The sequence below is a fragment of the Polyodon spathula genome, chromosome 2 (assembly GCF_017654505.1).
Source record: "Polyodon spathula isolate WHYD16114869_AA chromosome 2, ASM1765450v1, whole genome shotgun sequence".
NCBI lineage: Eukaryota > Metazoa > Chordata > Actinopteri > Acipenseriformes > Polyodontidae > Polyodon > Polyodon spathula.
In genome coordinates this window covers 93,397,512-93,468,021 of record NC_054535.1, presented here as the reverse complement: position 1 = coordinate 93,468,021, position 70,510 = coordinate 93,397,512, and the positions used below count along the sequence as shown (strand labels likewise).

Below are 70,510 nucleotides of genomic sequence, written 5' to 3'. Positions count from 1 at the left end.
TATGCTCTGTATAAAAAGATTTTAATGAATGGTGTTTTTTTTTCTTCTTCTTTCTGTCAGGTAGCCACTGAAACCTTATTATAAGTCACAATATATATCCATAATAAAATAACACAGGGAAGAAAAATAAATCATACTGTAGGTTCTACAAGGGGCGTGATTTATAATAAATGTTAATTGAAGATGTACAAAGAGGTTGGTGGGGTATACAGTTGAGATGTTTAAAAAAGTAAACAGCTGCTTACCAGTTAGAAGGGCATGATAATGAAGCCCCCGCTCTTTATCCTGATGACAGCAAACATCAAACAGATAAGCCTTTATAGGTCCATCAATAAAATCTGCTGCAAAGTCAAAAAGCACTACTCCCAGCATCACAATCGCTATGGCCCAGGTCTGCTTTACAGTTTTATCACTTACAATGGCTAAAAAAAATAAATAAAAAAAAAAAAAGACACCTTAGCATTATTGGATACAATTGTACAGAAACGTGGTTTATCTGGTGTCCCTATGTACACAGGTACTTCATCAGTGTGTTTCTCCTGTGTTAATATTGTATTTCTTAAACTATTACATTGTGTAGAAAATCCATGTTGATCTTAAATGGGCTTGCTTTTGCCAAAATTAATGCAGCTATGTCTAGAGGACTGCCATAAGGGAGTTTGCCATTGTAAAAACTATAACAATTTAAAGTTGGCACACATTTGCTACTTCTTTGCCAACCTATTACAGTATGTATGACTACCAGTAATGCTAATGTAACAGAGATTTGTGGAACACAAAGACTAAATAAATTAAGTACATTTCCAAGATTAATGGCAAAAATGACTGTGGCTGGTTTGTTAAACATGATAAAATGCTAAATTGGTTTAATTATAAGAAAATAAACACTAAATTTGCACCTGTGCTATAAAGGTTAATGATTTCACTCATTTTGCATGAACCCAGTTAGTAACTAGTCCACAATACAGTACTACATAACTATTCACATTTTATATGGAAGCACATGCATTATTGATATTATTAATCAGACATTGATTTATTTTGCACTGTAGAAAACCCCAATGATGTTTGCGCCCCCCTTTACTATAAGGTACATCTTGAACTTTACTAACAGTACAGACCTACGTTTCATACCAAACTAATGTAGTCGTAAAAGTCTCGTCTTAACCCACAGTCGAATTTAATTGCATTGCCTGGTCACAGCACACCGGCATAATTCAGAGGTAGCATCACATTGCTTGTAGTATTTGTAAATCTAAGACGTTATATACGTGTTCACATGTCACCGGATATAAAACGTTTTATTTCACTTGCTTTTTTACTGTCTTTACAAAATAAAGTACTTGCCTGAAACCACGGCGTCTCCATTAAGATACATAGTCATTCCTATCAACATCATGATACCCAAGGTAATAATATAGGGTCTTCTTCTGCCCCAACTAGATTTGCAGTAGTCACTTGCAGATCCAATTACTGGCTGCAGAATGAAACCCAGAATTGGGCTTAGAAGCCACACTAAGCTGTAAAGTCTTTTGGGGAGTCCGACACTAAGCAGTACCGGGGTCACAAACGCGGCTTCCACTGCATAGCAAAATTCCCTTCCAAACATCGCCATGCTGTGCATTAACAATCTACCCGTCGACCTTCTTGGGGGTTCCACAGCACAAATAATTTCCCCGGTGGATTCAGCTAATTGTGTTTGGCAATCCACCGTGTAGAGATCCATGGTTGTGATTTGGACCTCAGTCTGGGATAGTTTTGCAAGTTCCTTTTCAGTTTGGAGAGTCATGATGTAAGCCCACTGCTTGGTTCCCCTTGTCTGGCAAAAAGAACTACAGTGAAACAAAACTGAGTTTTCTTCATTAGTGCGTGCATAATCAAATTTTTTATCCTTGAAGCTAATTTGTCAAGGCGGGGGAGTTCATCAGATGAGTGAAAAGTTCCTCTTTTTTTCTGGATGGGTGGAAGGTCACGTGTTATGTAAGGGCTTATCCTTCACGCGTGATAAAGATTTACTTTGCTGGGAGAAGGAACCGTAGCTAAAGTGACAGGCAACCAGTATTTTTTTATTTTTTGTTTTAAATAGCCTTTGTTAGTTTATATATATATATATATATAACATAGAGAGAGACAAAAAACTAAACACAAAAAGATTTCAGGTGTATAGCCATAACGGTTCCTAAGATACCAAAATCGGCACTCAAATGCTCAGTAACCCTTTCCACATTACATGTGTGGTTCATGTATTGAAGTAATGATGAGTCTTAATCAATTATTTTAAATTGTTTTTAATGTAATGTATCATATTTTTTCACCATTTAGAAAATAGTATACACATATTTATCACCAGTACATTGGGTGCAACTTTGCTGTGACTTCTAATTTTTCCTTGTGAACTGTGAATTGTTTTTTCTTTTAAGAGAAATTGGTTGCCTGTTTCCAGTTTAAGTTTGCAAAAATTATGTGTAACAGTAAATGTAACTCTTTTTGACAGGAAAAGACCCATCAGATTGCAATTGATTGCACACATACCAAAATCTGACAATGTACCACTTTCCGAAAATTACACAGGACATGTTTCTGTACATGTACCACATTCTGACAAAGTACTACCTAGCACTACATCAGTCTTTCACAGTGATCTTGGTCACAGGTTAATTTATAGTAAAGTGTAATTGATTTTAAACCTACTGGTACACAGTAAGGTTAATAGCTTGCAGTTTGTGCCATTTTTATGCCACTACCAATTCAATCAAACAAGGACAGAGGAACATAAGAAAATGCACTAATGAGAGGAGACCATTCAGCACATCAATGCTCGTCCACAGCACAAACAATTGTGGAACTCATTGACCTTTTCTATTAGAGAAGCTGCTTCGGTAAATATTTTTAAGTCAAGATTAAATACTTACTTTTGCAGTTTAGCCTTTTAACCCGACTTAAAATATACTTATTTGTATCTATTTTATTTGTTATGATATTGTATTTTATGATTCTTATTAATTTCCTGTTTTCTTCAGTGGTTTGTTGATATTATTATTATTATTATTACATTTTCCTACTTCTTGATATTGCATACTTCTTTATGTTTTAACCAACATGCAAAGCGCTTTGAGATACTGTGGTATGAAAGGCTCTATATAAATAAAATTAATTGAATTTAATTGAATGAATAGCTGGTTGATCTCAAAACATTATCAAGTCAGGTCTTAAAAGATAATCCACATCATTGCTATGTAACCCGTTGCAAATTCTATTTCTCACCACCAGTTAAAATCTGTAAAGGCTGATTGCTGATGTAAATGAGATAAAACATGGTTTCTAAAACCAGCGTGCTTTGACAGATTGAACAGCGTGAGTTTTTTTTTGTTCCCACTGGTGTTCATGCTGACACAGCTGACAAAAAAAAGCTATGCACTCAAAAGATGAATTAATCTAGGGCTAAAAAACACATTTAGTCAGTCATGCAGAGCTATTTGTTATGGTTTTATGCAATTCGCAATTATTAAAGAACCACATGAGAAATACAATTTTATAGTAATATGAAATTCAACAGATAGGATGAGAAGCAGTATAACATAACATTTGAAAATCCCATAGTTTCCAATGTATTCCAATATACAGTGCTCCCCTATATAAGGCAACCCTTTATACTGCAGAACAGGTTATAAGGGGCTATGGTCATGCCTCCTATTTGCCCTATAATGCCATTACACTAACACTAGTATTGTCTTTATAAGGTGGAACACAAACAGCAGGTTCTCTTAGCTATGACTCCTGACTACAGCGCTATAAAGGGGAGCACTTTATGTGGTCACATGACATGTCATCCTCTAGCTCTATGTAAAATATAGGTGAGTTTTGCAACTATTCAGCAACAATCATGAGAAAGCTGCCTCAGTGACTTCACAAGGGGATAATAGATAGTGTGTGCTTGTGGAACCTGCTCTTTCTCAACACAGTAGCTGCATTTACCAAGTGTACATCAAGACATTCTTCCACGTACTCCTGGAATGGCAAATTAATTCATCAATACATAAATCTTCAGCATTGAACATACCTGGTTTCATTTAAACAGTGTTAATAGTGGGTAGGACTACTCAATGTATATCCAGAATTAAATTCTGCCTAGACTTTTGGTTGTACACTGAGGACCTTCAAATTCTAATTTGACCAGTTGCCATTATGAGACATGAGTGACTCAAGCATTTCTGTTTATGCATGGCCTTCAGCTGTTTAAACATAACACATTCTGTTTAATGAGTGTTTAGTTAATGTAATGTCTCATTCATCTTTAGCAAAGTCATCCCAATGTTTCTGTAAACTGTTTTTGCTGGTACAAATCACATGATCAGCATGCAGCACAAACTAACATTATTATTTAACACCCAAGCAAACAGTTTTCCAGAAAAAAAAGTTTGTTAAACAAAGTTTAATAGATAATAAAATAACAGCAGTCATGCAAATATGGATATATTGAAAGACATTAATAACTTCCAAGATTTCCATTACATGAGTGTAGATGTTAAAACTTCATGCTGATTTGAACTTGGCTCTTGCCAAGATAAGCACCAACTAAGATGTAGCTTTACAGTAAACTAATGTGATCCATTTGCATCTCCATCCATTTGCGTTTCTTTCCTTCTGATGATGTTGATATCCTTCTGCCTGGTGTTGATGGCTGAAGTGTAATGCTGGATCCAGGGATCAGCTTATTTTGCCTCCCCAGCGCATCAGCACACACAACGGCTGCAATGCTGGCTCCGGGGACAACCCAGTGAGGTCTCCCCAGCGCATCAGCATGACAACCGTTTGGATTGACCTAAGTAGGGTATATCTCTGGGGTCTTCAAGTGGGCTCCTTCCATCCTCTGTGTTTCATTGACTAGCCCACGACACCTCAAGAGGGCTTGACAGTGATTCTGGTGTCCCATCATCACATGGGATGGGATACTTTTGGTGAAGATTAAAGAACATCTACAGTAAGGAAATGTATTTATTTTAAGTTATTCAGGATAGTATTTGTTGATAAAGTTGAAAATGTGGGTCTGATACATAACGCCATTTATAATTTAACTGGGAGCATTTTACCAAATATGATTTCCATTATTAGAAAATATAAGTGATTTACTTGATATTAATAGAGGAATTCTTCTTTGTATATACTATGAATATTTAAATGACATTTAAAATGATATAATTGTATTCATTTTATTGTATCATTTTGTGTTATTTGTGTTGTGTGAAAAATAAAATATGCAGACGGGTATCTTATACTTAGCCTTTTACTTCTATAGTGTATTTTTTATTCTGTAAAAAAAAAAAAAAAAAAAAAACCCATTTGTTTGGGGTGATCTAATACAAAGCTATGGTACAATCCAAGCAAACTTTATTCAAAGTCTTACAAAAGCTGTGAAAATGGAAACAGTTGTATTTTTTGCAATATTTTTACAGAAATAAAATAATACCATTTTGTATTCCAAAATAAGAAATGTAAGGTTTTACTTCAGGTGGAAATTTGCAAAATGTTTTGTTAAAGTGAGGTAGACCAATAATTGTACAAAACTATGGGAAAACAACTTACCCTAAACTACCTTCCGAGTTGATTCTCATTGATTTTGTCACATTTACATTACATATATATAAAAAAAAACATAACCTCTTGGCACTAACAACCTTATCATAGGTATCTTTCTTGTTGAATATGGCTTTTGGGAAATGTTCAAAGCATGTATGTTGTGCTCGCAGGAAAACAAGTCAGTCTAAAAAAGACTGAGCTGTGTGTATTCTGACCCAATGTAATAAAAGGTACTTACAAGACATAACTACAAAATATGTAAGGAACTCATGTGCTTGTACCTACATGAGGCCGCTGGGAAAAATCTTATTCTAGTTTTATTTTCACTAAAATAGTACAAATTGCACATTGGAACGCTGAAACTACAGAATGCTACCTAACAATACTGCATGGTTGCATTTTCTTACTCTCACACATTATTACTACTGATGCTGCAATCATTTTTAGGAAGCAATTTCACACTGTTAAACCGATGTTATACAGCAGTTGGCCTCTAGAAGCTTTCGCTTCAGAATCATTAACCACTGACCAGTATATTCATAATGTAAGTGTTAAGGTTATTTACATATAGTGGTATCTAGTCATTGAGATCTGAAAACAAGGACAGCTTTTCATGTTTTGGGGGCACTTTACTGGTACACAAATGTTCAAAGTGCAAATCTGACATGAATGGCTTCTTAACACTATCAAAACTGCAGACTCTGACTGACAGCCCTTTATAGAAAAACATGCCTGCTTTTTACTTGAAGCATTCCTTTGAAATGTCAGCTGTCATACTGAACTGGAAGCATTCTTTTGACATAACATTATCCCTCTTCACATTTCTATTTACATCATGCCAGTTGGCACGGCTGGTTAGATATACATATTGTTCAAATGATATCTGCTTCATTACATTATCAAAAAAATAAAAGCAAGTAATACTCAGCACTTAAATATTACATTTATATCAAATATTGCCAGTGTTCTTTTAAGCATACAATAGTACATATTTCCATATTAATTTCCATCTTAAAACACTGTTCCAAGATATTATGCAGCTATTGATGAAATATGTTCCTTCTTATTGTTTGACTTCTGCTTAAAAATGCAGTTTCCAATCAGAACCCATCAATTCTTAATTGGATTAAGAAAATTCAGTGAATTTGGTAGAAAACCCATTTCTCAGTTTTCAAAACAAACCAATTACAGATAACCCTTGCCCTCTTGTGGTGTACTATCTGTCATCCATAGACAGATGCATTTGTAAGTGTGCCAAAAATGAATCTTACCTTAAGGGCCTGAATGCTTATGCAACCAGTAAATTCAATTTTGTACATTTTCTTTGCAAGTTTTGCTAACATTTAACCTCCTTTTCATATAACAGTGTTCAGTTTAACCACTACAGCTTTGAATATAAAAAAGTTAATTTGAAAAACTGTGCACACATTATTTATAATACAACAAAATATGAAATTATTAGTAGGGGGTGAATACTTATGCAAACAACTATATATACAATGCCTATAGAAAGTCTACATCCACTTTTTTTCACATTTTGTTGTGTCATGCATTTAAATATGGATTTTTTTTTCTACTTATCTACACACCATACTCCACACTGTTAAGGGGAAACAAGTTTTTATTCAGAAAAAAATTATATATATTAAAAATACAGAACTGAAAGATCATAATTTGTTAAGTCTCCACTTCCTGAGTTAATACTTGGTGGAAGCACCTTTGGCAGCAATTACAGCTGTGAGTCTGTTGGGATAGGTCTCTACCAACTTTGCACACCTAGATTTGACAATATTTGACCATTCTTCTTTACAAAACTGTTCAAGCTCTGTCAAGTTCCTTGGGGAGCGTTGATGGACAGCAATCTTCAAGTCATGTCACAAATTTTCAATTCAATTTAGGTCGGGGCTCTGACTTGTCCACTCAAAGACATTTACCTTTTTGTTCCTTAGCCACTCCAGTGTAGCTTTGGCTGTGTGTTTTGGGTCGTTGTCATGCTGAAAGGTGAACTTCCGTCCCAGTTTCAGTTTTCTTGCAGAGGGCAGCAGGTTTTCCTCAAGGACTTCTCTGTACTTTGCTCCATTCATTTTTCTTCTATCCTGACAAGTGCCCCAGTCCCTGCCAATGAGAAACATCCCTATAACATGATGCTGCCACCACCATGCTTCACAGTAGGGATGGTGTCCTTTGGGTGATGCACTGTGTTGGGTTTGAGCCAAACGTAACGCTTTGCATTTAGGCCAAAAAGTTCCATTTTAGTTTCGTTAGACCACAAAACTTTTTGCCACATGGCTACAGAATCTTCTGAGTGTTTTTCTATATACATCAAATCTTCCTTCTTGCCATCCTACCATACAAGCCATATTTGTGGAGTGCTTGGGATATTGTTGTCACATGCATATTTTGACCAGTCTTGGCCATAAAAGCCTGTAGCTCTTGTAAAGTTGCCATTGGCTTCTTAGTAGCCTCTCTGATCAGTCTCCTTCTTCCACTTCTTAATAATCGTCTTGACCATGCTCCAAGGGATATACAGGGCGTTTGATTTTTTCTTTTTATACCCATCCCCTGATCTGTGCCTTTCAACAACTTTGTCCCGGATGTTCTTTTGAAAGCGCCTTGGTGCTCATGGTTGTGTCTTTGCTTTGAAATGAACCACCCAGCAGAGGGAACCTACAGGAACTGCTGATTTTTTCCCTGAAATCATGTGAATCACTACAATTTAACATAGGTGGAGACCACTTAACTTGGTTTGTGATTTTGAAGGCGACTCTGGGGGGGAGTGGGGGTGGAGGACACTTATCCAACCAAGCTATTTCAGTTTTTATGTTTAATTAATTTTCTACAAATTTCTAGAATAGTTTTTTTTTTACTTGGAAGTTGTGGGGTAGGATGTGGAGATAAATGAGAAAAAAATAAAATATTTTAATGCATTTTAATTCCAGGCTGTAAGGCAACAAAAGGTGAAAACTTTGAAAGGGGATACAAACATATACAAACACACACACACATACATACAAATATATGCAACAGGCTTTATATAGGCACTTTCTATAGGCACTGTGTGTGTGTGTGTGTGTGTGTGTGTGTGTGTGTGTATATATATTGTTTTAGAGGAGTTCCCGCCCTGCCTGTGGTTTACTGTGAAAAAAGAATTGCCGCGATGACAGGGGACATTAATATGAATGGCTATGTACATGCATGCTGAGCTTTTGTCACTGCGGTGTGCTATAGTGCAGCATTCAAATACAGAGCCAACTTGTGATTTTTTAGAAAAAAAGAGCTAAAAACAATTTGCAGTAATGTACCGCTGAACTCAAACCAAAAGCCCAGAACAAACTGAAAAAGTTACCTGTCTGGAGTCTGAACAAATAAAAAGAGGAGCAGCACTTTAACGCAAACAAGACAACCTTTGCAGATAAGTGACGCTGTTAGTTGTTTTGTTTCATCTGGTCGATGCTGCAACTTTGTTTAGTTTAGTTAGGAACTGTGGAGTTAGCCTGTTTGCGTTTGGTGATTTTAAGAATGATATTGGTTTTGATATTATTGTTATTATCTTACGTAAATTCAATTTAAAAGAAACAAAATGCTATGATGACCTGTTTAACTACCTATTAACAAAATGAGTTATCATTTGGGGTTCTGATCACCACCCACTTTCAATAACCTGGGTTAGATCTATTTTGTTTGTTTGTTTTTCCCCCCCACCGAGTATGTGTGCACAGGGCTGGCGTGGCTGTGTTCCAGTGTCTAGGACTGGGATACTGTTCTGTACGAACTGCCCAGCCATCATAACACGTGTTTGTTTTGTTTACTGTACTGGTGACTGGGGGACATATTGAATGTAAGGTTATTGTGTGGGAGTTTATACCGTCCATTGCTTAATGTGGGTGAATCTAAGCGATGGCGACTGATTAAAAAAAAAAAAAGAAAAAAAACATTACATTTTTCCATTTATTTTTTTCAAACCATAGCTTACAAATCAAAAACATTATTTATTGCAAGGTTACATTATAACAAAAATTACAAATAAATCAGATTGTTTATTAAATTATGAGACGCTTCTTAGAAATTGTGTTGCAGACTGAACAATTAATCCACAGACTGAGGTAAATATACAGCATCTATGCAAAACATTTCTAACATCTAAGTTTAAATTGGCAAATTCCATATCTTATGCTTGAGCCCAACTTTACAATTTTTATATTACCTGGTTGCATGAGCAAGTGATATTGAAATATATTCAAATCAATAATGGTGCATTAATGTTCTGTTGGCAGAACGAACAATTTAAGGGTTACAGGACATCATTTATATACTTAAAAGCATTAGTGAGATTCCATAGTTGCAGTGCATTGGGCAGGTCTGAATGCAATTAATTTGTAGAACTTGCAAATGAATAATATTATTTAAAGTTTCCTCAACTTAAACTGGCTTTGTTCTCATGGTTGAGACTTTGCTTTGAGATGCACTACCCAGCAGAGGGAACCTATAGGAACTGCTAAATTTATCCTGAAATCATGTGAATCACTATAATTTAACACAGGTGGAGGCCACTTATCTTGGTGTGTGATTTTGAAGGTGACTGGTTATACCTGAGCTAATTTAGGATTGCTATTACAAGGGGGGTGGACACTTATCCAACCAAGCTATTTCAGTTTTTATTTTTAATTAATATTCTACAAATTTCTAGAATATTTTTTGCACTAGGATGTAGGATGTGTAGATAAATGAAAAATAACAAAACAATTTTAATGCATTTTAATTCCAGGCTATAAGGCAACAAAAGGTGAACATTCCTCCTACATCTTACAAGCGTGACTTTGTTTTGTTACATTCTATGATTCCAGAGGACTGCAGTTTGGCGATCTCATCTTTGCTGTATCCGTATTCTGCCAGTACCAAATCAGTATGCTCTCCAATTAAAGGGCCCCCACTGAGACAGGGAGTAGCTGGTGTCCGAGAAAGCAGGGGGGCTGGTCTAGGGCTAATCTCCCCCTGGGCATCGACAATGAAAGATCCTCGCTCCCTGTTGTGTGGGTGAGAGCTGACTTTATCCAGCGACAAGACAGGCGTCACACAGGCATCCGTTCCATCAAAGATCTTTGACCACTCTGCCTGAGTCTTGCTGGCAAAGGTTTCTGTAAAAATTCTCTTCAGCTCGGGCCAGTCAGAAAAGCTCATCTGCAGTGGCAATTGAGAAGCATCCAAATCAAGACCTAAAATAATAACACAATTCATTAGCAAGCATGTTGATAACACACATAGGATGGCCTCCATAGAGCCTGACATCAAGTACATGCTACCCATAATAACAATTAAGGATCTATAGTACACCCTACATTCAATCCTAAAATGGTTTTCTATACGGAACAGTACTTTACCTACGGTTAGTTTCACAATGGGTTTATAAGGAAACATGCTGGGCGCTACATCATTAACCAGTTAAGGACTAAATGAGTGAACAAGTGTGTTTTTTAAATGTATTGCATGTTTAAATGTTATCAAGGGTGGCTTGTCCTGTATTATTTCCTTAAGTGTGTGGTATATCCTTAATATATGCCAATGTTTAAATATGATCTGTTTAATATAATTTGATAAATAATTAAATTCAGTTAAACATATCGTAGTGGCATTAATTGGGTTGCGAGTTTTCTTTTTAAGGAGTGCAGTTCCAGTTTCAGCTTTGTTGCAGAGGGCAGCAGGTTATCCTCAAGGACTTCTCTGTACTTTGCTCCATTCATTTTTCCTTCTATCTTGACAAGAGCCCCAGTCCCTGGCGATGAGAAACATCCCTATAACATGATGCTGCCACCACCATGTTTCACAGTAGGGATGGTGTTCTTTGGGTGATGTGTTGGGTTTCCACCAAACATAATGCTTTGCATTCAGGCCAAAAAGTTCCATTTTAGTTTCGTCAGACCACAAAACTTTTTGCCACATGGCTACAGAATCCACATGTTTTTTTTTTGCATACTTCAAACAGGATTCAAGGTGGGCTTTCTTGAGTAATGGCTTCCTTCTTGCCACCCTACCATACAGGCCAGATGTGTGCAGTGCTTGGAATATTATTGTCACATGCACACTTTGACCAGTCATGGCCACAAAAGCCTGTAGCTCTTGCAAAGTTGCCATTGGCCTCATGGTAGCCTCTCTGATCAGTCTCCTTCTTGCTCGGTCATCCAGTTTGGAGGGACGGCTTGATCTAGACAGGGTCTTGACCACGCTCCAAGGGATATTCAAGGCATTTGATATTTTTTATACCCATTCCCTGATCTGTGCCTTTCATCAACTCTGTCCCAGAGTTCTTTTGAAAGCGCCTTGGTGCTCATGGTTGAGTCTTTGCTTTGAAATGCACTACCTAACAGAGGGAACCCAAAGGAACTGCTGAATTTATCCTTAAATCATGTGAATCACTACAATTTAACTCAAGCGGAGGCCACTTAACTTGGTGTGTGATTTTGAAGGCGACATCTGAGGTTTCTGGTTTCATCTTGCTCTTTCAAGGGGGGTGGACACTTATCCAATCATGCTATAATTTTTTTTTTCACTTGAAAATTGTGGGGTAGGATGTGTAGATAAATGAAAAGAAAAAAAAAAACTTTTAATGCATTTTAATTCCAGGCTACAAGGCAACAAAAGGTATGTACTATCCCTGTATAATTTGCTACACATTTGACTGCATATATTTATAATAAACCTATTATACACTATTATTATTATTATTATTATAACTATTATTATTATTATTATAATATTATTACTACTACTACTAATTAGTCATTTAGCAGATGCTTTTATCCAAAGCGATAAAGGGTAGGGTATTTACATTAATGCATTTTAGAGTGCTCAATTATGTTACCCATGTTTTTCACCCCAATTAAGAATGTCCAGTTGTGCTCACCACAGAAGAAATGTGGGTCAGTGAGTGTTCGCTACACACGGATGTCTGCAAGTTTCAATTGTTAATACACGACTACAGTGCTCCCACATTCCAAGTATGGCCACAGCTTCCATTTGCCCCATAATGCCTATCTGCTACGCTTGGTCCTTTAAAGGGTTAAGGGAAAGCACTGTTCTCTAGCAGATTTCAAAGGTAAACATGAGTAAATGCTGAAAGAAATTAATATAAATAAATAAATAAATAAAACTTGACTGACTGAAACCATGACAATTTAAAATAGGGTATGACTGGAACAATGGATTAAAATCTCTGAGAAGAAATAATTTGGCTCAATTCTCAGAAAGTCTCGTCTCATGGTGAAACACCTGGCCATAAAAACGGATATTTCGTTGAATCACAAATTTGATGTTCTTTTACCTTACATAAAAAGATCAATACAATCCAATCAGAATTATGGTGCTGTATAAAAGTGTATACTATTACAACTAATAATAATGAAAATAAGATCAAACCAATCATAGGTGAAGATGGTTACCAGGACACAGAAAGAAGACACATACTTTCAGAGATTTGCATGACTGAAACTAACCTCTAAACTACACTGACTGAAATCATGTGCTCATTTATCTTTCTTTTTCTAATAAAGCAGATAAAAGAAAGGTCAAAGGTGCCACACAGAATGCAGCTATCTGGAGTACATGAGTTTAGTACTAGAGAGGGGGTGGGGGTAGGTATCTAGTCAGGAGCCCTGACTCAAAGAGCCACATTAATTACATTTTTTGAAAGAGTTGAAAAACCTGGCATTTTAACAAAACTACAACCAAACATCTAAGTTATATATTTCAAGTTATCTTAAGCACTCTCCCTACTCATGCCTTCCTCACCTGCTAGTTGGGTGTTTTTTATTTTGTAACATTATTTTCGGTAGTGTTTTGTTTTTTATTTTGTAACATTATTTTCTGTACTTGTGTGTGTGTGTGTGTGTGTGTATATATATATATATATATATATATATATATATATATATATATACAAAAACAAATTGTTTATTTTTTCATTAAAGCTGGGTAATTTCGACCCTCAAAGGTGGTCGACCATGCTGGTACCCATGCTGAGTCTTTACGTTTTCTTTTCTTTCTTTTGCTGTTAAGAAAACTAGAAAATTGTCAATGATCTTTTAAAATATAGTATATATATATATATATAGATATATATATATATATATATATATATATATATATATACACACATACACACACACACACACACACACACACACACACACACACACCACTGTGAATAAATATTTATTTTTTTGTTTAGCAGCTCAAAGATTAATTTAGTATAGCTTCAAAATGCTCATCCACTTGTACACATGTGTGATTATGATTGAGCATATTTCCACTCTCATATTGGAGGAAGTAGGCATCTTGCGATTCTGCCCATGAGCCCTTCTGTGCAGCTCATTAACTTTGCTGTTTTCAACTCATCGTATAATTGAATAGTAATCTGTGAAGCACAATCATTTTGCATTATTTGTAAGTATAAACATAAATAATAATCATCAAGTTTTCTCAAGTAATAAAGAAATGAAAGAAGAAAACAGCAAGTGCAAAGCGATAGAAGGGGAAGAGATGGGAAATAAATGGTAACCTGATAAACATTTACAGTGCAGACTGTTTTGGATTATTTATAATAACTTTACCAAAGTATAAAGTGAAATTATCTTTTACAAATGGTAATTTTATTATTCATCTGTTTTCTGTAGCCATCATCCAAAATTATTATTTATAACACTAAATAGTGCTACATTTAGAATTGCTAAAAGAAACATAATTAATTTTATGACAAACGTTTTGACTGCTGTAACAGTGTTTTCTAATGTTTTCTGTAACCAGCTCTTTCACCCACATACCAAATCTCTAGGAGACATGGTGTTATTTAATGAAAAACATTTTCCTTAAAACGGTTTTTAAAATGTCCAAATCTCATTGTAAAAATGTCTGAATGCCAGGCAACAGTAACACACACACGATCATGTTCATTATATTTAAAAAAAAAAAAAAAAAAAAAAAAAAAGGTATGCTACTACATCCCAACACTTATTTATCCACTTGTATGATATTGTGAAAGGGTAATTAATCCACTACATAACATGTATTACAAGATCACAGGCTAACCCAGGTATTGAAATTCCTTTGGAACCATAATTGGACACTGGGGATTTTTTGTAAACACCAGATTTCAAAACAGAAATAAACAAGTATCAAACACCTGTTTTATTTAAAAATGACTAGTGGTCTCCCTGTTACTTTAATATATACAGCATTCAGGGCTGGCGCCAGGTTTTTGTGAGCTCCGGGCAATGAACCTCTTTATTTGGAGGTTCCAGAGGTTGACAAGTTTAATTTTTAATGATTTTAAATTGTATACTTCTACAGGTGTTATGACAATTTCGCTTGACAAAAGATATGCTTCATTGCACATATACCGAGCATCAAAAGAAACTTACCACTATTATAACACATTTATTTTCGAAAAAAAAATAAAAGGTATATAAATGATGGACATTGACAAAATGTTTTTGGTTTCTTTTTAATTACCTGATCACTCATCCTTGACCATGACACGCTTGAGTGACTTTGACTGAAGAACATGCACTTAATCACCTAATTAGTGAGACAGTTGATTGCACACTGGCTATGGAGTGATTTCAGCTGTTGAATTGCAAGTTTAAATAAAAGCAATAAAGAAAATTACTTAAATAAAAAATGCCACATCTGTCAAGAGATCAGTGTCTTCATGCAATCGGCATGTTGGAGGCTAGACTATGGCAGCGTACTGTGGCTCACCGTCTTGGGTGCTCACAGCCAGCAATTTCAAACCTGCCAAGACGGTATAACCAAACATACTCTGTCAATGACAGGCCATGAACCAGGAGATCAAGAGTCACAACAACTGCCCAAAATCAACAGATCATTTTGGCGCATCTTCGTGATGTCAATTGTTATCACTGCACCTGCTCTAAAACAGTTTGTCATTTTCCGTTCACATCTAGTGAATTTTATCCAAATATAAGTGATACATTTCTTTTGATGCTCAAATGTAAGTGATACATTACTTTTGATGCTCAGTATATTTTTGAGGCAGTGGGTAAGAAATTAAAATGATGGTAACGGACAATCACATTGTTAGATGAGCAAACTTGCCTTTAATGAGTTCCTCGTAAAACTGGGGCTCAATAGCGCCCACTGCCATGTACTTCCCATCCGCAGTCTTGTATGTTTCATAAAAGGGCGCACCACTATCTAACATATTTTCTCCCCGCGATCTGTTCCAAAGGCCAAGGTTTTGGGATTTCCATAGAAAGGATCCAACATAAGCCGCTCCTTCGACCTACAATACACAAGTTGAAACAGCAGAAGATCAAAGAAACTGCATCACATAACATCAAAAAACTGTCGACTGCTGACAAATTCGAACTCTGCAAATAACAGGATCCACCAACTGATAACTTGCAAGCAATTTATTTTTTGTTGCTTACTCTCAGTGTGCTAGCAATTCCATTCTTCTGATTATATGGATGAACCTCTTTTAAGAAAAGCAGGTGGTCAGTAGTGTAATGGTACCTGATACTGTGAATCACCTACTTGGTCCTTGTTATGTTTTTTTTTTTTTTTTTTAAATGGTATCATACTGTTTTTATCTGGGTGTAAAACCATTACTCAAAGCATGGAACATGTAAAATTAGTCAGTGACTGAAAATAGATATTTCGTCAATTCCACAGAGCTTCAGATTTTCTCCCTATTATAAATACAATTATGTAAGATATATACTGTAAAGTGATACACTATACAGATATTGGTACTTATGTAGTTCACTATTTAAATGTAAAGGAGTATATGAGTAAATAAAAATATTCCTTTGGTGTCATTTCAGTTTAAATGAATCAAGAGGGGTTGCTTGAAACCTTACATCAAGGACTTCATCAATTCATTATTTTTTGTTGGAAATTGATTGAAATGTTAACATGATACCAACATTAGTGGCCTATTCAGTGACTTGGAAACTGTCTAACTACACATTGTAAATGTATATTATACTGAATAATGGCAAGGATTGTCCTGTTCATTTCAGTGAGCAACGGTATGTGACCTCATAACCATAGCGATATCTCAGGACATCACCACTGTTCTCTTTAACCTTTTGCAGAGTCTGACTAACATGGCTTGGAGCGGTCCGACTCATACGACTTGACATGGCTTGTATCACTGCAAATAGCCACCAAAGGTTTCACTAAAAGTTTCAATATATCCTACAATTACCTAGTTTGAATGTAACAAAAAATAAAGTTTTACAATGCACTCAAATTCATTTTTCTTTAGACATGCCCTCGTAAAGTGTAATTTAGTGATCTCCTACCTAAAAACTGTAAAATGACCAGTGGTAGCCAGAACCCTGAAGCACTAGAACTAATAAGGTTATAAATGCCATGTGTGGTTTTGGTTTTACACAATTGTTTGACGGGTGTGCAGGCTCATCTACTTCAGATTCTTTACTAGAGAGATCTGTCATGCCATCAACATCAACAACAAAAAAAACATATTTATTTTGGGTCGGTAAGTACTCTTGGTTATACAAAGCAATTTAATGTGCTCTCTGGTAATGCATGCACTTTGAAGGAATGGTACACGGTAATTAAAAACATTGACACCAAAATGCTGCACTGCATAAAAAAAAATAAAAAAAAACTCGGGCTTCATAGAAATGTGTTTCGATTGGTTTCTCATAGGAATATTTCACTGCCATTTCATATTTTGTTCATTTCTTTTTGGCTTTTTGAACATTTTAGGTTATTTAATATGATTTCAGGTAAGGTTTGTGCTTGTGATCTCCTGACAGAAAAAAAAAAAAAAAAAACTTTGTTTAAATAAATAAAATAAAATTGATTACCTGGGGAAAAAAAAGGCAGCCTGCAAAGGGTTAAACCTGTTTGTTTAAATAAACAGTGCCGCAGCGCCTTTTGCATTGAGGTCTGTTTTCTTCCCGCATTCTGGCCTGACGTCACCACTCAGCCAACCCTGTCACACGTGGGATCACCAGCGCCTCCTGACTCAGGCCAGAACTGGTACTGCAGGTATTTAATTTAAAAATTAATTTTTGGAGTGAAGAAAAGGATGGGGAGAAAAAGCTGCAAAAAGCAGCAAAAGTGGCAGCAGCTGCACCCTAAGAGGTGGTGGTCCGATGTTCCAACGCCATTTGGACCCCCAGACTGGGCAGCCGAACAGGAGCAGTGGAGGATGGAAGGGGCTACTATGTGTGGCGCCTGTGTCCAGGAGGACTCCCATTACAGGGTCTGGTGGGGGATGCTGCAGAGTGCTTCTGGGCGATGCACCAGACCCGACCATCTCCAGCGCCCAAAAGGGAGGATTTGGTGTGTCCACAGTCTAAGAGGCTAAGAGGGAGGAGGCCAAGCGTCCACAGCCCAAGAGGGAAGAGCCGGTGCGTCCACAGCCCAAGAGGGGGGGAGGCCGAACGTCCACATCCCAAGAGGCAGGAGCCGGTCCACAGGATCATATTTGTAGTATTGTGCTTGTGACACTTGTTTTTGTTTGAACCTTTTATTTCGCTCGGTGAGCGTGTTTTGTTTTTTTGTTAAACCTTTTATTTTATCATTACTGTTTAAATAAACAGCGCTACAGCGCCGCAGCACCTTTTCCACCTGTCACAGTGCCTCATAATGCACCCGAGGCACAGCAACATCCCATGACATAAACTTTTCATATATTAAAAAGTGATGAAAAAAATACTACATTTCAGGATGTACTACAAGCTAAAACTATTATTTAACTGACTCTCAGGATTTAAACACAACATATTACTTTCCCAAGTTTCCTGCTTTGTTGTGTAGTAATGGCTTTCTGCATATGGTATTAATCATGTAACAGATTATTGATGACTAAGTTTTTCATTGTGTTTAGATTGTGTTTCAATGTACTTTTACAGTTACGTTGTTTTAGTGTGTTTAATAATTCAGTTGCTTTAATATGCTTTTATATTAAGTTTATATACAGCTATGTGCAGCCTAACACGACTCAGTCACAGATGGGTGTCTGAGCTAAACGCCAAAAGGCAGAGACTAACAGAGATAGTATGAGATGGGGGAGGGGAACTGAAAGACAAGATGGATGCACCCTGCTAGGTACAACGTGGTATGCAATTACGCAGTACCTGTCTCGAGTGGAGGTGGGGGGGGGGGGGGGGGGGGTTATAATAAGTTACTATATAACCGGAGGTGGGGATGGGGATAGTAACCTGTCTTCAGTCTGTTTGGAGGAAAGGGAGGTCAACGAAACATTGTTGCGGAATTGGAATTTGGGGAGGCAGATATAGAGGCAGAAGGCTAATTTGATAATATGGCTGAGACTGTGTGGCGGGAGGTTTAAGGTCGAGACTTGAGGGGGTAAGACGATGGGTCGCAAATGAAGCTGATTGTTGGAAAACTTTACGACAAAATCAAACGTTCGCAAAGTACCTCGACTAGGGCACCATAATAAAGATGGGTGAACTCTGCAATAAAAGTATTCGAGTGTATGCAATTTGGGCGGATAATAACCGGGTTTTTTTACGTTATGTGGAGACCGTTGTTTCCTTATTGTCCGCTCAACCTCCACCCCCCGCCCCCCCCCCAATGCAATGATATAGTGGAAACCCCTATCATTGGACAGAAGTCAGACAAATGGGAATGGAATCACCAGTTGCTTACAAAGGTAATAAAATAAAATCTTGTAAAAGTTTGTTAGCCTTTTCATCCCTTTTGAACTGACTCCGCGGATATCTGCGTTTTCCGATACAAACATGCACCGAGCTGACCTGGTCCGAAGTCAGTTTGTAACTCGTGCTTATATGATTGTATTGGAGGTATACCTTTCTTTTTATATAAAGTGTTTTTTAATCAGAAACCATTTGTCAGCTTATTGTTCCACTACAGTTGCACATAATCCTGCAATATCTTTTAAAAAATAATTGCAATTGTTTCAACATTTTTTGTATCATATCCCTGGTCATTAATCCACTTTGAGTAGTTATTTTCATTTGATATCGGTTACGCATTGGGTCTTCCCATAAAAATAGCAGTCAGATTAACCAATCAAATGCTGAGGCGAGGAGTTGGGAACTAATGAAAAAAAAAAGTTATCTTTATAAACTCCCTGATAATATAATTATTTGACAGTCCTCTGTTCTGCCTATACAGTGGAAGCCAGTTATCAGCAATCCTGATAAAGACAACTTTCAGTTATTAGCAATGTTTTCCCAGGAAGCAATCTCATCCCATATAATTTATTGTTAACGGAATTCAGATATTAACACGCCACTTATTGACAATTTCATCAGTTTCCAAGGCGCTACATGCTTCATGCAGATTTTATAACACTGAATTTACAGCTACGCATTTCCGACAGTTAACTCTGTCATGTGTCATGGCTTCCAAATGCGTGGACCTGTTTCTCACGATGAAGCCCCGGTTCTGGATGCTCTACGTGAACCCTGTGCTAAGCAAATGTGGGTAGAAGAAAAGTTTGGGGTTTCAAAATCTTTTGTTTTATGCATTCTAAAGAATAGTGATTACATTTTGAAGGACTACGAGATCAGCACAAACTGAGACCGTAAGCGCCAATGAGATGACAAGGAGGCAGATGGCAGAGAGGCATCTCCAGGCCAATGCTGAAACAGAAAGCAACTCAGCTGGCAGGAAAGCAGGTGAAGTTCAATCCTTCAGACAGCTGGCTCAGTTGTTGGAAATAAATAGGCTACATTAAGATGCCCAGTGCGTCGTTTATTACATTATTTCATATACATTTACTTCTGGGTAAACTTATAGGCACCAGAACAAAAATAGTTTAACCTTTCTATATCAGGAAGGGTTGTATGTAGTTGGACTCGTGACAGAATGCATGTATTTGACAAACCTTATGGAGGCTCAGCAAAACGGGAGGAGACTCATTTAAGTTCTTTATTGTTGTCAATTTTATCAGTCTCACTCCAAGGATAAATGAAATGCTAATGCATTTTAATGACATATTTCCAAATCCCAACTATGAGAATGACTCATTGTCTTGCAATCTTTGTTACAAGACAATGGGGTCTATCCAAATGATCTAAACTGTGGTGGTTCTAAATACTTCTGCCAATCAAATCATCCTCTACCTGTCATCTGAGTGTCAACTTTGCTCTTTTTGCTCAGGCATTTATCAGAGAATCTACTGCATTTTATCACATTGTACATCTGTTCTGCTGCACATCACAGTTTATCCCAAGAATGTAGATATAGGCAGAATTATAAAGCCTAAAAGCCTGGCTTTAAACTGCACCAAAAATAATTTTCTATCAATATTCCTTACTATTCACCTATGACTATATAGGGTTTATAGGTACATTTAAAACTGTTTAATATTGCTAGAAACATCATAGCCTTGCAGCCCTAGGTCACAAAACTGCTGGTTTGAGAGTTAACATGAGGCTTAGATGGGCTCAGCACATATAGTGCCACAAATACACATTTTCTAATAAGAAAACTGTAACAATTGTAAAACTTGCAAGAAACAACTTTGTTGCAGGAATGAGCAGCTAATTATTGTTCTGAGCAAAGCTGCATACCATTTAAACAATTGCATTGCCTTTACACAGGCTTCAGAATGGAGAATTTGTGTTAAATTGTTCATGGTGAATATACGATTTGTAAAACTACAGAAAAAAGACATTTAATAGTAGCTCTGCTGTGTTGCTACATTCTATTTAAATTTAAGATTTAAACTGGAAGAAAATAACACTCACCATGCTTGTGTCAATCACCTGTCCTTGGCCAGATTTCACCCTCTCCAACAGGGCCAAGACAATCCCCATTGCACATATTAGGCCTCCTCCAGCAAAGTCAGCCAACAGATTGAGGGGTGCATATGGGTTCTCATTGTGTCTCCCAAGCATAGACAGCAAACCTGGATTGAACAAATGTAGATAAAGAATGTCAACACAGCCAACATGACTTGAACATTCTGGGCCAATAAGGCATTTTACATGATATAAAAAGAAAAGATTCACTCATAAAAGCAGGCTAAATGTAATATTTAAAATGCATAATTTGTTTTTCATAAGGTGGCCCTCAGGACACTAATGAAGGCATTAGCTGAAATGTTTGTATACTTGACCTGACCAAAGCAAAGGATTTTAATTAACTCTTCTACTTATGGAACATGTAATGGTGGCGAAAACAATGATCACAATTGCAATATTCAGGTCAGTCCCTTTTGATAAAGCTTGAAAGACGACGTCTGTATAACTCATGAGATCAGTGTGCAGAAGAGCAGCATTCACTGAAATGCAGTGTTCATGGAAACTGTAAACTCACCTCGACAACATCAGCCCTTACAGAGTGGACTGTCTACAGGAATCAACAAAATAGGGTTTTTATAAAAGAGTACAAAGGGGCCCTGGTAACTGGTCTACACATTTCTCTTTGGGCAATAAAGTGAGTAGCTGCTCTTCCGACAAGACCTTGCAGAGACATAGTCAAAGAGAAAACATGGTATCTGCAGCAGCACAATGGCTTACTCCTAGCAAGTTAGATTAATAAGTAGCTAGCATGTCCCATCTATGGTGACAAAAATATACCTCAGTACACATACTACTAAAACAAAATACTCCATTATGCTGCAGGATCCTTACTACTAAAACTGCATACCCCATTGTATTACAGTACCCATATATGGCAAAGTGCCCGCCCCTGTGTGTACTTTGTGTTATATGTTGTGTGTTAATGTTGGTGTATAATCATTGGTACACAGGATCTAGACTGGTCTATGTAACACGAGTGTTTAAAATGTATATTTGTATTTAGGTACGAGGATTGCACAGCACTTCATGTGCAAGTAAAAAGTAATAATATATGAGAATGGGGAATTGCACTTTATTAAATTCACATGCAGTTGTACCGTGACTCCAATTGAATGATTGATTAGCAGTCGAGTCTTGGTACAGCTGCATAAAGGCTGCATGTTTTCACTCACTCTGGGTTGTGTGTTCGGTGAGTGGAGAACGGGATTGGATACGGAGATACTAATAATAATAACAACAACAATAGTAGGTAAAATAGAAGCTCACCGTGTTTTGTCTGTATAGTCCGTTTTGTTCGTCTGTTTGTTTTGGCGAATGTGCCGTGTCCTGTGTTTTTCTTTGTTACAGCCTTTTTATTTACTGTTCTGTTCTTTCATTAAACGCTGAGCGCAACCAAGCGCTCAGCTTCCCCAAAACTCCATCTCTTTGTTTATTTCCTGGTTCCTGTTTCTGGTCTGACGTCCCCCACTCCAGCTGTCTTTGTGACAGCATACTACTAAAACAGCATACCCCAAATATACTGCAGTGCCCATACTCTAAAACAAAATACTCCATTATACAGCAGTACCCATATGTGATGGGGTGCCCACCCCTTATGTGTTTTATTATTTATGTATGTGTTCATTTGTTATTATTATTGTGTTTATGTGCAGGCGGCCGAGCACCGTCCGTCTTTTATTATTTACTGTTTGAGACCCGCGAAAAGCCAGGCTTATAATGCGTAGTCTGTGGGGGCTGGGTTAAAACCCCTTCCCTAGTGCCCTCGTGGGAATGTGGCTAGAGCCTTAAAGTAATTATTGTATCAAATTAGTTAATTAAGGCTCCAGCCACAAACTATAAAAAGACACACCAGGCTTATTAGGCGGAGGGTGTCAGAGGAGAGACGCAAGTCTGTGAAAGAGGATTAAACTCGAGTAAACAATTGCTATACTTGCTGGCTAAAACCCAGCATGATACTTGTTTGTTTTCGGTCATGGCTGTTTTGTTATTGTTTGTTTGTCTGGCCTAATGTACTTAAAGCTCTTGCTGTACATATCTGGAGGCATGTTCCTATCACACAATTCAGAACATGATTAAAATGCACTGTTGAAAATACTGATGTAGTTATAATCCACAAAGAAGCATTATAATCCACAAAGTACCTGTCTGCAGATACTGCTTTTAGTCATCTGCATTATGAGCACTAGCAGGTTAATTCCAAGCCAAATCATCAACTTTCTCCATAATACTAATACAAAACACAGAATGTTTACTGAAGGTAAAATGAATACTCCTTCACATACTATCAAAGAATCAAACTATACATATAGTTCCTACCAGTACGGTTTACAAAATATAACTGTTGAGCAAAATAAATATTACAAAATCTCCTTCCTACCTACCAAGGGGTACACCAACCCAACAAGTTTCAATCTTTTCTACTTTATTGTAACTAGATCAGAGTCACTGTACTGACTCTTGATTACAAGTATAAAACCACCACTATTAGCCCATAACTCTTCTGCTGGCACAGATTAACCTCAACTTTCAAAACAGACTATATGACACCAGCACTTACCCTTGTCAAAGGCCTACACAGAAGACTCTCAAGTGACAACTCATCAATTCTTTTCCAATTTGAGACTCAGAGGGAAGATTGCCAGGAGACAAAACTAAACCCTTTAACCCACAAACCTTCACAACATCAAATCCCTTTAGCTGGCTTAATGTTTCGGTCCATTAAAATATTTCAGGAGTGCAGGAACTGATAGATGATACGGTAGCCATAAGAGGAGGAGATGTGGTACCTTTTACTGGACTAACTAAATAATTAATCACAAGCTTTCAAGACCTCAGGGTCTCTTCTTCAGTTGAAAGTAGGAAAGAGAGATTGATGTTAACATTCAAAGGTGGCATCAAAACTTTAACAAAAAAAAACAATTTTGAATCACTATAATTCTAATGTAAGAAAAAAGCTGTATAATAAACAATGACAATGTATATAAATACATACACACTATATATACAGTGGCTTGCAAAAGTATTCAGACCCCTGATCAATTCTCTCATATTACTGAATTACAAATGGTACATTGAAATTTCGTTCTGTTCGATATTTTATTTTAAATCACTTTACCTCAAAATCAATTATTGTAAGGTGACATTGGTTTTACGTTGGGAAATATTTTTAAGAAAAATAAAAAAGTGAAATATCTTGCTTGCATAAGTATTCAACCCCCACACATTAATATTTGGTAAAGCCACCTTTCGCTGCAATAACAGCTTTAAGTCTTTTTGGGTAAGTATGTACCAGCTTTGCACAGAGTGTCAGAGTGATTTTGGCCCATTCTTCTTGGCAGATTTGCTCCAGGTTGTTCAGGTTGGTTGGACGACGCTTGTGGACCGCAATTTTCAAATAGTGCCACAGATTCTCAATGGGATTGAGATCAGGACTTTGACTGGGCCACTGTAGGACATTCACCTTTTTGTTCTTCAGCCATTCCAATGTTGCATTGGACTTGTGCTTGGGATCATTTCCCTGCTGAAAGGTGAATTTCCTCCCATGCTTCAGTTTTTTAGCGGACTGAAGCAGATTCTCTTGCAGTATTTTCCTGTATTTTCCTCCATCCATTCTTCCTTCAATTGTAACAAGATGCCCAGTCCCTGCTGATGAGAAGCATTCCCACAGAATGATGCTGCCACCACCATACTTCACTGTAGGGATGGTGTGTCTTGAGGCATGGGCAGTGTTAGGTTTGTGCCACACATAGCGCTTTGAGTTTTGGCCAGAAAGCTCTATCTTGGTCTCATCTGACCACAAAACCTTTTCCCACATTGCAGCTGGGTCACTCTCATGCTTTCTGGCAAACTCCAGACGTTCTTTCAGATGGTACTTTTTGAGTAACGGCTTCTTTCTTGCCACCCTCCCATACAAGCCGGTGTTATGCAGAAGCTCTTGATATGGTTGACTGGTGCACCATTAGTCCACTCCCAGCCACTGAACTCTGTAGCTCCTTCAAAGTGATTGTTGGCCTCTCTGTGGCTTCTCTCGCAAGTCTCCTTCCTGTTTGAGCGTGGAGTTTTGAGGGAGTCTTTTCATAGCAGTGCCTGGGGTGGTGTGATGCAGCTTCCACTTCCTAATTATTTATCCAACTGTGCTCACTGGGATAGCCAAACACTTGGATATTAATTAGTACCCTTTCCCTAATCTATGCATTTGTATTACTTTATCTCTAACTTCTGTAGAATGCTCTTTGGTCTTCATTTTCCTTCAGATTCACAGCCTTACCAATAATCCTTCAACAGTGGGGTTTTTATCCAGAAAATGTGACAGCAACTTTAATGGTTCACAGGTGGAGGCCAATGGTAAGGTAATTGTGTCCTCTTTTGGGCAATTTCTTTCATCGGTGCAAACTGGGAGCTTCCACAGCACAGGGGTTGAATACTTATGCAAGTAAGATATTTCAGTTTTTTTTTTTCTTAAAAATATTTCCCAACATAAAACCAATGTCACCTTACAATAATTGATTCTGAGTTTCAGTGTTTAAAAATAAAATATCAAACAGAACAAAATTTCAATGTACCATTTGTAATTCAGTAATATGAGAGAATTGGTCAGGGGTCTGAATACTTTTGCAAGCCACTAAAATAAATAAATAAATATATATATATATATATATGACACAAACATACATTTTATATATATATATATATATATATATATATATATATATATATATATATATATATATATATATATATATATATAATGACACACACACACACCACCTTGAACTTTTTTCACATTGTGTTGTGTCAGTGCCTCAGAGTTTCATGCATTTAAATGAGGATTTTTTCCCACTTATCTACACACCATACTCCATACTGTTAAGTTGAAAAAAGTTTTTTATTGAGAAAAAAATTCTTTATTAAAAATACAGAACAGAAAGATCATAACTGGATAAGTCTCCACCCCCTGAGTTAATACTTAGTGGATGCACCTTTGGCAGCAACTACAGCTGTGAGTCTGTTAGGATAGGTCTCTACCAACTTTTCACACCTAGATTTGGCAATATTTGACCATAATTCTTTACAAAACTGTTCAAGCTCTGTCAAGTTCCTTGGGGAGCCTGTAGCTCTTGCAAAGTTGCCATTGGACTCTTGGTAGCCTCTCTGATCAGTCTCCTTCTTGCTCAGTCATCCAGTTTGGAGGGATGGCCTGATCTAGGCAGGGTCTTGGTGTTGCCATACACCTTCCCCTTCTTAAGAATTGTTTTGACAGTGCTCCAAGGGTTATTCAGGGCCTTTGATTTTTTATACCCATCTCCTGATCTGTGCCTTTCAACAACTTTGTCCTGGAGTTTGAAAGCGCCTTGATGCTCATAGTTGAGTCTTTGCTTTGAAATGCACAACCCAGGAACTGTTGAATTTATCCTGAAATCATGTTAATCACTACAATTTAACACAGGTGGAGGCCACTTATCTTGGTGTGTGATTTTGAAGGTTACACCGGAGCTAATTTAGGATTGCTATTACAAGGGGGGTAGACACTTATCCAACCAAGCTATTTCAGTTTTTATTTTTAATTAATTTTCTACAAATTTCTATAATTTTGTTTTCACTTGGAAGTTGTGGGGTAGGATGTGTAGATAAATGAGAGAAAAAAAAAAAAAAAAAAATATTTTAATGCATTTTAATTCCAGGCTGTAAGGCAACAAAAGGTGAAAACTTTGAAAGTTTAGTATACAAACATATACAAACACACACACACACACGCACACACATATATGCAACGTATATATACACAGGTACTACAAATTGTAATGAGATAGAAAACCAGTATCCCTATTGAGTCATTTGTTTATTGAGTCCAGGAATTTTATAAATTCATGTTCCCAATTTCTCCTGTCTTGTGTGTTTTTGAATTGCCCTTTAAAATAAACCCATCAGATCATGCAGAGAACAGTTTGGCATGTTGAAATGGTTGCCAATAGGAGTGCTGTTAATTCTCCTATGTAATTCCCATCAGAGCACTTGCTACATTTAATCATGTAGATTCCATTTTTGGATCTGCAGGTAAATGATCCTTTTATCACCAGCTAAAACTGGGTATAATTATTTGATGATTCTGAGGAGAGGCCGTAGGGATGGACTGTATGTAACAGCTCAGGGTGCTCTGTTAGACACGGGTTTCACTTTGTGTTCCAACAATTCTTCTCTTGGTATCTTGATGGCACATTCCACTTCTCTATCAAACTGTTTTGGAGAATATCCTTGTTGGACGAAAGCATCACAAAGTCTGTAAAGATGTCTGTTTCTGTCAGTAGTTTCAGAGCAGTTCCGGTGGTAACGAATAGCTTGCCTGTAAATGACAGCGCTCTTTGTGTGATGTGGACGGAAACTCGTGGTTTCTTAGTTTCTCTGAAGTATTTTTACAAAGATGTTCTGCATACATAGATTTGAATGTAGTGCTCAAAGGATTGTAGATTATGAGTCCTTTTGGTATTAAGTTCTGTTTCTTGCATCTAGTTAGGAAGAAAATATCGCCATCCAGTTTAGCTTCTTTTCTTCTAATGTTGGTAATAATTGTTACAAAGCTTGAAAATATTATTGAAATAGAGAAATGCATTAAACATGATAATGTGCTTGTTCAAAATTATAGCAGAAATCACTTACTGTATTCATCAGTGTTGAAAAATGTGTTATATTGACAATCAATTTCACAATTAAAATAACTAACAAAACAATCATAAGACTGCTTTGGATTTAAACTGCTGTTGATTTAAGAGTGTCATCAGTGCCACATGTTAATGTTGAAATGTATATTTAAAAGGAAAATATATTATTTGGACTCTGAAGTTGGCAATATCAAGCATTATCAGAATGTATTATTTAAATCAATGCATGTACATTCAAAAGGTCCTCAAATCACACAGTAAATGAAAGATTTATATAAAAGCTATGCTTTTCTAATGTATAATGTTGTTTGGGCAGAGCGGAAATGCCACAACAGCAGTACGAATTTAAAAAAACAACAAAAAAAACAACACAAACAGTAAATGTACAGGTTAAAAACATTTGTATACAATAGAGTTTATTGGATTATAGCTAAAGGTGTTGAATATTGTTGCAAATATCAAGGTGTTCACCATATAGTGTAACAGACAGGCAGACAGACAGAATGATCCAATCAGCGCGTAAGGGACGCCATTTTTTTCTGTATGTACTTTAAAAGGACATCAGTAAAATATGACAGAATTGTTTTTTAAAGGAGCAAAATAACAACTAGGGGTCTGATTGGTACCATATGTTAAATTATTCATTTTTCTTAGAAAGGTCATTTTCCTTTTAAATATACATTTCAGCATTTCTTAGTGTCCATCGGCATGACACAGTGATAGGTAATGCATAGAGGTTCACTTTACCTGACATAGCAATGTAGTTGATGTCATGACCTGCTGCCTTGGCATATGATCCACTCTGTCCAAATCCGGTCAGTCTGGCATAAATTAATCTTGGGTTATCTTTTAGAATTTCATTTGGACCAAGTCCCAGCTTCTCCATCACACCTTCAGTTAAAACAAAAAAGAAATAACTTGTGTGTGAGCATTTTGCAATCAGGAAGTTAAACAATCTCAGAAGTCCTATTTTTAGTTTTGTGTTAGCAAAGCAGCATCACAATGCAGTTCAATAATTACAGTACATGCGATTTGTTTTAAAAAGGTCTATATTTGTATTGAAGACTTGGTCTTGTTTCAAACTGCAGTTTCCAAGACGTCAACCGTGCAATCAAACACCACCAAAAAAAAAAATAGATCACCACACCCTACTGAATCTATGTATACATTAAGGGTGCACTGATAAAGATTTTCTTGGCTGTTACCAATAGCCGATGGTTATCTACCCTCATAAAATGGCTCGGATAAATTAATTGCTGTGATTGGCTGAACAAGATCACATGACCGTACAGTAATTGTCTTACCGCAGGGCTATGACATCATCGGCCAAGTTATTTACCTGATCTATCAATATTGCTACTCCTTAATAGTATCAATTTATCTAAACAGTGTTTCTGTTGGTAAAAATGTCAACATACAACTGAAACTGCATTTAAATCACTCAACAATCTTTTTTTTCCATCTTTCACTAAGAATTACAGAAAAATTGGCAAATACACTGTGGTATTTATTTAGTCACAGAATACAACAAAGAAAACTCTGAGGCAAACAGTAGCAGTAATACCATTCAAAAGCCATCTGCGAAATCCCCACGCAAGTTTCATTCAGCATATAATATACTGCATATGCAGCAGCGGCATTTACTTATTAAACTAAATATCGCCTCATAAAACTGACAAGCGAGTATGACATTTTGAAATTCAACATAACAGATACATCTCGCTACTACCTTCCGATTTCAAAAACATATTTAAAACAAAATTAAAATCTCTCCTGCACTCTCACGAGACAACTGTTGGGCTTTTAAACAAGGTCGGGTTCGGCATAGAATTCTCTTGTGCTCGCCGCGGACGGGAAGGACTGCAGCACTGTGCAAACTGACACAGAAGTTGTTTAGTCCACATATCATCTAATGCTGGTTTGCAATCTAGGGAAATTATGCCGGTTACCGGCATTGGTGTGAAAACAGCCTCAGAAATGATTAGTCAGCTTCTCTTGAAGACCGCAAAGTCAGAGTAGGATCGTTTCCTACAAAAAAAAAAAAAAACACTCGGAACCTCCTCCCTCGAGTGCCAGTGCACTGCAGTGTTTGGCTGTCCCATGAATCCTCCCTCAGAAGTGGGAAATCAGTCTGCTTTCAATTCACAAATGTCATTTCATCTCGCAAATTTTACTATAAAATGGCAATGTTCAATATAATGTTTATGGCAACTAAAAAAAGTACAAATATATGTAACAATTAAACAGTCTTCAGGGACTTTTTTTCTCAGTGGAACATAATATATTTCTTATTTTTTTCCTTAAAAAAGCTAGTTTGTGTAATTATTTAAAAAACAAATGTAGCCATTTAATAAGTGAAATAACCCACTCCAGGGTCGAGCGGTAAGAATTGTCTTACCACACACCCTGTCGTGGGTTATTTCTTGCATATTGGCCGATAAAAACACTTCTGCCGAAAAACATATATAATGTGACGTTAACTTTTATAGCCATTTACGTTAGTATGACACAGTACTGTACTCTTGATTCTGTTTTGAGATTCTTTCAGTACCAAGAAAGCGTGCTTGGGAAAGTGATTAGTTTTCTTTTGGTCTGAAAAAACGATCATGATTGCAGCTTCCCTGTTTATTTTTTAAACATGTATTAACACTAGTGATGCTGCTATCACAATCGTTCTTTTGAACATAATCATTATATAGATGTGGACAGAACCTTGTAAGATCGCTGGGTGTTTTCCACTGTTGTAGTACCTCGGAAAGTGCCTGCATTTCACTTCAGTGAGTGGGTGAGTGAGTGCTGGAGTGATGTGCGCAGAGATAAGGCTTGCTTTTTAAAAGCGTTATTTTGTGCCTCACAAAACAGATTTTGTGCTTGACACATACTTTCGAATGATTTTAAATGTTGGCCACTCCCGCCAAACTGTGCTATGAATACAATATATTTGTGCACAGTGCAAAATGGATTGTGGCATGCAAAAAGAAGTTTTGACTATGTCACATTTTGTGCATTACTGCCATTTGCGAAGCGCATAGCCCTCTGTGCGGTGCGCATACCTTTCAAACACCTGGGCCTAAGTATGTTAATATCATGTTTTGGTCTGTTTTTTACTTAGATTTAATCTCATAATTAATATAAGTGTTTGGTGGTTACCTCTGAACCAGTTAAGCGTGTACTGTACCTTGTACAAAGTAATCTCAGAAAAGTTGTTTTACTATTTTTGACAATTTTTTGTCCAGTTTGGCTTGGATTTTGGTGTCAGTATTTCATACTGTCCATGTAGTTTAGGGTTACCAGATTTCTAAAGTGAAGAACTGGAGCTTTTTGTCTTCAATTCACTGACGTCGTAGCTACTCTGAAGCTGTTAAAATAACAGTAACACAATCATATGTTAAAAATGAATCATTGAGTGTACTTATTGCAGATAATAACTCATTGTTTTCTTTCTATTGTCATCTAATCAAAACATGTTAAATGTACAAAAAGCCAGATTAGAAAAAATAGATCACCTATTGCCATTTAAACATGTGATACACACAATCAGAATTATTTAACAAATAATCCATAAGATTTATTTTTTTGAATGGCACTAACACAACCTAACAAATTAGTTTTGTACCTCTAAAAAAGTGAATACAATAGCATTTAACAATTTGACTGCTTCCGACCTAGACAAAAATGAAGGTTGAAAACTGGGGCAATCCCAGTTTTCCCGGGATGTCTGGTAACCCTAGTTCATCATAGTTTTTTACTCTACTAATTACCTCAAAATGGTTTACATCCGAGTCAGGTTATCTTGTATAGTTTGTTTTCTATGTGGAAAAGGACAGAGTCTAGCAGTTGTTAAAATTGAGGTTTAGCAAGCTAACCAAACTAGGTTCTTTGCCAAACCATCTTTGTGATTATTGTCGCTTATATCTTGTGAACAAAGTACACTGAATTATTACATTTTAATGAAAATAAAAACTAAAAACAAAACAACGAGGCCTTGTTCACACAGCAGAATTTGCATCATAAGCCAAGCGGAAGCCATGTGACCCATCAATGGTCATCCGCAGCCTAGTAGCTGACAAAATACTAGAACTTTGTCTAGTTGTTTTTTTTTTTTTTTTATGGGTCCCAATAGTTTAGCAGCAATAACAACCCATTAACCTCCAAAAAAGAAACAGTGTTTAAATGGAAACCCTGTTTAAATTATTTATGTACCAGTTTGTTGATTCTTTTTATTCAACATAATGATAGTGTTGCTGGAAATGTTTGTTTTTAGATTTAGATTTTGTACATGCTAAATGCAATTAGAGGCCTCATTTTGAAAAATTAGCTGTTAGCTATCATGAGCATCACTAATAGTGATCGTGTGATCACAAGGCCACTTCTCTGCATCTTATTATCTTAAGTATAATACCCCAGGGGGTGTATCACATGAACCAGGCTTAACATTTCCAAACGGGAAAAGATAAAGATAGATCCTAAGATTGGTGTCTTATGACTTTGTGCTTAAAGGTCAGAATAATCCCGTAGAAATGGGATGAACTAGAACTTGTACATATAACAGAAAACAATATTCAGAACACTTCTATACCACCTCTTCAGCATCCTGAAATGTATTATTACCCTTAGCAAAGAATAAAAAATAAATAAATAAAAAACGCTATTTATTTTCAAGTATGCGAGACCAAATCATTAAAAAAAAAAAAAGAAATGCATTTCACATACATGGTACCTAATTTGATCAGTAATGTTATTTTCAAGTGTCAATCCTAAACTTCTTATAGTATGGGCTTGAAGTGAAGAGCACATTTCCAGTAAGACATTATCTGTGCTCAAGTGAAACACAGTGCCCACTTCTTAGACTCTGAGGAAATCAAACAACGAACTACGGACCTGGAAAGCATCCTTCACAATCAACAACCTCATATGTGACTCCTCTGCCAGCATCTTAACTATTCAATAGGTTGTCAAGCCTCAGTAAGATCAGGTTCTCTTGACAAAATGGGACATATCAAAATGAGAAACTTAAGTTAATAATGTGGTTTCCCCACAAGTGATCTAAAACAAATAATATTGTAATTCTATGGATTATGAAGTGGAAAACAGAGTCAATATTTACCAACCAAAAGTGCATTATGTTACATTTCTTTCTAACAGCATAAGAAATGTTAAGAGCACGAAGAGGCCGTTTTTTCCTTGCTAGCATGCAATTTGCGCCAAGACAGTGCATACTGGTTTATAGATCATAAAATAAACCTAGAAATTTAGAATCTAGCCCTCTGTTGATAATTTATTTTAAATGGCCTATCAATACTTACTAAAATCAAAGAAAAGTATAGAAAAACATCTAGGCAAGCTGGTAAAACATGCAACTGAAAGGAAAAGCTGGTGGTCTACAATCTAAGAACAGCACAATATGAAAGAGCTGATATAACACAAAGACCTGCTGATGATTTTAAGAGAAGACATTCCAATGAAGTTATGGATGGGTGAACGCATGGTCAATGGCAAAATGACAATGCAGATTTACTACAGCAATCTTTGTTAAGTGGGAAATGTTCTTACCGTTGCGGAAGGGCTCAATTAAAACATCACTCTCAACACACAGTCTCTTCAGAACAGCAGCCCCTTGTGGTTTCTTTAAGTCCAAGGCCACTGATTGTTTACCACGGGACTGCACATCAACTGTCATGGATGCCTTGATCCTATCCACACGGATCACTTTGGCTCCAAAATCGGATAGGATCATGCCGCAGAATGGGGCTGGAGCCAGGCCAGCAAGCTCTATCACACGGATTCCAGCCAAAGCCATATCTAGTAAGAAAAATTTAATTAAAAAATGGATGGAATGGATTAAAAAACAGAAAGAAACCTGGGTGTTTGAAACAATTCTCCTAAACCCAGTGTATTATTCAAACAGGACTCAGACATGCTGTACACAGCCCGTTCTTCATCTTCCTTGACTCATCTGAGAACATTACCAGCTACTCGGCTGGAACTCAGCTTGGTCAATTGTTGTCTTTCAGGGATATATATTTTTTTATTATTCGTTTATCTGTCCTTTCAAATGATAAAGTATGTTCATATTAGTAGACGGGCAGCTAAAATTCTTCTTAAAACAACTCTAATATACAGCCTGCATTTGGATCCTATTACATCATTGTTCCAGATAATTAACCAACCACCTGCTGCCCTAATGGCTGTGGAAAGGTTCTTCACGGCTAGAACAACATATTCCATCAACATAGAACACCTGGGGCTGGCAGACTGCAGACTAGCCATATACTGTAGGCTATATTATGAAGTGGGCAACAAAATGAAAATATACTGTAGGTGTTTTCACAGGTCTGTCAGTTCTTCTAAAATATTATAAATATATTAAAAAAAAAAAAAAAAAAAAAAAAAAAAGTATTATAACCAGATAAAATCCAACAGATGAGGTTTGAATTGAACCTGCAAATCCTGTTCTCACATAAACTGCTAGTTTCCCAGACACTGGCTACCAATTACAGTACATGCAATTTGAAAGTAGCGCGAGTCACACTACCTCACAACACCGCCACGCTACTTTCCTTCTATTGTACTGCATATTTCCTCCCACTAACACTAACTTCACTCACATTTCATGGGACATTCTTACTGTGGTCAAGGAAAGCAACTGCTGCATTGCAGTATATGATAGCAACTGCAACAGTTAATAAAAATAAATCTTTTCATATATATATTATATATATATATATTATATAATATATATATCCTATATATATTATATATATATATATATATATTAATTAAGTGCACTGTACAGATTTTTCAGGATGCAATTATTAATATGAACACATTTTTTCTAATTTCTCTAATGGAAAGAAATTGAATAATTGTGAATAGGCTGACTAGAATGTGAACTGTACAAAAAAAAGAAATCTGAAAATGCATTTACGTACATCTGTAGACTATTATTAATATTATTATATTATAGTATTATTATTATTATTATTATTATTATTATCTTTCCATATGCACATGGAAACATTCCATAACTATACTGCATGGTGATTCATTCTACAGGGAACACAAATCAACCACAATATTATTTTAATGTTTTGTTGTGAGGTTTGACTTATTTTTCAGTTAACTAGTGACGGTGCTTAAAACTGAATACAATGTAATTATAAACGCACAAACGTACTGCTGCATGTATCCAGCATACAATTAATGAGGTCTTGAATTCCTCATACTACTCACTGTTTTTAATATTCGATTCAACCAAGCATTAAAATTCAAACCCTGTAGTAGTAGTATGATAGTGTTTCCCTAGTCCTACAGTTCAAATCCCCAAATAAATGCTGCTGATTGTTATGAAACTGTTTCCGTTGTAATGACCACATCCCTATCCCTAAAAATAAATAATATTTTAGGTAAGAACAAAATAAATATAATGAATAGATGTGGGCTCGAATTGAGAATCAGGCACATTCCTGAATACAAATAAACATAGAGCTGAGTTAAATATTGTAGATTGACAATGTAATTTAGAACTTATTACTGCTGCAAGTATAAGAAAAGCGAGACAATTAGCTGTAACTAATCCTGTTAATAGAAAGCTAACCAGCGGGTTTCATTTTTCATTCTCAAAAAGGTCTAGCAAATCCATGAGAATGATTACTTTGATTACATATTACCAAAACCAACAGGCACTTAAGAATTGTACCAGTATAGCCTACTTACAAATAAAATAATAATAAAAAAAAAAGTTTAACCAAGTACTAATCACAGGAAATATGAAGTGTTCTTTTATGGTTGAAGTCCTTGGACAATATAATAACATCGAATATTGTAAAATTACTTTTAAACAATCATAATTACTGTAATTTACAGTAAACTGCTTATAAATGAGACATTTGTTACAGGCTGTCATTCCCAGACAGAGCTATAGGGGAAAAAAGGGCTGAAGTTTTACAGTAAGGACCATCCAACTAGCTTTTCACAAAAAAAAAAAAAAAAAAAAAACCTTAGAATAATATCTAGGCTGTGGCATTTTATCCTTGCAATTTTATAACAAGACATTGTAGGGAACCGAATGTCACTGAACAAAATTACACCCTCAAACTTTGACAATAGAAACTTATTTTGATAATTTTATAGAAAAATTGCCCAAAAAGTTGGTAAAAAGACATGTTATTAAAATGTCATGAAATGTTGTCTGTACATTGAGATTCAATATTATTTGCTAGCCTAATGTAATCGGTAAAGATTATGATTGACAATAATATAAGAGCATGGTATATTTACATTTGATGATAACTTAGATAATTGTGATTAGTGTCATTCTGGCAGATGTGCCAGCACTGAAACAGTTAAATTGCATATTAAGTGCACATGTCTACACAAAGTGCAGAAAACAGTAGTTTTTAATGTAAATCTGGGTGGAGTTATAGCCTGTTGCTATCCAACAGTCTTTGCCAGAGTGGGGGAGGGTGGTAGGATTGCTAGAGTCAAATTCTAAATATTTACAGACCAATACTTTCACTTTATATGTTGTGCAATAGTTTCAATTAAACATTACATTTTCTACAATTCAAATTACAACTGATATTAAGCATGCACATTTTAACTACACTGAGGATTTTATTTAGAATAAAAAAACTGGCACACACATTTATCGTGCTAAGCTTATTTTAAATGTATTCATTGCGCTTGAGTAACATTAATGTGCTCTCAGTCTGTACACACGTTATGTAAAAATATAAATGCACAATAGGCCTTTACCAGTATACAGTACAGTAAAACCTAATGAATACCTAGCACACTCTCTTTTACTTTAGCCTGTAGCCTACCTGCTATTTTATTTTTATTTTTTTCTGTTGGTCAAGCATTCTTTGCAAAAACAATTAAAGACTGTAAATTCATAATTTTAATTATTGTAATCCACATGTTGCATTTTGAACCACTGGAGTCCATCAGTATTTCTCAAAGCTTCTCGCCCTTTTCTAACCTAGATCGCACAAAACCCCACTGACATAAAACACAGCAATATTGTGAGTTGCCTACTTCCAGCAAAAAAACGTGTCTGACATTCTTATAAACAATTACTTTTCCAACTCGTAGTTATCTTAATCATTATCCTTTTGACTGCCCCTCTTGAATCATTTTTGTTTGAATAACTTTCGATATATAACACTATAAAGCTGTCTTCTCTCATACATGTTTGCAAGCAGCTATTTACGTTTAACAAAATGCATCTTCCATGAAATGCACAGAACGCTGTATTATCCCAACAGCTGAACTAAAAATAAGGGAGACACTGGAAAAGAGTAAAGCAAATCTGACCAAAACCATTTCATATACAAAAACAAAACATTGCTGTGTGCTTTAGACTGCTAGCCACATTTCCTTTTTTTTTATTTCATTATGGTTTGATAATCCCCTAGTTGCCATGACGGCAGTTAAAAACAGTCATTTACTATGCAAGTGCTACGGAGGTCAGGCTAAGTTAGTAAAATGTTGTTTTGCCAATGACTTTAAAGAGTCTAAATCTTTAAAGAAACATAATAACAGCGTTTCAACAATTGTGATAGCAGCATTGGGATATGACAGTTACTAAATTGGATAGGTCCCCATATATGTAGAAAGAAATTGATATAACAGTCTGAACTCAAATATGGTTACTCTTTAGTTGCTTATTAATTCAATCAATCAATAATTTGCCTCCCACAAAAGCTGAAAAGCTTATGCCAACATCAGATGAATGTGGGTAAAAAGTCTTAATACCATAACCAAACATGCACAGATGATAACTTGTAATATAAAAATACCTACCGATTTAACAAGGCAGAGTCGTCACATCAGTGAACAGTTTGATAGTTTCAAAACTCCTTGCATGTGCTATCTCCATTTGTCCAATCTGGTCTCTGGGTGTAAATAACCTGCTTTTATGGAAACTGACCTGGACCTTGTTAAGTCATTTGGTTATTGGTTATTTATTTTATTCTGTGGCTGTGGTAATTCATTCTCCTTATCACACTACAGCAGACTATACTGCCCGGGCACCTGTCCTTCGGTTCCTGGGTGTAGACAACTGGTCAGGATCTTGGGATCGAAGGGCACCCATTGATCCTCAGTTCTCCCGAGCTGTAACTGGGCATTCTAAATTGTTTTACTCTACTGTGTAACTCATGAGCAACATGGTAATAATGTGTCTGAAGATGCTAAACATGCCCATTTTTATTAACTTTCACCAGATTTTTCTCCATCAGTACTTTAAAACATCTTTTAAGGGTGCTCAAACAACAACAAAATGTTATTATTAAAATTTGTATTCTATAAATATACATATTTTACAAGGTCACAAATGACTAAGGCAACCCCACATTGTCCACTTGAGCTGGGTTGTGTCAGTACTGTAATACACATTTTTGTCCATATTTTAACATCTAGTTACTTATGACAGAACATTATAATTATAAACAATGCCAATTTAAACTTAAAAGCATGCTTTTACTGAGGTGCTGCACACAAACAACAGCATTAAAGGAATTCTGGTTAACACAAAATGTCTGACTTCCTTTCAATTGTCCTGAAAGGTTCTGATCATACATCCCTAACCTCCTAGTAATGCACCACATGGGTCATTATTGCAATATCGGCACAAGGAGCTATAGATTTTATACATCTTATAAATATATTTTTAGCCAATACCTACATGACCCAGCCAAGACCCAGGCTATGTAGGCAATGCATTCAAATGTCCTTCTCTGGAACACCTGTTATTTTATGAAGAGGTAGCAGTATGAAAAGATAATGTAAATATACAAGTACACATACTAGTGCTTAAGTGAACACAGTGAACACTGGCCTAATTACAACTATTTGGTAGTTGTAGGGAGTCAGCCATAAACAACTAACTCACTGCTTTATCTTTTTGTTCTTGTTGAATGCAGTATAAATGTGTGTGTGTGTGTATTACACACACATTATATATATATATATATATATATATATATATATATATATATATATATATATATATATATATATATATGTGCGCGTTATCTAGTTATTTTACGGAAATTGTATTTTATCATTATTATTATTTCTGTAAAACGCTTAGATTACTTAAGCACTTTTGAACTTTGTACTTATCGCTACACATAAAGGAAACAAGATTATATTGATATAGCTATCACTATGATGCAATATCCATGGCCTGTCCTTATTATATAAATGTACTTTGTTACAACAGTTTGTAAAAATACTAATATTCCACTATTATCTTTGGACTGTAAGTATATCTCGTACGCGTAGATCAAAATCCAAGCCAGCGTACTTCAGCAGTGCTATACAGCACAGTTATAATTGTTCTATTTGAATGCGCATTTTTCAACTATTGGTTAAAAAATAGAAAAAAATAATAATAAATTATGATAACATGTTTTATCACGAATTTAATTTACATTTAATAGAACTGCAGCGGCAAGGTCATGCATAATTCACTGTTTTGAAAACAAACAAACAAATTACCTCATTTGCAGCTGTCTGAAAAAGCACCTCAATACGCTTTCCGGTGTCATGGGTGGCGCTTCTTCATGACGCTACGGCGTGGCTTTATGGGAGTTGTAGTTGAATTACAACCACAGCCGAAAGTTGCTCTAAGGCCAAGCACATCTAGCTGTAGCGCCCCTCGTTTTTCATTATTTTAAAACGTTTATAAGAGAGCCTACAGGATACCAAGTCACACGATTGTATGCAAAGTGGTGTTACTGTGAACACTGGCCTTCACACTCTACGATGAATATTTAAGACCGCCTTAAAAATGCAATTCCCCTTCAGTTTGACAGTGTGAGGTATAATCTTTCATTGTTAAAAAAAAACAAAAAAAAAAACGTGTTCTTATTTTATTAAGAAAGTTGTTTCCACTGAGAAGTTTAGTTTTATATACATTTCTTTTGTTCAGAACTTTGCAGTCATGGGATGGGAGGGGATGGGTGCTTATGCAAATTCCAAGCCCAATCCAGTTTATTATAAGAGGATTTGGCAACTGTGTCTCCCTCGTGTAACTGAATTATGTTTTAATATATTGCATACTGGTACACACCGGCGGTGATCACAGTTTTGAATATTTCATTCATTCCCGTACATACTTAGAGCAATAATTCAGATTTGTGTAGATACAACATCCCATCTTTGGAGAGAAACAAATAAATTAAATAACTGTCTGTTTTGGCTGTCTGTTTGTTTTGGCCACCACACCGTTTTATTTGTTCTTTGTTTCTGTTTTGTTAAAACCTTTTGATCTTTTAGCCTGTCCAATTGCAAACGAAATACACAGCAATTTACATTTACGTCCCTGCCAAAATATATACATGTCTATGTTCTACCTTTCCTGTCATATGCAAAGTATTTTGTTTATATAGAGAGATATTGACCTATCAATATAACCTGTATATATTGGATTTTTACTACTATGATAATTAGTTCTTATTTTCTTTAATAATAATTCAATTTTGATGTGTATGTTTTTATTCCAATTGATATGTAACACATATGGTAAACAGCAATTCAACATTGATCATATTACCATATTCCTTCAAATTTAAGTCACACATTAAACCAATTTTCTTTTCTCAAAAATGGCCTGCGTCTTAAATTCAAGTACAGTATAGTGATGCATGTATTAAAATTATCAACAAAAGATGTGACTGCCGGAGTACACAAACAACAATGTGACTGGTAGTCTCCTCCTCGATGTATAGAAAGCAAGCTTTTGCTCCTGACTGTGGTGCAATAGCCCTCGAACTGGCGCTGCTGCGTTCTTTAACAGGCGTAACCTTTCTGGGCACGCCCCCTAGCCAATCAGGACTGCCCGATCAACTCAGCTCCAGGCAAGCCTTCCTGTTTACCACAGCAGCTGCACAGCTGTCTCAAACACCCCTATTTTTCTACTTGGCAAGCAATACCAGTTTACAAAAAGGATAAAAATGTTTGAGTAATCACGACTGGAAATGAGAAGCACCACATAACTGTAATGCTCCATGTGACAGAGACGACTGCAAACTGCCTCCATACATTTGTTTTCATATAGGATTACATGCATCTTTGTAAATGCAACTTTATTTTTTATTTTTTTTCTTCAAGTTGAGTGTGGAAAATTTGGTCTGGGTCTTAAATTCGAAGGAATACGGTATATTCTGCCACGACATATCAGATTACAGTTATGACAGTATTATGAGATAATTAAGATTAGATAACAATATATCAGTGTACCAAAAAGAAATAGACAGTGTAAGTTTCATGCCCTTTTTTTTTTTTTTTGTACCAACAATTTACATTTAATCATAATTTTAGGACTGAGATATATAAAATAGCGACGACTTATATATTAGTTTATAAGTTGATAACCTTATCAGAACAAAAGCAATATTTACTCATTCTGTTTCACAGGAACGCAATGCTCTGACCCCTTGTTCTCTCTTACATACACTCTGTTGGGTGTAATTTATGTTTCACATTCCTGGTTGGCTTCTCTCTAGCTTTCCCTTCCCCCAAATATAAACATATGCTGCACCCAAAATGGTTACACAAAGCAGACGTTTTACAAATTAATAAACACTGTGTTTTCAAATACATACACGCATTATACAAAGTAAATGTTATATAGACAATTAATCTTATTCCAATACTTATTAAAACAAAAATGTAGCTTCACATCTTTTGCTGGAGCACCATAAATACAGTACAGCCCAACAGCCCAACGCAATTTAAACGGTTAATATTCCCCGGTTTTAACATGTTCTTACCATCTTTTTCTATTGTATAGGCTACTGAAGTGTGCTAGCTATGTGATTAGCTGAAGTGGTAGAATAAAATATACAGAGATATTGCTTAGTGCTTGTCACAAAGATGGCTGTAGTGGGTGACGTCAGACCAGAAACAGGAACCAACACAGAACAGACAAAGAGACGTGGAGTTTGGTGAGGCTGTGCGCTTGGTTGCGCTCAGCATTTAATAATTGAACAAACAGAAAATAAAGGGTTGAAAGATAATCAAAAACGGCACTCATAGCCAAAACAAAGAGTCAAACAAAACGGACCACACCGACAAACACAATGAGCTGATATTATGATTTTCTTTAACTATTACCTTCGACTCCAATCCCATTCTCCACTCACCGAACACACAACCCCGAGTGAGTGAAAACATGCTGCTTTTATGCAGCTGTACCGAGACTCGATTGCTACTCAATCATTCAATTGGAGTCTCGTTACAACTGCATGTGAATTAATAAAAGTGCAATTCCCCGTGCTCACATATTATTACATTTTACCTGCACGTGAAGTGCTGTGCAATCCTCGTGCCTAAATACAAATTTTCATTTTAAACACTCATATTCGTAACCCATATTGCGTCCCGTGTACCAATGACTATACACCAACATTAACAAACTACACGCAACATACAACACAGAAATATGCACAGGGGCGGGGCAACATTGTCACAGCACTGTAGAAAACACTTTTTTAGGTTTGTTCTTTTACAACAACATGAAGGTGAATGTATTTCAATTGTGAATCCAAACTGTTCTTCTCACGTGTCAAACTGCAATCCTATCATACACTCAATTTAGTTTGGAATGCCTACACTAGTGAGTGCATGTGACAGGGTAAAGATTGAAAGCACATAAGAACACAAGAAAAATTACAAAAGAGAGGAGGCCATTCTGCTCATCTTGCTTGTTTGGTTGTTAGTAGCTTATTGATTTGGTTGATAGTAGATTATGATTGTGGTTTTGAAACCAACTACCCCCCTTACCCATTTACAAGAATGAAAAAGATAGTCTTGGATTACACACCCTGATTGAGTGCCAAGAGATAACAGCTAGTAAAACTGGTTACTACCATTCATCTTAACAGCATAGTGCACTGATAAGCACAGAGCACACACTACTGGCTGAACTTAAGAAAAAAACATAACACCAGTACATCAACTAATCATTTTTCTCACCACTTAGTTTTGAGCTTTCGATATTTTGCTGCTTTTAAATTAGTTGATAATGATTTTTTTTTATTTACTGTAATCTAAAACTTTGCTGCTGACTTAAGATACCCCTTTAAAACTTGGTCACCATTAACTGAAAATGTCGGTTTAAGATAAACCCTTTCCCTAGCAACAGGGATTGGTCGTGGGACAATGTGAGGCTAACGCAGGCAGGCGCATCACACAGGGAGAGACAATCCACACACAGGTGGGACCTCTCGTGCTAAAGCATAGTGCCAATACCGCTGTAAAAAAGAGCTGGCTCCTTTGCAAGGAGCGTATATTGGGCTTATGTCTTTGTGTGTGATTACGTCACATACCAGCCCTGCTGCTGGCTTCCCCCGTGCATGCTACACTCTCCCCTGCCAGCCTCAAGTCCGCCCTGGACTTGCTCACCAAGCTAGAGTCTGACGAGTGCGTGCCGGGGTACCTGTGTCCACTTCTGACAGCAGTGTAACATTGTGTGAAAATGAAGATATATGGAGATAGGGATTTCAGTTCTCAAACTCAACGGCTTATTATTTACAGATATTGTATTTATTTAGTCACTGTCAGCCATGACCCATGCCTCCAAAATAATAAACCTATCTGGTTATTGATGTCTCTCTTTTAAAACCTTTCTGCCGTTTTTACTGTTCTCGTCCCGAGCTCCCTTATTTGAATCTTTTAAGACTCTGGAGTGTTCGCCTGCCCTATGCTGCTGAACACTCTCCCCGTGTCCGAACAGCAAACAGTGCAGACTGCTGAGGTGTTACAATATGTTCTTATTGATTGGGCAAATGTCTTTGCAACAAATAAATTGTATATCAGGTTTGTTAAGCAGTACTGTATTATATTGTTAATGAATCTGATGATGTAAACACATCTTATCTTTTTTTTTCTTCTGTGTAGCAGTGTAATTATAACTCCTCTAGCCTAGAAAGCTGGATTTACTGTCCGGATTCTGCATTTAGAAACTAATAAAGAGCCCAGCCCTATTTTCTTTTTTATACATGGCTGAAGTTATTACTGCATTGAGCTTACTCAAGAGTTTCCTAAGCAACATTATATCTTTGGTATTAAGAAAGTAAGAGGGTAAAACATACTAATCGTCACTTATATCTTCAGGGAAAAGCTATCTAGTCTTGAAGATTTCCACAGATGCTCCACTATTTATTGTTCATCATCAAACTTGATGAATAGGTCTTATTGTTTCATTGGTAAATTAAGTGGTAATAACTGTACACTTGGTCTTCTAAGCTATTTCTGATAAAGTATCATAGCACTGCCCAAACACTTTTAGGTTTTAATGGGCATTTCCAAAACTAAATTGAGATTAGGGATCTGAAGACTTGAAATCTTGACTCTATCTATTTTTTATGTTGTTTAAATATGTATGCACACCCACAGTATACATAATAAATAAATACATATCCCACAGTATTGTCACTTGGCATTGTTGCATATTTACAATGTTTAATATGTGACATAAACATATTGTAAAAAATGTAATTCAGTATAAATACAAGCAACCCAAGTAATTCTTGGCTACATACACACAGACTACAATCTATTAAATAACAGGTTAATCCAGCAAAAAACAAACAGATCACCTACCACAAAGAGTACAATAAGATTTAAAATGAAACAGACAATCCATTCAAATACAAAAGTGAATGCAATAAGTTAAATGTTTACTTTAGAACAATTAATACAAATTTTAAATAGTTTCAAATTATGATCAATACAGTAGCATTAGGCAATTGTTTTTCTAATTCACCTGTTATTATAATGTTGCAACAGTGGCATTTCAAGAATGAATAAGGCTAACATTGATAACAGTGATACTGGATGCATGTTGTTTCAGTTTTTTGCTTTGGAAAGTAGCCTGTCATGTGTATTGCCCATAAACAATAAGTTTTACTTTGCACCCTGTGACAGAGACAGAATGATTCATGGTGATAAATCTCCCTCTTGACCTGTGAGGGTGCTGTATAAAGAGAACAGAGTGCCCTGAACTGGATGGCCAGGCAATTCATTCCCAGGGTTACCCCTACCCGCCCCCTCCCAACCCAGGCCAGTTTACTTACCTTAGCCGTATTCAGGTAATGGAAGAACATCATATGTGGACCTGATTGGGAAACTGATCCTTCTTCCTGCTTAGCCTGGGAACCGCCTTGACACACCTCTTCCTCTCCTCCTGCTTTTGCACTTCAGTAACTATCAACTTCCTCCTTTCAGCAGGAGCTCCTTTGTGCCATCTGGAATGAGACCAAGGCTCCATCTTCCATGTTGTATTTTCCCCATGATATCACTGATACAAAGGGCAGCCTTTGCATCTTCCACCACATCCTTTGCTGCCCACTTTGTCCCATTTCTCACTATGGGTGCTTATACACTTGTCACTTGATTCCATCACTGTCATTTCCAACCTAACCTTAAGTGCAATTTAATTCCTCAGTTAGAGCTGAGGAACCTTAAAAGGAGCTAACAAGGCTTTCAGTCTCTCTTCTGTTGACAAGGAAACCTCAAACACAGTAAGCGGCCACAGCAACTTCAAAAGACCAAACTGAAAGCACCAAATTTAAGCTTGCTCAGTAGTACACTACCCTTGCACTGCCTGATGTCTCACCTCCCACTTGTACTGTGTCCTTTAAATCCCCATCGCACCACTTCCCAAGACTCTATGGGAATTTCTGACACTGCTGGAATAGCCTTGCCATCAATATAGAACATATTATTCACTACCTTGGCTTTGATGATGAAGATACTTCTCGGTTTGGCAGGCTTGAATTGCATACATGCCCATCTGATAATATCTGATAGTTTGCCAAGTAATCAATTGGTGCAGGCTACTGTTGTAGTCATGGTGGTCATGTCATCCATGCTGTAAGTGGTGACAGTCACATGCCAGAAGCCAACTGTTCTATTTCCACTACCCACTTCGAGGCCATAATAATGATTTCCATTGCCATGGTAAAGACCAGTGGAGAAATGGTGCAACCTGCTATGATTCAGACTTCAATAAACTGCCAAGTAGTGGATAACTCTAGAGTTGAAAAACAGAACTGCAAGTCCCCGAAACAGGCTTTCACTAACCCTGTTATAGTACTGGGTACACAGAAGAACTCAAATGCAGCCCAAAAGAGCTTAGGTGGCACTGAACCATATGCATAAGCTAAATCCAGGAATGTTACATGGCCCTTCTCCTTGTTGCCAGGTCACATTGACTTGCTTCAGGCATCCCAGAAATACCCACTTTCTTTATCGAGATGTCAATCATGCGGTTCGTCAACAGATAAGTTGAGAACTATCTATTGACAAAAATATCTTACCCTCCACATTTTAACAAGGAAATTGGGCTGAATTTACGGATGCTGATAGATTATTTTTCATGGGAATAAAGACCCCTCCAGCTCCGTGCCATGCCCTTAGGACTATCTGTTTTACCCACCTCGTTCCACTTAGGAGCAGAGTTCTTCATTTGATATTGTGGTGAGTTAATTGGTGAAATATCAGAGGGAATTGACATATGTTCCCCGTTTCCTGGATCAGTGTGTGTTTCTTCAAGTGCTCTCCAACTCAGGCTTAGATGCTGTAAGTATACCATTCTTTTTGTTGATGAATAATTTCTTCACAAATTTGAATGGATCTTTATAAAAGCTGGTTCTTGCATGCTCCTTTTTGCAGCAGTTTTGTAGGTGCTCTGCTTTGCGCATCTTTGCAAGCTTCTGTTTTAGATCCTTTTGCAAAAGACTGAGCTCCTTGTTCGGGTTTGTAAGAAGTACTGGTCAATGTGAGGCCCCTGCCTTTTCTCCCTCAATAATCTCTTTCTCCCTTGATGATTCTTTAGACCCCTGATTGTTGTCACCTTGGTCCAGCGACAGGTACATACCTGAACCTATATTTATCGTGCATGCGCCCGCATAGAATTCCCTTCTAAACCATGTGTATGCACATTGGAACAGAAAGTATGTGATTTATCAACAAAGATGTTTGCATCGAAGCCGTGAAGCCGACCGATGCGACAGCAAGAAGCTGTGAGGGTAAAATAACAGTCACCACGGCAATGTAGGTAACTGATTTTTAGTTTTAGTTTTTAGTTTTTAGTTTTGTTTTTATCAGCGCACCGAGTAGGCGGCCAAAAAAATCTGGCGGATTCAACTCAACAGCGGAGCACAGCAGATCTGAGTCCTGGTTGAGGATCACATGTTTTTTAAAATGTTTTTTTATAGTGCTAACAGCATAGGAAAACACAAAACAGCACATGCTGTAAAGTTATAAAAGCAGACTACAATCTCAAAGCGATGTAGGCTGTTGAAAAGAAAAAAAAAAGTGCAGTTGTGCAGTGTTTATAGCTGAATTCACAGAAGCGGGGTTTCTAATTCCAGGGAAGAGGCAAGCCGGCTTCTAGCAAAGAAATTACAGGGGAACTCCAGAAAACAAGAGAGAGAGAGAGAGAGAGAGAGAGAGAGAGAGAGAGAGAGAGAGAGAGAGAGAGAGAGAGAGAGAGAGCTGTTTCACACAGGCTCAATACTAACAACTGGACAAGGGTATCTAGCCTGGAATGCATGCAGTCACACAACCAGAGCAGCGTGTTGCCTACAGCAGAGTGGAGCACCAATTACAGGCAGAGAGCATCGAGGCACTACATGCACTGAGCACCCAAGGACGCTATGCGCACCAAGGTACTAGACATCTACGTACCGAGCACCCTGCACACCGAGCACTGTGCACACGAGCACTGTTGCACGTGGAAAAAATATTACTGGGGAGAACACTGCTGTTGTTGCAGATTTTTCGAAGGCCCAGCGTACTGAGGTGGGCAGGCCGAGGCAGCCAGCGAGGTCTACTCTACAGAGGGTCTAATAAAATACAGCCCGTGGAGGACAATACCTGCTTTATAGCCCTTGGAGTGTCACATCCTGCCCTATACAGCTCTCACTGGGTTGTCTGTTGTAAAGTAGTATTTGCTCTCATGTCCATTTCTTTTCCTAAGTCAATAACCGTGTTATCCAAACTTGAGTCACCAGTTCCTTTGAGTGCATTCTGTTATGCTACAATCGATATTTAGGATTTATTTATTTTTTAGTCATTGCAAGAGCTTGTAACTCAGGCATTTTTTTTGTATTGAACGTGTTATGCTATAGTACTACTTTAGATGTTAATTTATTATTTCATATTGTTTTTTTCATACTAGACACTGCACATTCTTACCTACAGAGATTATGTAAAGCCCTTTATTTTAGTGGACTGAAAATTGTATGTGTTTTTTAAATGTAGCAACTTTTATTCTAGTGTTTTTCACTTGCATGTGTGGTTCTTCATGATGGGCTTTTGTACAGCACACTGTAGCTTTAACGTTTGTTTTGGGAAAATATTTGAAATGACAAAACAGTAGATATACTGCAGCAGCTCTGACCAGTCAATAAATATGTTAACTGCTCTTCTTGATGCTTTATCGTGACTGTGTGCTGTGATTTACCTATGAATTTTAAGCATGCCTAATTGTAAACGTAATCTACCTACTTAATGTTAAAAATTCTGATTGAAAACTTACATTGAACAGGAGAGAATCTTTGAACAGAAGCCTTTTAATTTTCAAGCAAAAAAAAAAAAAAATACTGCAGATCTAAAGAATTATCATAAACTTATACTGTATGAAAATTAAGAACAAAGTCATTATTGCACTTGAGAAGTAACATAGAATGGCAACTAATTAGAAGAGTTACATCTCTTGGGGTAAGGGGGTATTGGATTTCAGTTTTTAAAATGCTTAATAAGATCATATGGTAAAGACACAACATTGTCTTTAGGTACACTTCTGGCTTTCTAAAGTCTGCCGTCTTCACAGGGATATCTGAATTTTATGTTTGAACTGATAAACACAACTAAACCACTCTTACAACCAAAAAAATGAAATAGGTGCTTGTCCTATAAACACTGAGAAACACTGGAGATGACTGCTTTTTCATATTCACTTGCCCTTCTTTTAGGTATTTTCTTGCTTTACGGACACTGTTCATATTGTGATTCCCAAATGTGCTATTTGTTGTTTCTTTGAAAAGTTCTCATGAGATAGTTTCACACATCAAAAAAATACTTTTGGGTAATACTAGAAAGCACCGTTATTTTATTATTTTATTGGAGTAAAAAAGATACAATGAAGACAGAATGTACAAAAAGCCTTTAAACTTCTAAAAAATAAAGAATAAAAAGAGGAAGAAGTATACTCTGAAATACAGAGTGTGATGCATTAGGGATTTAATGCGTTCTTCATGCTTGATCATTTGAATGCATAAACTAATACTGTCGTTGTCAATGTACTGGTGTAATGAAATTTTTAATTGGCTGATGCTTGATAACATTTCACCACATGTGCAAAGGTTTTTCATGAAAAAAAGAATGTACATGCTGTGATGATAGGCCTATTTTTGTAATCACTGTGGGCTCTAACGGAATTATAATTTGTTTTGGGCTAAGTGCTGCACACTCTGAAAGATGTGGAATATTTTATAGGGAAATCTAATGTGCTGTAGTACATCTGTTCCGAATGCACTATCACATCCTAAACTCCAACCACTCTTAACAAGCCTTAGGACCTACACTTCAAAGTTCAATGATAAGGAAATATAAAAATTTCAAGCTGTGTGTTTCTTTTTAGTTTTAGGGCCTCAGTTACAAAACTGCACTAAATTTGGAATTATTGATCATGTAAAGTATTGAGCCTAACGTTTGTGATAAATCTAAATTTACTGCCCCATTTACTAACAAAAAATGCATTAATTTATGTGCACAGTAATTGGCTAATTTACATACATACCACACATGCATTGTGAGCGATAATTTAATGTGCATAGTCTTACTTACCCGACAGTGATATCAAAATCCCCAGCAGAGGCACAACGTATTGTGAAGTGAAACTGCGTCACTTACCTTTTAATTCTAACATGTATTCCTTGTATGATGTAAACAACATTTTTTCTTCCTTTCTCGTTTAATGCATATGGCCCGCCCATTAGTTTTTAAAATTGCATTGATGTACTGTATGGTTTCGGAATTCTTTTTTAAAGCAACCTCTTTAATATAACACGTGTTTTCAACATGTGCAGTCTGCATTGTATGAGTGACATTCCTATTAAGCCAATCAGAGCTCAGAGGTAGTAAAATAGCCAATCAAATGGTGCAAAGGATCTCTTTTCTCACACACATGTAACAGCAAATGAGTCAAATTTTAAACCACTAGCCAAAAAGTAGTTGGAGATGTCACAGAAGCAAAAGGTGGAGGTGGAACTCCAAAATCATTAGCCAGATGATTATTTTTTCTTGTCAGTGTTCTAGGAAAGCTGCTTCAAGTTATATCTGCCTATTTTTCTATTAGAAAATACATGAAGCAATATGTTGATTAATTGATTGGAATCGTTTCTGCATAGGCTAGGAATCGTGCAGTGGGGGTAATGTGCTTTGTGTAAAGTTGTATATTTGAGTATATTGGCCAACATACAATTTCTATAGACATTTTCAGGTACATTATTTATTTATTTATTTATTTTATTTTTTTTACTGTGCGGCCCATCAGGTGAATAGTCTTAACTTAAATGGCCCTTGTTAGTGAATCAGTGAATCAGACGAACAAATCTGTTGAATTGATTCACTAAACTGAATAAGACGAATTGAGCCAGCCATCACTAGTTTTTAGCCCAGAAAGGCTATAATGCGATAATGAATAAAATTGCAATAGTAATACAGAAATAATTAAAGTGCACATTAACGTTAGTTACCTACCGTAAACCTGGTTCCCTGAAAGAGAAGATGGCCACCAAAACATTGTTATGGGATATACGCTTGCCTATTGGTTGGTGTCACTGAGCTCTTTCTATCAAAGCTGCTGATAGGCCACCTCCCCTCAGTGACCCCCTCGGTCCTGCCTACTGAGGGTACATAACCGTCATGCAGGGGAGCCTCACCCTCTTTTCGCAACGAAACCATGATGTCGACCGATGTGACCTCGCGGTTGGTGGCCATTTTCCCTTTCAGGGAACCAGGTTTACGGTAGGTAAACTAACGTTTCCTTAGATGGCCACCAAAACATCATTATGGGAAAATGAGTACCAGAGCCATCACGAGGGAGAGAAGAACGGCAGCATATGAGGGATGCCTAGCCCTGCCTGACCAAGGTCAGCAGTGCGAGCATGCAACCTCAAGGACCCTAGTGCCCACAAAGGGCAATGAGGGATCTATCACATTCAGCTGAAAGAACCTGGAAAAAGTATGCAGGGAAGCCCAGCTAGCCAGATCACAGATCTCAGTCATGGAGGCACCTCTGAAGAGGGCCCATGACGTAGCCACACCTCTCGTGGAATGTGCGGCTACCCGCCCAGATGGGGTTAAGCCAGCACCATAGTACGCAGTCAAGACTGTGTCCGCAATCCAACGGGACAGTCACTGCTTCGAAAGGGGTCATCCCAGGGTCCATGTCCCGTGGCTGACGAAGAGCTGGTCAAAGTGACGCAGAGCTCTCATCCTATCCACATAACATCTCAATGTCCAAACCGAGCAGAGAAAGTTCAACTTCCTTTCCTCCTCCGAAGCAAACGGTGGAGGATGAAGGGACTCCAGTTCCACAGACTGATTCATGTGTAAGGCTGAAACCACCTTGGGGAGAAACGCATGCAGGAACTATGCACAGACAGCGCCTGCAGCTCACTAACCCGCTTTGCAGAGGTGATAGCCAGGAGGAAGGAGATACTTCAACTCAATGGAGTATATAGGCTCAAACAGGGCCTGCATTAGAGCCTCCAGTACAATCTCAAGGCTCCACTTGGTGGAGAGTAGCCCGTCTAGGAAGGCGCAACTGCCGCACGGCTCAGAGAAACTGGGTAGCCAGGAAATGCGTGCCCAAGCGACCTAGTGGAAAGCACCCTAGCATTCTGCAGCGTACCCACAACCTCATCCAACAGCCCTAAGGCTGACCAGTGGTAGTCGTGATGCCGTGAAAAGGAGGGGGTCCCAAGCGAAACTGAAGTGCGTAACTGTATTGTACGGTTGTAAGCACCTGCACATTGGAGGTTCAAGCACGCCAGTAGAGCAACTGTTGTGCAGTGAAGTGGGTCTGAGGCCACAAGCCCTCAGGGACCCTGCTGGGGTTGTTGAGGCTGAGGCGGGGCTGGCTGCGGCGGTTGCCTAGGGTGGGTTCCCTGGAACTAGGGTGCTGCTGTGTGGACTGGGCATGGCCGTACCCTTCACGTTGCGGGAGAGTCCTATCCCTTGCCTGGGATGAGGCCTGTAGGTGATGCCTAAGGTCAACTAGTGAGGCTGTGGGAATTGGCACCATCCTGGTGACTGTCTGCGTCTGGGTTGTGTACCAGTGGCTCAACCTACCCTGCGATGGAGCGGGGGGAGGGAGCAACGCGGCTACTTGCATCGACGTCTTGCGTTCCCAAAGAGTCCACCAATGCTGGACCAATAGTATGGCCTTGCAACATAGGCGCACCCAACACAGACGCCTGCACATAAGGGATCCCCCCTGGAGGGGCTCTGTGAGGGTGTCAGGAGGCGTGGCTGGGAGGGGCCTGCTGCGGGGGACAAAGAACAACCCCGTGCGACTCTTTCCAGACGACTGGCGAGCACTCAGGGCTGAAAAGCCATGCAGATGCCACAAGAGCCTTGTAGGGCTGTGGAGGCGTGCTCGGGGGCCTAAGCACTGCGCACACATGGTGTACCTGTACTCCTGTGGGATATTAGTCCCAGAGCACACTGGTTGTTTGATTGTAAGGCCTACACACGTGGTGAAAGGCCAACACAGCCTGCGTACGTCTCAACTCAACAACGGGGAAAGCCTTGTGACGAGTATATGGCTGGCCCGGCTGTAAGTAGCCGCGCTGTGGCTAGTCCTCTGCGCAAGCGCGGGACGCGAAGCTACTATCAAAACAAGGCCTGACCAGCAGCCCGCAGGCGGCCTGTGGGCTAACTCAACAGCAGGGACAAGGCAAGGCCAGCCCTGTGGAGTAACAGCGTTCTCCCAAGTAAGAAAGGGGTGAAAAACACACAGTTCTTAACAATAATACTTATCGGCAGTCGACTAAAAGACAACAGACAGAAGAGAAGCAGCCTGACCCGCGGAGCGAGCAGGTGCTGATAGAGGAAACAGAAAAAAAGGCTACGAGTTAAGAGCTACTGATTCTGGGAGAGCGGCGGAGCCAGCTTTAAGCGCAAAGTGCAGGGGAACTAGCAGCAACTCAACTCGGCACTTTTAAGTAAGAAAAAGGCTCAATGCAACAAAGAGAGGTCTTAACGTATCAATCTTGAGACCGAAAAGAGGGTGAGGCTCCCCTGCGTGACGGTTATGTACCCTCAGTAGGCAGGATCCAAGGGGGTCACCAAGGGGAGGGGGCCTATCGGCAGCTTTGATAGAAAGAGCTCAGTGACACCTACCAATAGGCAGGTGTATATCCCATAACAATGTTTTGGTGACTATCTTCAAATTGAAAGGGAACTGCAATTATCGTGCAACATAAAGTTTAGCACCCTTTTGTAAATAAGGCCCTTAAGTTGGTATTTTTGCATTTAAAACAATTCAAAATAAAGTGGCACTTAACCCTGTATTGAAAAAAAAGAGGAAAGCAACTATATTTATGTAAACTGTTTCTTGTACCAAATACAAAATGAAAGATCTTTCCAGCATTAATGTGTTGGATAAGAAAATGTCAGCTTCTATGACTGGGTTGTACACAATATCCTATATATAGGATATTATACTGTAATTTATTTGATACACCCAATTCTTTCCACAGTTACAGTGGCTTGAGAAAGTATTGACCCCCTTTGGCATTTTTCCTATTTCGTTGCCTTACAACCTGGAATTAAAATGGATTTTGATTTTGATTCCTGTAATGAACATACACAAAATAGTCTAGATTGGTGAAGTGAAATGAAAAAAATAACTTGTTTAAAAAAATTCTAAAAAATAAATAACGGAAAAGTGGTGTGTGCATATGTATTCACCCCCTTTGCTATTAAGCTTCTAAATAAGATCTGGTGCAACCAACTACCTTCGGAAGTCACATAACTAGTTAAATAAACCCATCCAACTTGAAGGAGCTGGAGCAGTTTTGCCTTGAAGAATGGGCAAAAATCCCAGTGGCTAGATGTGCCAAGCTTATAGATACATAATCCAAGAGACTTGCAGCTGTAATTGCTGCAAAAGGTGGCTCTACAAAGTATTGACTTTGGGGGGGGGGGGGGGTGAATACTTATGCACGCTCAAGTTTTCTGTTTTTTTGTCTTATTTCTTGTTTGTTTCACAATAAAAAATATTTTGCATCTTCATAGTGGTAGGCATGTTGTGTAAATCAAATGATACAAACCCCCAAAAAATCAATTTTAATTCCAGGTTGTAAGGCAACAAAATAGGAAAAATGCCAAGGGGGGGTCAATACTTTCGCAAGCCACTGTATGCTTTGCATGTACTTAGTTTTTTCTTTACTATAGTCTTTTCTTTACTATAGTCTTTACTATAGTCTCTGTGAGTCGCCTTGGATAAAGGGTTCTGCTAAATAAACAAATAAAAATAAAATAAATTACTGGGTTTTACAATGCCTTACCATGATTTCACTGTGCTTTATTAAACTTGAACTTTCATAAGGGCTATGGTCTCGTATTCCATTCAAAGTACATCAAATGACCTGCTGCAGAACAATTCTTCAGTGAAGTTACTGTATGTCTTTTTCTTACTTCTTGCCCTTAATATGCAGCCTTGCTTCCATATAAAAAAACAAACTCATATTATAAGTACATTTACAATTACATAATCAAGCGCTGTGACACATTCCTCAAAGCAATAAATGGCAAGATATGCTTGTGGGGAGCCCGTGGTCTGCTACATTGATTGATAGAATACTCTGCGTCCTATTCTTCAGAGGATCATTGTAAGATAAATGTAGTGTATAAAGTTTTATATGCATTTTCTGCACCGATCTATACCTGGGGTTTATTACTTCAGTCTTCATTGGCCAAATGGTCTTTCTTTTTTTATTACATTTTTGCTCTAAGGATTTAATTTAACAAGTTTCTTTATTGAACTAATTAAAAAATGTCTTAGCCTCCAGGAGCTGAATATATAAAGATATCTGTAAGGATTGCAGCTCTGGCCCTTGGAGATCAGTTTTGTGCATGTATCTGTCCATCTCTGTGTGTACACCACCTGCATAGAAAAGTTTATTATTCCAATTTTCAGTTACAGTAATAATAAGCATCATGTACACAGGCAATTAAATGTACAGTACAGTTTGTGTTCTATCCGTGTACTTTTAGATTTATTTATTGCACGTCGAAACCTAAAAGACCAGTAGCTGCTATACTTCTTGGTACTACAGTAATAACTTAAAATAGTATTTGCCATTTGGAGTACCGTTGCCCACCCCCCCAGAAAATAATTAAGGGGAAAAGGTGTATATAACATTATGGATGTTACTTTGAAATTAGCCTACGTAAAAAATATTTGCATTTGGGATGAATGAAAATAATTTAGTTAAATGTATGGGTGTGTGTATAAAATATTAATTGAAATTATCACTTGAATTATTTATTCATTTTTCTGATGCTCCTTTACTCAAAGGAGCATCTATACCGAGATAGGAGGCGTTGTTAAATTCATCAGTGCTCTGCATTGCTGAGTCGAAAGTGACATCACTTGGTGCTCATCGGTGCAGGGAATGTAACGACAGTTTGGTGAATCAACAAAACTGATTATAATAATAGAAAGGTTGCTACAGAGGCATGCAAGGCTGTGGTTGACCTGTGCGAGCTGAAAGCTTATTGGGACGAAGGTTTCGTTATCTTTAACCGACTAATTAGGAGCTTCCTTTTTGTTACATTAAATTGCAGAAAGCAGCTAGCCTGCAACTGTAAATATTTATAAATATGAATATATTAATGGATACCCTTTCAAATACAGTTCGTCCACTTTTCACAACTTTGTAACATATTTGTTTGAAGTATAAAAGGACAAATAACATACAAAATACATTTTTTTTTTAAAAAGTTCTCTCTCATATCGAATTCCAGTATGTCACCAGCTCAGTCAACTTGTAGCAATTCACATGCTCCATGAAGTTGATGTAAGTTTCACCCACCTGCCCCTTTAATTAGGGACAGTAGCCTGGCCAGGTTAAACTCAATTTCCCATAGTTCCTTGCTTTCACCCTCTGTTCATCCTCTCCCCCCATTGGCTCTTTCAGATATCCACTCCTCCAATCTCAGAGCTCCTTGGAAGCCAGTACCGGTATTAAAGCTGGCTGGCTAGGCCAAGGAGGACTCCATTTTCTCTTTATGAATCCATTTACAAACAAACAGCATATTACTTAATTAACAGAGTAACTTTAACTATTTTAGATAACTACTGGTGCATCCGTTTACTCTTTTCAGAATCTTGTACTTTGTTCTTTTTTGTTTACACTGTTACTTGTTTAAGTTGCTGTTCAAGGTCTGTCTAGGGTTTGTTTCTTGGTAGTGTGTTCAGTGTCCATTTTGTACTTGATCGTCCTGATATTTTCCAAACGGCTGTTCACCACTCAACCCGGTACTACTCAACAGACTCTCCATTTCTACGATCGATATTTTTTCATCAACCTTCATCCATCCTCATCAGTACAGGACTCTGTTTGGGACTTCATTATTTGTTGGTGAGAGTATTCCTTTTCCGTTTGCTGATTTTTTTCTACTTTACTTTGATACTTTGGATCCTGTAATTTTGGTTTTGTTCTTTTGTTACTTTGGATTTCATCTGCATTACTTCACTGGACTTGTTAGGCCTAAATTTCATTTATCATCCATTGCCATCAAGACTGTCTTTGTAATTGTTTTCCCCGTATACTTATTCATTCACCTTTGTCTCTTTTGCCTGTCGGTGTGTTGGTTTTGTATTGGTGTTGTGTGTGTGTGTGTGTGTGTGTGTGTGTGTGTGTGTGGGGGGGTTTATTGGAGGCCCACCGGACACTGCATTCATTTCGCTTTAGTGTTAGTTTGTTTGGATGTTTGTTTAATTCACTTTACTTTCTTATTCACCTGTACGTTCCACTTAATAAACTGTTATCTGCAATAAGTTGTTGGCATTATATTTCATTTATTACATTATAGTTTACAACAATAAACCATTTGTTCATGAAATTAACACCTCTGACGTCCCTGCTTTTGCTGTCTGTCACTCTTGCTGACCTAGTTAGTTATAGCTATTGGGCCAGTAGTATCTCCTTAGGGAGGACAGTACAACTGCTTCTCAGTTGTGCAGAGTGATCGTTACAAGCTACTTTGGATGAGTTGGCAAATGTGATATTGTTTATCAATATGTGTATTAGCCCTATTTATATATTTATTAAATACACTCCATACACATTTTCATTACAAGCATACTGGGCTACAGGGAAATTAACTTCAAAAGTTTGAGAAATTTTAATAACGTATCACAAATCTACAAAACAGAGCTGAATTTGACATCGCTCCACTGGCTTTCCATAGAACATTTTTGCCAGAGCACTCTCTAAGCCCATAATTCTCTGAGCGGTGAGTGACCAAAATAGAGGCGGAATTGGCAATCATGGTTCAAACCAAAGATCTTCTATATATACAGGATGGTCAACTGCTGATTTAACATTGGAATGTCTTTCCATGCCTAAGCAGTCCATCATGGAAATCCAAAGAGTTCCGGTAGCGACTTTTGCATTTGCAATCATTTTAAAAAGAGAACACTTGGAACAGGAAATGAGGCTACTGGAACTCCTTTGGGTTCCAATGATGCACTGGTTCGACAGGGACAGAATTCAATGCGGAGTTGACTCTTGTGTATATAAAATCTTTGGATACCCTCAATAAGTTACGCTGAATGAGTCTGCAGCTATACCGTGTTGGTTCAGGGAGCAGCAACAACTGCGCCGACAGATCGCGGGAGGTGAAAGTGGACTGGCTGTTGACACGAAGGCGGCCCTCTGCACCCCCATATTTAAGTTGCTTGTGTTTGTAACATTTTTTATATTAACAATAAAAACTTTGAATAATTGGAAATTGTTGTCTGTGGTGACTTTCGCTTCCTCCTCCAGGTTAACATACACTGAAAAATCTTGGCACAGAAGTTACCATATCTCACTGGTTTTGTGGCAGCTCAAACAGGCTACTCGAACACAGGACACAGCAGCCTTATTTTTTGATACTTATACTGTTTTCTCTCCTTTTTTCAACTTTTTAACAAAGATAAACTGGCCCTTTGTTTCTCATTTTTTGACTTTGAAATAGGCTAATGGAGTAGCTGGTTCATTTTCCACTGTTGAATAATGTGGCAGGGCGATTGCCCTGCATGATAAGTAATTAGTGTTGGTGTAATTTGTATGTGGAAGTGGGTTTATTGTGTATTGTTTTGGAGTTGATTTGTTTGAATGAATTATTATGAATGTGTATACCGGGGCGGGGTAGGTAAGGAGCTTAGTTTCAGGCAGTACAGAGAATTGGATACCAGTGGGACCTCCTGTTTACGGGAGTAGCGCTAGCCGTTTTTATGGCACCTTTTATTTCTAGTTTTTTGTACTGTTTTGTTTTACATTTTTGTACAGCTTGCTGTATTAGTCCTCTGCGTTACCATCGTTGGTAACATCACATGACCACCTTTTATTTACTTTCGTTTTTGTTTAAGTCCTGCGCGCCTGTACCGGTGTTTCAACTCCCACCTCCATTGTGTCTCTGTATGCTTAATCGGCGGCTACCCACAGACATGACACGAGCAAGACCCTGTCACAAATTTAGATGTCAGTTTTTGTTTTCAAAATTGCGAGTTGTGACAGGAGCCTTAACCCTAAAAGAGGAGAGCTTAAATGCAGTCACATACATTTTTTTTTAAATAAATGGCGAGTCATGGAAATAGGCACAGCTCGAAAGAGTTTGTCATATCAAGAAGGTAACACATCTTTGACGAGTCAGTAGCTTCAAATGTACTTAATAGCTTTTTACACATCTCTCTTACTCCTATATTGTGATTGCAATAATTCTGCAATGGTTCCAGGTTATGCTGCTAGTAAAATTTAACTTCTTTAAATCTCCCTTTACCTGGCTTTGAGCTGTGTGGAGGGACTCAACAGCCCTCATTCTGTTAATTTGAGTAATTCTCAGGAGATGCTTCCAAACTCCAGAAGGGCAGGACCAGAAAAAAAAAAATGTAACTTTGATTGGCAAAGAAAATAAGCCTTAATGGCCAAGAAATAAACTCAGAAAAATAAATAAACGCTGAAAAACAAACACCCTAGTTACAACAAACCAGGTACGTAATGCATTCCTTTTCTTGCTTAATAATTTGAATAAATAAACTAATACTGCAGGTGTCAAGGTAATGGAGTAATGGAGTTTTTAATTCTGATGGTTGCTGCTTGATGCCATCTTCATGTGAGTGATTAAAGTTTATCAAAAAAATAAAATAATTTAAAATAATTGCTGTTCAAAAATGCAGAACGAAAAAACGCAAAACTCGGGTCTAGTGGATTTAATCAAATATTTTAAACATAGATATCAAACAAAATCACAGAAAATGTCAATGAAAATACAAATCAAAGAATCATAAGTTTTCAATATGAAAACGTTACGCACTGTCAAAATGAAGACATTTCAAATTGAGTATTGGGTATGACTTCCCTGAGCTTTTAATGTATCATTTCATATCTAATTTACAAAGAGAAAAGTTACATCGGAACAGGAATCTCTTAACTTTCATTCAGATTCCTAAATAATTGTAACCTGGAAATAAACAATATGTTTGGATAAACAAACTTTAAAAAGAGTCTAATGATAGCAAAGCAACAGCAGCCTGTTGATGAGCTGAATGAGTGATTTGTTTGAAATCAGTCTCAGAATGGAAGCAACACTGACTTATTTTTGTATTATTATTTTAAACAGGGTTGACTGTGTGTTGGATGTTATCTGCTCAAGTCTGGCTTTCCCCTCAACTGATCTTACTTTGGGAATTCAGACTGCTCTATTTCAACACTGGAATGGTGAAAGCTGAAACTGTATTAATTGAGATTAGATATGCCTCTAGACATTTCTTAGATCAAAGCTTTTGCCTTAAGGTAGCACAAATTACACATCATGAGGTAAGGTATGCCTTTGAAGTTGAATCTTTAAAAGAGGAATTTACGTAAGTAAAATATGAAAGAACATGCGCCAAAATGCAATGGATTACAGATATTTAAATAGGAATATTTTCTTTGTTAAAACTTGACATTACTGTATTATACCTTTTAAAAGCCCAAGGGCTGACACATTATAAAATAATAATAGTTAACATTGACCAGGATATATTTCTCTAATGTTGGGCATTTCACTATATAGCCTACATTATATCCTTTAGGCTACAAAGGTCAGAGCAGGTTGGGAGTCTAAAATCCTATAAAAAATTATTTTGGCCCCAAGGTTGGTGAGTTAACATCTTCAACAGTCTAGCAATTCCCAACTGTCTATCCTACAGTGACTGGACTAGCTCTACGGTGTTCATTCCAAAATGAAATGGGAGGTGGAGATTCTGTAACAATTTTAGAATATGTATGAGGTTTCGAAGTTTGACGCTTATCCTATGCTTAGGGTAGACAAACTAATAGAGAAATTGTGGATAGCAAAATGTCTCTACCCTAGATTGAATAAGATGATAAGATATTGGCAGATTCCATTAATGGAACGAGCAAAGGAAGAAAAAACAGATTTGTAACTCCAGAAGGGGTTCCAGCGACCTTTCAAAGGTCGATGGACAGGATTCTGCAGCCACATTCACATTATACATCATGACAATTAGGGTTCTCAATTGGGTAAAGTGGAGGCAGTTCTAAATAGTCTTAAGAAGCGGGCCATTGTGGCTAATCCGGATAATTGTTTCATGAGTTTGACTGAAGCCATGTACTTCAGGTACACAGTAGGAGGAGAGGTAATTAAACCCCAAATTAATAAAGATGAAGCCATAAAGAATTGGCCAAGGCAGATCAGGTGAAGGCATTTATGCGGATTGTAGGCTACTACAGGAGATTTATTCCACATTTCGCCTCTTGTGCAGCTCCTTTTAATAGAGTTAACCAAAGCTAGAGAACTAAACATGGTAAAATGGTTAGAATTTGGAAATGGTAAATCTGTGTACTGCATTGTGTAACAATCACATTTTAATTGTTCCAGATTTTACAAAAAAAACAAAAAACATACTTCAAACGAGGCATCCAAGGTTGGGTTAGAGGTTACTTTCTCAAATAGCAGACAGAGAAGAACATCCTGTAATGTACCACAGCAGGAAGTTGTATCCCAAAGAAAAAAAACAAAACAATGCTGTTGTTGGTAAAGAGTGTCTGACAATAACATGGGCTATAGAAACATTGAAATATTATCTCTTGGGCAGAGAATTCTCGCTATAGACCATACACTACAAAACTGTATGCATGTCAGTAAAGAGTAAAATGGTAGTAACAAGATGTTATTTATCCCTTCAGCCATTCTGGTTCTCTGTGGAACATAAGGCAGGTAAAAATCACTACTGCAGATGCGTTATCCAGGGTACACTGCCTCTCGGCTAAGGTCCTGAGCTGGGGACAGAGTTGTATGGTAAAGTGTGTGGAACAGTGAGGGGAGGAAAATATATTAATCTTGTGTTAAAGACAGGAATGTTTCCTTATTCAGGACTGGTATGAAGCATGTTATGGTATTTGGACTGCAGTACCAGTATGTGTAGACCACTAGAGATCATCGGTCTGCAGAGTGTGTGCGTGTGTAAAGATCTGATTGGAAAAATCCTGCTCTCTTATTGGTTAGCTCTGTTCTATCAGCCATACATTAATCCCAGACAACATTTCTACAGGAACCAGAACTCAATCAACTCAAACTGGACCAAATCAACAACAACAAAAAACACAATCAAGGCTTCTAAATGGGCTGTGAATATCTGATAAAACTGGCTCCAAGAAAAAGGTAGACCTCTTACGTTTAATGTACTGGTATTCCAAAAATCAGTGATCTATAATTAAAATTAATAAAAATGTTATCAGATTTATTTACTAGGTTTAAATATGGATGTCCAGTAATTAAACAATTAATTAGCATGTAATAGGTTATACAATTGATATACAAAAGGTATTTACTTTATACACATTTTAATAAATGTGTTATATTTATGAATAAACTGGTGTTTAATTTATTAAAATAACACTTTTAAACAAATGCTGTTTACTTTTCCTTGGAACTATTTTCTTGTGCAAAGTGATATTTGTTTATTTTTTTTAATTTGCTGTGATAATTTAAAAAGTAAATACATCTAGTAATTTTATAATAGCTTTTGTGTCATGCCTTGTAATGACTTAAGTGTGCAGTTATATCATGTCAACCCATCCTGTCATGCCTTAATGCTTTATTGATAACAGCTGTAGTGAATTCGAATATAATTATATAGCCTGGATGTGCTATTTAAAGGCTGTTTGTAAGAGTTTAGGGAAGCGAACTTGTTAGGACGCTGAAGTTCAAACCACTTGGTGGTGGGGAGAACAGTCTGTGGAGAACAGGTGGAGCAGGATGAGCACCTTGGGAGTTGTGGGTAATAATTTTGGTATTTTGCTGTGTACTAATTATATGGATGGTGGAGTTAGGGGGGGGGGGCAAGAACAAAAGTAATGGATAAACTGGATAAATCAGCAGAAACAAATAGGGCTGGTGGAAACTGGGAAGGGAGAAAATATGAAATAGGAATAATAGCCAGTCAACATTAACAGGCAGGGATTTCACTAATATAAGTTTACTGAAATGGATTTTGGAAGGAATAAGAAGTGTGAAAGTGGTGAAAAAATAAACAGGAGGATTGTACAAGGGATTTGTGAGCAAAACACAATACAAAAGTTGAAGTTGGAGAAACTTGGTACAATTCCAATTGCAGGCTAAGAGTAGTAATAAGCAAAGGAGTAATATATGGGGTAACAATGGACATGGAAATGAATGAAATTGTACAGGGATAAGAAGACGACAAAGTAATGGAAGCTGAAAGAATAGGGAGGAGAAATGAAAAGGGGGAGATACAATCTACAACAGTGGTATTAACATTTGAAAGAGAAGAACCACCAGAAAAATTAATTCTTGCATTCCAGGCTTTCAGAATGAACAAATACAATCCACCACCGCTAAAATATTACACATATTAAAAGTTTGGTCATATCGCTGCATATTGCAAAGGGAAATGGTGTTCTAAGTGTGGTGAAGATCACAAGTATATTGAATGAGGCACACATATAACAAAATGTAGTAACTGTGGGGTAGATCATAGTGCAGCACACAGAAGATGTGAAGAAAATAGATGAGCAAAGGATATTCAGCAAATTTTCCTTAAATTGACCCGGCAACAAATGGAAATACAAAACAATTGGGAAATACCAGTGGTAAAAAAAGAAAAAAACAAAAAGTTAATTTCATGGTGGGGGTGATAAACTGCACAGCATAAACAAAAAGCAGAAGAGAAAAAACTTAATAATTCTGAAAGCAGGAGAAAAATATTTAGAGATGACAGGAATGACCATAGATCAGATAATGCAAATAGTGGAGGTGGAAGTCAGGTGGAGGGGAGTGTATAATGGGTATAAAAAATGTTGCAATGGAACACAAGAAGACTCATTGCAAATGGGCAGGAATTTTAAGAAATATATTGAGAAAGAAAAATACATTTATATTTTATGTATACAATAAACATGGTTGATTCCAAAGTTCTATTTTAAAATTCCAGGATTTGTACTAGTTAAAAAGGATAGAAGGAAGGGGGTGCTGTATTGGGATTAGAGAAAATGTAACGTTGACAGACGTTAAGGTAGAGATGGGATTAGAAGTTAATATAGTAAAGGATGAAAAAGTGAAAATAATACATTTCCATATCCCATGTAAAAAAAATGACTAAAGGAGAGTGTTACAGAGATCAAATGATTCTTGGTGTTAGATCCTGACCTGCGATGGCGCCATGTAAAGGAACGGAGTATCCTGGACTGGATGCCACGACAGTTCATTCCCAGGGTTAGGCGGAAGTCAACCACCTAGAAAGGGGGCAGAGCTACGATATACGAAACCAATGACCCAGACGGGAAGCGGCATGGCATTCGTGGATTGGAGGAGCGAATGCTGTCACTGACCAAGGGGTCATGGGTTACGGTATAAAGAGGGGACATTGTGATGTGATCTGTTGCTTTGTAAATGGTTAGAACAAACTTAAAAATAAACTGGTGAAAACAGTTTGTTTGTACTGTCGTGTCTAAAAACTGTTTGTTTATTGTGATTAGATGGCTAACACGATCTGTAGCTGTCGCCAAAGGCCAGCATTAAACAGGACAATATCACTGACTGCACTTGTATCGCAGAGAACTGTATTGCACCACAAGCACTAATCCATTTACGAACGCACTTGTGTATGTGTTTTGTGTTTCATGTGGGTGTATAAAGAACAGGACTATTAATTAGAGACAAACCTAGGGATTATAAATAAAGTAATAGATGCCGCTGTTTTATTTAGCATTTATTGTTTGGACCATAAACTTTGTTGTTTGTCATCTGTTTACACATGGCATCACCTCTACACCTGCACACTGCAAACCACTTTGCCACAGCTAAATAATAAAATAGGGATACATTAATGTAAGAACAGGGGGACTGAGTATGTTGGATTTAACAATTGTATTGACAGAGTGAATTTGGATGATAATGATATGGGTAGTAATCATTATCCAAATTATCATTGTTTAAAAGAAAATGAATAAATGAATTAGAGATGGTAGGGTGGAAAGATTTCATTTTAGGAAAGCTAACTGGGTGAGACTTGAGGAAGTATGTAAATGTGTGTATGTATGTATGTGTGTGTGTGTGTGTGTATATATATATATATATATATATATATATATATATATATATATATATATATATATCAGAAGATATTGATGAATTTAAAGAGAACATGATAAAGGGATTAAATATAGTTCCATGGTGGAGTAAGAAATGTGCATTGTTCCACACTCTTCCATCTTATCCAGTCTCCCTCCTTGGCCTGGGAAACTGCCTTTTATACACCTCATCCTCTCCTCCTGCTTTTATACCTCGTTGACTACGAGCTTCCTCTGTTGAGCTGGGGTTGCTTTGTGCAATGTAGGAGGAGCTGAACTGACCAAGGCCTCCTCTTCCATGCTGCACTTGCCCAATGATATCACTGATATGAAGGGCTTCCTTTGCTGCCCACTTTCTACCAGTTTTCAACACAGGTGCTGCCTCCCTCACACATTCGTCATGTGACTCTACCAATGTTTTTTCCAATTGAACCTTGGTGCATTTAAACTCCTTGGTTAGAGCAGAGGCCAGCAGCTGCAGTATCCCTTTACCATACAGTCCCACTCTGCTGAGGCAGTGTGCAACTCCTGACGTATGAACTGATTAACACTTCCAGCTTCTCTGTTGTTGTCAAGGAAACCTCATACACAACGAGTTGCCACAGAAGTAATGGGAGTAGACCAAACTGAAAGCATCAGAGTTTAAGTTTACCTGGTAAAATGCTGGGGTCTATGTACTTCATGTTGTCACACTTTTCCCACATGAACTGTGCCCTTTAGGTCCCCATCATACCATCTCCTAAAACTTTTCACAAGCTTCTCAGACACTGTTGGTATTGCCTCACCATTAATGTAGAACCTCTTATCCACTACTTTACCTTTAATTATAGAGATGCTCCTTGACTTAATGGACTTGAATTGCATTTGTACCCATTCAATGCTATTGATTAGTTGCCCAATAACCAATTAGTGCAGGCTGCTGTTGTAGTCATGATTGTCATGGCATCCATAATTGGTGGCAGTCGCCTCCAGCGAAGCGTTCTCCTCCCACTACCCATTTTTATGCTCTATTAATTACTTCCATTGCCATGGTAAAAGCCAGTAAAGAAATGATGAATCCTGCCATTATTCCAGTTTCTAGACATTGCCATGTAGTGGTGAATTCTGAAAAACAAAATTGCAAATCTCTGAAGTAGGCTTTTACTAAGTTTGTTATTGTCATCGGTACACTGAAAAAATCAAATGCTGCCCAAAGCATCTCAATGGTACTGAACTGTATGCATTAGCTAAATCCAAGAATGTCACATGGAGCTCCTTCCTCTCCTTTTTAGCTGTTTGAATTTGCTGTCAGATCATACTGATGTGCTCTAAGCATCCTGGGAAACCTGGAATACCAGCTTTTGTACTGAAGTCTCAATGAAGCAATTCTTCAATAGGTAAGCTGACAATCTCTGTGCAACAATGCTGAAGAAAATCTTGAAGTGTTACTTACATGGTATACATGTATAGTAACCAACATCTACAAACACAAATGGCACTTCAAATGTATGCATTTATAGCCTATAATTGTACATACTGAAATAAATACAAAAGTAGATGTCAACATAAGAAAATAAATTCCAACCAAGCCTACATAGATGGCTTACTCCCTCCCCATCCTATATATATATATATATATATATATATATATATATATATATATATATATATATATATATATATTAGTGCCTGTAGAAAGTAGATATTAAAAATACAAAACTGAAAGATCAGAATTGGGTAAGTCTCCACCCCCCTGAGTTAATACTTGGTGGAAGCACCTTTGGCAGCAATTACAGCTGTGAGTCTGTTGGGATAGGTCTCTACCAACTTTGCACACCTAGATTTGGCAATATTTGACCATTCTTTACAAAACTGTTCAAGCTCTGTCAAGTTATCAGGGCAGTATTGATGGTCCTCAATCTTCAAGTCATGCCACAAATTTTCGATTGGGTTTAGGTTGGGGCTCTGGTCAATCAAGGACATTTATCTTTTTGTTCCTTAGCCACTCCAGTGTAGCTTTGGCTGTGTGCTTTGAGTTGTTGTCATGCTGAAAGGTGAACTTCAGTCCCAGTTTCAGCTTTCTTGCAAAGGGCAGCAGGTTTTCCTCAAGGACTTCTCTGTACTTTGCTCCATTCATGTTCCCTTCTATCCTGACAAGAGCCCCAGTCCCTGGCGATGAGAAACATCCCCATAACATGATGCTGCCACCGCCGTGCTTCACAGTAGGGATGGTGTTCTTTGGTGATGCGCTGTGTTGAGCTAATTTAGGATTGCTATTACAAGGTGGATAGACACTTATCCAATCCCAGCTATTTCAGTTTTTATTTTTAATTAATTTTCTACAAATTTCAAAAAAAAAAATTTCATTTAGAAGTTTTGGGGTAGAATGTGTAGATAAATGAAAAAAAAAAAACTATTTTAATGCAGTTGAATTCCAGGCTACAAGGCAACAAAAGGTGAACATTTTGAAAGGAGGAGTAGACTTTCTATAGACACTGTGTGTGTGTGTGTGTGTGTGTGTGTATATATATATATATATATATATATGGCAGCTGGCTCTTTGAGCTCTCTCTATATATATAAACCAAATGCACATTAAAAGAGTTGTATACAGTAGCTGATTATTACTTAATTATTCTTTAGATCAGTTGATTAAGTTTCTATACAAACATTTTGATTTAAATTTAAAAATACTAAAACAAAGCCCAATACATTATATCCCTAAGTATAATACGATACATACTTGTTTCAGTACTACTCAACATTTAGAAATTGTGTCTTTAAAAAAAAACAAAAACAAAAAAAACTATGAAAATGAACCAATCAAAGGCTTTTCAATCAAAGGCAATCAAAAGCAATTTAATTAATTTATTTATTCTTTTGTGAGTTATGTTGGGACATTTATGCATTTCCAGTAGGCCTACTTTTAACTTGTATTTCCATTGCATGAATAATTAAAAAATACATTGTTATTTTCTAAGGAGCTACATTCTAATTCTAAACCATACATTGTTTGTTTGCATAGCGCAACACATCATACATTTGATTTACATTCTTCTGCTGTATCTCCACATGGCATGGGGATTTCAAGACAATCCTCATTTAAGCAATTTGTATTCGTCTTCCAATGTGTTAACAGCAACACGTTTTGCATGCAATTCAACATAATCTAATCATAGATATGTAAAACACGACCACTCCATTATAGTTCAGAAGATGTAGCAAGACTGCTTATTAATAAAGCATGTCTTGCTTTAAAGACAAACCGAGTACATTTATTAGCCAATCTGAGCTTCTCAGCCCGTATAGAAACCATCAGAAAATACCATGACAATTGACTAAAACAGGTTCTCCTGATTCTGATACTCTTAGAAAAAAAGAAAAACATGTGCAAACATAATGTGTTCTTCAATTTTCATCATAATTAGGCAGGCATGTCAATAGATAAATGCAAACATGTAAGTGTGATATACAGACAGTCAAGTGGACAGACAGTTATATCCATTAGAATGTATTCTCATGTTTATAAAAAAACAGCACTGGGATAAAAAGTTAGGATTAAAAGCTTTAATGAATCTGAAAATGAAACACAAATAGAGCATGTGACAACAATTATAAGCTGTATGCTTGCCAATTAAACCAGGTTGAGAATTAAATTGAATTGGAAGCCAAATAAGTTGCAAACAAACCCAACTGAAAGACAATTGATAGAAGCAAAGTAACTTTGGCACCAGTTCCAAAACCTTTGGATCCTTAGGGCCACCACCACCTGCAGCCCCATGCCAACAAATAGGGGTCTTGGGAATAAAAGGATGGAAAAGTGGAACTGACCCAGCACCCACAAGGAACATGAAACCGCTGCCCGTTGCATGGCGGTGAAGGGGAGAAGGAATTTAAGGGCTTACAGGTGAATTTTAGAACCTTGCAAGACTTATATTAAAAAAAATTAAATAAACTCAAGACCTTGAAAAAGATGTAATGGTATAACCGACACACAGTAAAAAAATACATGTACTAACATTGTATTACTGTTTAAAGTTATGTCTTAAAATTTCTCTTGTAAAACAGGTTTTTGTAAGTATGGTCCTCTGGGTCAATAGGCTATAATGCTCTTCAGCACACAACACTAACTGCATGGTCAGTTTGCTCTATGGTTAGTTCTCAAAGAGCAGGAAGCCAGAGAAGGTACAGAAGCGCTGGTGGTCTCCATGAAGCGCCCCTGTTCCCATTCTCACCCAAACCTCGTCGTCCTTCACTAGCTTCAGCACAGCACTGTTTCCTGCCGTGTCATGTTTGCCTTTGGCCTCGTAGCTGTAAAAGAGAGGAAAACACTAAGTGTCTGGTTTATTTTGCATTTGTAAACGTACCTTTTCTTTCGATAACCTATCTTTGCTTCATTTCACCAACTGAATACAAAACTGAAATGTTTGTGGGTTATCAAATTTTTCTACCACATTTACACTGAATTATACATACATGGATAATGCACATTTTATTTAAAACCCCTTTTTATTGGCATTAAATATACAGCTGCAGACTTGTCTCTGTTTACTTATATAGCATAACTGATCGGTTGTTCTATCTGAAGATGATGTTTCTGGTCCTTGTTTCCAGCGGTCAGATTCTCTCACACGCTCACCCACAGGTTTTTATTTTTTAGCAAACTAAACAAAGGTTTATATTTCTATAGTCAATTTCAAATGACTACGAAAACATCTAATACAAGTAACTACTTTTGTGATATTCTAAACTTTAGAAATACAAGTGCAGTAGTCTCTGTGTAAAGGAACACCTCCTAAGAGAACATTTTACCCTTGTGGTGAAACTGAACTTCACGTAAAATAACACCTTTTTGTCACAGCTAGCGATTCATTCACAACAGATACAGCACTGCTTTTTAATTTGATAACTCATCTTCATCAAATTTAAATTCAAATGGTTTATCAATCTTTGAAACTTTGAGGCACACTGATTGGTTTATTCAATCTTACCGTCATATCATTGCTTCGTTTTGTATTCTGATTTCCAAGAGTGCCCCTCATCACTACACAGTTGCATGTAAACAAAGTCGAAACGTGTCGCTATTTATATTGCTACAAAATGTTGGAAATTGCTGAAAAAAACTTGAATCACAAACAAGTCGCCAAGCAATTTTGTGTTTTCCATTCTGGTGAGATCCTTCACCATTCTGTTAAATAGTTTTTGCATGTCTTGAATATTGCTCCTGTAAAGGATCTAGAGCCGCTGATGAATTTAAAACAAAAAAGTATATTTTATCAGTTCAACAATTACACACTTCAGCTAAAATGAGTCAGTGATTGAGACTAATTAAACCATATAGGTACCAATATAGGCTATTTAATGGTTATTTAAATAGCCATTCTCTCACTCTTAGTATTATCTTTTTTTCTTTTTTAGCTAATTTCAGTACACTCCTGGGTGTATCATTTGTGGCTAATTAGTTTAACTTGCCATATTGTGTTATATACGTATTGCTAATTTATTGTTATTATTATTATTATTATTATTATTATTATTATTATTATTATTATTATTATTATTATTATTATTATTATTATTATATTATTATTAATAATAATAA

General features: G+C 37.1%; 3 protein-coding genes across 5 annotated transcripts in view; all 3 read right to left on the bottom strand.

The window, feature by feature from the left end:
- Window positions 1–1,809, bottom strand: part of slc45a2 (solute carrier family 45 member 2) — an 11,609-nt gene extending 9,800 nt beyond the window's left edge. Inside the window, exons 1-2 of the mRNA XM_041273317.1 lie at window positions 1,348–1,809; window positions 246–422 (exon numbers count right to left, since the gene is read on the bottom strand). Coding sequence (XP_041129251.1) covers window positions 246–422; window positions 1,348–1,789 — 619 coding nt within the window. The 5' untranslated portion in view covers window positions 1,790–1,809. The remainder of the gene's footprint in view (window positions 1–245; window positions 423–1,347) is intronic.
- Window positions 1,810–10,329: 8,520 nt separating this feature from the next.
- On the bottom strand, window positions 10,330–39,591 carry amacr (alpha-methylacyl-CoA racemase). 2 transcript variants are annotated; one of them, XM_041234873.1, is made up of 6 exons: window positions 39,533–39,591; window positions 33,578–33,826; window positions 28,772–28,915; window positions 21,312–21,472; window positions 15,685–15,871; window positions 10,330–10,790 (listed from the first exon to the last, which is right to left on the bottom strand). In XM_041234873.1, the coding sequence occupies exons 2-6, from the start codon at window positions 33,822–33,824 to the stop codon at window positions 10,381–10,383; spliced, it is 1,149 nt and encodes a 382-aa protein (XP_041090807.1). In that variant the 5' UTR covers window positions 33,825–33,826; window positions 39,533–39,591; the 3' UTR covers window positions 10,330–10,380. The 2 variants fall into 2 exon arrangements, with proteins under 2 accessions (XP_041090807.1, XP_041090800.1); XM_041234866.1 differs by lacking the exon at window positions 39,533–39,591 and adding an exon at window positions 37,832–37,922.
- Window positions 39,592–68,460: 28,869 nt separating this feature from the next.
- LOC121303944 (complement C1q tumor necrosis factor-related protein 3-like) overlaps window positions 68,461–70,510 on the bottom strand; it is a 23,053-nt gene continuing 21,003 nt past the window's right edge. For both annotated transcript variants that reach the window (XM_041234848.1, XM_041234855.1), the window contains exon 6: window positions 68,461–69,219. In XM_041234848.1, the coding sequence (XP_041090782.1) occupies window positions 69,063–69,219 (157 nt within the window). In that variant the 3' untranslated portion in view covers window positions 68,461–69,062. The remainder of the gene's footprint in view (window positions 69,220–70,510) is intronic.

Excerpts from the sequence above, each read along its gene's own strand:
- amacr (XM_041234873.1), bottom strand. The coding sequence starts at position 33,824 with ATGGCTTTGGCTGGAATCCGTGTGATAGAGCTTGCTGGCCTGGCTCCA. Across the intron at positions 28,916-33,577 it reads AATTGAGCCCTTCCGCAACG|GTGTGATGGAGAAGCTGGGA; the intron begins GTAAGAACATTT and ends TTTTAACTGAAG. Across the intron at positions 21,473-28,771 it reads CAACTACATTGCTATGTCAG|GTTTGCTGTCTATGCTTGGG; the intron begins GTAAAGTGAACC and ends TGTTCAATCCAG.